Below are 72,089 nucleotides of genomic sequence, written 5' to 3'. Positions count from 1 at the left end.
AGGTGAGGCAAAGCCTTGTATACAAATATTTGGCTATTTGGCATTAAGATGAAGATACAAGCAGAAAAAAGTAACATCTTTACAAGATAAAGAATGACTTGGACATTCGGGCCCGGAGGTGATTAATATTTATAGCTAACCCATAGTGACTGTCATATATAATTCCTTCTCTATGGAGCCCCACCATTCAGTGTAAATGAACAAACCTTAAGAATTAATCAGTTGAGTGCTGTGGGAGGCTGTCTTAAGTCTTTACTCCCTTGATCTCTCCTTGTAGACCAAATTAAGAAGGAGACATCTGGGGAGACAGAATTCTTAAAAATAAATTTTGACTTATAATACTTTAAGCAAAACCAAGTTAATGCATTCTGAAAGAGAGATTTAGAAGCCAAACATGCGCAGACTGTCAAAGACAGAGTAATACATGAAGGCCCTAATGGGTACCATGAGAAGTATATAAGCAAGGAATCCTATTGGCGTTTTGGTCATTCAATAAGATAGATGCAAACGAATATGGCTGACCCCAATAAATTCAGTGGACAATGATAGTAAACATGACCCGTCTTGCAATGTCAACAATTTGAGAATGTAAATTTATAATGCAGAAATATTTAAGAATGATCAGATAATGCTGTTATTCTGAGATTAAAGAAAATGCATACCTGGATTATGCAAAAATATGAGAAACTATTGAAAGCAGAAAAGACATTTAAATTCTATGCAACTACTGCCCTGAGAGTAAAAATGTAGCACTCCTTTTAACATGAGAGTCATAAGAAGTTCTACAACGTTTGGATGAAGAAGCGATGCACAGGTTGAAAACTGAAATACAACTACTGCAGAGTCTCCTAGTATCAAACACAGTTAAATTGCATGTCTGTATGTCAAATTTTTTGAAAGAAATTAAACTTACTCATAGTTATTAATCCAATGCTTGCAGTACTGTCAATCATAGATATGTCAAAAGATGAAAGGGGGAGGGGTGTGTGAAAGATATTTAGTTCTAGTAGCACTCATTAATCACTTACACTAACAAAAAAGATGAATTATCATTTGATACAATTCTCACAAGATAAATTTTGTACATCTGTCAATTCATATGTAATGGCTAACAAACCCTTACTAATTAGTAATTACAATAGTATAAGGGCCTCATTTTTTTCTCGCACTTGAAATTCTCTTACTTCACATCCAAATGTATTTTCAAATTCAACCAGTTTATCTTCATCATTTGATACTATTCTCAAATTTTTGTTTCATCCCTTTAACTTGAACTAGTCCATGGTCTCTAGATTTAACAGTGTAACAGTCAATACAGACTACCCATATTGAAGCATCTTTCTCACTGCAAACCTTAACATTTATTCATCAGTAAACATAACAGAAGGAAGCAAGGCAGTCCACACACACTGCCTAATTTGTTGCATATGCATACAGTAGCGCTAGTTATTTAATTCTTTAGTGAACAAAGAGAGAACAGGATGGATGAAGCAGGAGTATAGGTGAATAAATTTGGATTTAAACATATTATGAATTGTGGAGATAAGGGTTGGATATCTGTATGACAGTTTGAGTTCCATTTTTACACATACTTAACCTAAAAGTTACAAAATTCTAATCCAAAATGGGAAGATTGACTAATTGGAAATCTTAAAATTTTACAGAAATCTTAAAATTTTACATCAAGGACAGGGATCTAGATTTTCTCAAATATTTTTATTCCAATCACATTCTTTATAACCTCACTAATGATTCTAGGATGCAAAAATTTTAAAATCTCTCTTCTGCTAAAGTATTTTTCCCTTTTATTTGCAGATTTTTTAATAATCAAATGTTGAATACAAGTCTTTGTCCCAAATTTATCAAGTATCTATGAGGGTACAAAATGTGTCATTGTTGATAAGGACTCCATGACCCGTGTGTCTTATGCTTACCAGTTTATGGAAATGTGAAAAGGAGAAAGAAGAAAACACACAGTAAAGGCAACCAAGAGAAGTCTAGGAGCAAGAAGGTTGGTTGCTCGATAACATAGATGCAAAAGAAGATAGAAGACCCCAATAGTTCACAGGTCTTTAAAAGGAAGCATGACTGCTCCAACAATTTCAAGAACAGATTACAGAACTTCTACAACAAAACAGAACACCTCTTAATGCTATTTGGAATTTATCCCCCAGTTATAGGCTTAATATAGTAGAGAATATTGTTCAGAAATGATATTTGGAATTTGGTTCAGGACTCTAATCTACCTCTAACATTCTTATTAATTCTTCTCAAAATCTGCTCTTCAAACCACAATGACCAATTATATATAATGGAATTTCTCTGGGACTAAACATAAGACATAATGGCCCAATGAGCAAGCTAACAAAAAGATGATCTCAGGATTTTCCCTCTCAAGTTGGTAATAACTAGCTCATTAGATCATGCCAGTTGTACTTAGCCTCTGAAACTATGCAATACACAATGACAGTTTCCCAGATTCTCTTGGCAAAAGAACATTCTAAGAAAATATCTCAATGCAGTCTCCACAAAACACACACAAGCAGCCACTGGTATAGCCCCACTGAGCTAATCTTTCTCTAGTTGTCAGTTTATCTTTTATTTCCAACTAACCCGTAAAGGTAGACAAGGGATAGCAAGGTTAAACCACAACATTCTCCACCATTCCACCTCATCTGCCTTAGCTCTAAGTTCATTGCTGGTGGCTGCGCAAGAGTAGCAGCCTGATCTAGTAGCAGACCACCTAGCTAAATCTTCATCTTTAATCTCTAATCTCAACCAAACACAATACTTGTAGGTTTCCAAACCCATATTTTGTTCTTCAAACAGAATTCATTTTAGCCTTAGGTTTACATGCTACATCATGGATAACCTTAAAGCCATACTGCATAAAAAGGATCCAATAGGATCTCAATTATCACATCATAAGAAAATCCTTTTACCATCCCCCCACATCAAACTTTAGGATTGCTCACCATCCCCATGTACAATCTTATGGAACCTTTATAGTCCAAAACACCTGCCTTTATACTTGGTTTTGTTTATAAATATGACAAACTAAGCAGAAAAGATAACTAATGCCATGAGGTAAAATCTAGAACTCCTCTCATTGCCATGGGAGGCATAGAAAGTTCTACAATCCTTGAGGTTGAAGTACAACTACTACAGAGCTGTCAAAGTTATAAACTCTAAAATGTTTGGAAATAAATTGAGCTCCTGTATGGTTATCAATACAAGGCTTGCCTAAAACATCAATTACGGGTAATCCAAGAAATGTAAAACATAAATAATCATTTGATACTACACTCAACAAAAATATTTGAAACAATTGCCATATGTATGCAATGGCTATGATTCCCCACTAATCACAATAGTATAAAGACCTAAAGACCTCATCTTCCAGTTTACAAGAAGCAGTTTACAGCTCATATTCACCCAACACTATTCAACTAAAACTATTTAAATTATTATTAATAACAATCAAATTCCTTCTAATAATGATTACTGTGATTATGCACAATGTTGAATTTATAGAATTCCAATTATGGCATAAAATCTTAAAGTAATAAAAACTCCATCATTCATAATTTTTCTGCATAATGGTTTATTTCTCAATTGCACATAACTAAGTTTTAGTTACTATATTGATACAGAAAAAGCAAAGATTTCCATCCATGCTAATTGGCAAAGATTTCCATCCATGCTAATTGAAATTCCCAGCTCAATAAGATACAGTGCTACTGCATAACACAAGGACAGACTAAACTAGCTTTACTATAGACAATAAACAACTAAAATGCTGTGAGATAAACATAACTTTATGAAATATGAGGAATCCCACATTAAATGAAGAATTATTTTTCTTCTTCAATGATACATTGGTTTCTTTTATACAACAGCATACATGAATAAATAGTGCAATCATAGCAAAGTAGCAAAGCAGAGCAAGAAAGGAACACTAAAACAAACACACTAATGCAAACAAACCACCCAACAAATTATCACATCGCAGAGTACCCATCACCAAACAAACAATTCTTTACATCAATATACATAGGCATCAGAGAATATGTTTAATGAGTCTGTGCAATCATTTCCTTCAAATTGTATAACTGACACCAACCCATACCAGTAGCAGATTATGGATGATTTCACCTGCAAAAAAACCCGAGGAGAATTATTAAGCCCAAAACATCAAAAAACGAATTAAAATGTAATATTTTGTAACATGAACTCATTAAAATAACATTTAGAACTATATTTACACCATCAACTAATATATTTATGCTATAGGAATGAAAATAAAGTAGAAGGACCCAAAACACAGACAAGCAGCCACCAGTATAGCCCCACTGAACTAATCTTTCTCGAGTTGTCAGTTTGTTTTTTATTCACAATCAACCAATAAAGGTAACCAGGGGATGGCAAGGTTAAACCACCACAGTTTCCACCATCGCATCTCATCTGCCTTAGCCTTATGTTCATTGCAAATGGCAACACTAGAACAGCCATCCTGATCTAGTTGCAGACCACCTAGCTTTATCTCCATCTTTAAGCTCAACCAAACACAACAAGCATTGAATGGTGATTAATTTTTTGGAACTTGTAGGTTTCCAAACCCTTATTTTGTTCTTCAAAACTGAATCAACCTTTCCTCAGATTTAATTGCTACACCATGGATAATCTTAAAGCTATACTTGAAACTTGAAAAGGATCCTAGTAGAATCCCAATTATCATGTCATAAGAAAACCTTCTACCATCCCCAACATCAAACTTTATGAACCTCCTAACCTCACTTCTAAATTTTAGGATAGCTCTGCGATCCCAATCCCATGTACAATGTTGTGGGACCTTTATTTGCCATGAGGTAAAATTTAGCACTCCTCTCAATGCCAATGGAGGCATAGAAAGTTCAAAAATCCTTGAGGTTGAAGTGAAGTGAAACTGTGTTGAGCTGTCCAAGTTATAAATTCTAAAATGTTTGCAAAGAAATAAAACTTTCATATGGTTATCAACCCAAGGCTCGCAAAAACATTAATTATGGGTATACTGAGAATGGAAAACATAAATAATCATTTGATACTACTCTCAATAGAAACGTTTCAAAAAAAAAAATCCTACATATGCAATGGCTATGATTCCCTAGTAATCACAATATTATAACTACATAAGAACCTCATCTTCAAGTTTACAATAAGCATTTTACAGCTCATATTTACCCAACACTCTATTCAACTAGAACTATTTAAATTGCTGTTAAGAACAACCAAATTGCATCTTAACTATTACTCTGATTATGTACGTTGTTGAATTTATAGAGTTCCAACTATGGCATAAAAATCAAAAAGGAATAGAAGTTCCATCTAACATAATTTGTCTGCATAAGTACCATCACCAAACAAACAATTATTTACATCGCTACACCGGCATCGGAGAATATGTTTGATAAATTTGTGCAAGCATATCAGACCATGGACGATTTCACCTACAAAAAAAAATCAAAAACGAATTAAAATGAAATATGTTGTAGACATGTGTAAATATAATGAAGAGATAGGTTGTGGGTTCAGAAACTAATAAAAAAGTGTGTAAATTGAGGGGGGAAAGAATAAATTTAGAAGAATTTTGCTAAATATTATCGGGGGAAAATTGAATTAATTGGAGAGAAAGATTTAGAAGAAAAGAAGCGCCATAAAATTTACCAAAAATCGAAGAGTAAGAATTCATTGCTATACCTTGTTAGGTAAAGATTATCAGAAGTCACATCTTTGAAATACAAGGGAAGGCACATGTTTGACTTTGTCAAAATCTGGTCCTCCTTCATTAAGCCTATCTTTTAATGACTTTGGCATTGTCTTTGATCTCCAATTCCTGGAGGGTTGTGACGAACCTCAATCCATCAGGAATCATCTTCAATAAACTGCAAAGCTCAATTTCCAAACGGCAGAGACTGGGCATGGCACCTTCCTCCACCCTCCACTCCTCTAAGTAAACCAGGCCAGAAAGGAGAAGAGATTGAAGCAGAGGAAATCCTCTTTCAGTACAAACCATATTCTTCCCATTAAAGGTCCCACATGTAAATAATTGGTTTGAGTCTGGTGACTTCTCTAACGCATGACGAAAGCAGAGGATTTTTAAGTTCGGTAACTTCTCTAACGTTTCCATTGGGTCTTCTTCAAGTTTAGTCCCTGATAAAGTCAACTTGGCTAGATTTAGAGAGAATTGATGAGCTTCAGGAAGCTTCTTTAAATGCTTGTATAGATGTAGCTTTTCTATATGTGGACACCTTGATATTAGCATCTGCATTGCATCTTGGGCCCGTTTATTATTCATCACTTTAAGAACTCGAAGACGGTTGAGTTTGAACCATGTGCGAATTTGGATGGTTTTAGGCTGAACATTCACCAATGTTTGCAAATAACTAAGATTACCCAGTTCCAACTTACAATATACCCTATAACTCGAGGGTAAATAAAGATACTTCAACTGTTTCATATACTTAAACACATTTGGCACTCTCGATTTGTTTGAGCGGAACCGCAAATCTAGTGTCTCCAAGCACCTCAAATTACCAATAGATGATGGCACCTTACATACATTGCTATATTTGAGAGAGAAATATCTCAGGAAGATGAGACATCCAATGTCTTTAGGTAATTTGCAGCCATGATTTTGAAAACTTCCAAGATGTAAGACTCTGGCCAACTTAAATTTCTTAAAACATGACTCTTTAAAATAAGAATTACTGTGACGAGGCAAAAGGTAGAGAAGAGACCTGAGGTAAGGATATTCATTGAATTTAACTCCCTTGATGTAAGTTTTATCTGATTCCAAAATGATAGCAAGTCTTCGAACTTTACTGTTTTGCGCTTCACGCTGTTTCAAGGAAAGAATATTAGTAATATGGAGAAAATTTTCTTCTTGGGCTTTTGATATGCAAAAGTCTCGCATAAGATCATGCACTCGACAAGTTTTAATCCTTCCAAGTGAGCCCATTTTCCCCACTAGAACCATGCATCTCTGCACTAGCTCCCTTAAATATCGGTTTCCCACATCATCCATTGTATCCTCTCTTCCTCTATTGTGCTGAATTTCTGATACAAATCCTTCTCCCATCCACATTCGAATCAATTCATTTGTCGGTATCTCAAAATCCTCTGGAAAATGACTTAAATATAGAAAGCATGGTTTCAAGTGACAAGGTAAATCATTATAACTTAAAGCTAAAACTGTATTGACTTTTAAGTTTTGTTCTACATGAAGGTATGATTTGGTATGTCTAAGCACATCCTCCCATTCTTCCTGTGTTTGCTTTGCTGCTAAAAGACCTCCAAGTACAGTGATGGCCAACGGCAAACCCCCACAATATCCAATCATTTCCTTTCCAAACTTCTCCATGTAAGTTTTGGTCATAGGGTCTAAAAAGCCAACAAACAAAATAATATCATTTTTTTTCTTGAACAACAAGAACCACAACATCAGCAACTAAATAATAAAATGAAAGTATATTTTAAGACTTGAAAGGCTAGAGATGAACCACTTGAAGAAATTTTCTCCATGCATATGAACTGTACTAATATATGGCTTTTAACTCTTACTCTTGTTCAGTTTTAAATTTAGTTAAAATATTTAAAATGGAATTTAATTTAAATGACAAGTTTTAATTTCGTTTTATGCGCTGTAATATTTTATTTAAATAATTTGGAAACATTCAACAATTCACTTTTGCTAAAATTTAGAGAAATCTTTCTCTATGTTTTATTCTTGTCTTCAAATATTAGTTAACCATTTGTTGAGCTAATGCATTTTGCTATTTTGGTAAATCTGTTCTGGTTTATGCATGTTTTGGCGTTTTGATTTTTCAATCATAAGACATCTCTCTTTTATCACTTTATTTTGCTTTTAGTTTTAGATTAATGTTAACTTGTTTTGAGAGTGGAATTTTGAGTTTCAAACAATAGCTGACTATCTATTTCAATGTGCGTATCAATTACAAACTCTCTCTTCTCAAAAAACGAAAGAAAAAAAAAATTACAAACTCTATCTCTTATGTAAGATAATATTCTATTTGAGGCGAAGTTTGATAAAATGGTTATACGTTTCATCCAATTTCCTTTTTCTTTTTTCTTTTTTCCCGAATTGACAAAAGGTATATCTAATAACTATCTCCCTATACTTTTCTCAACCCCAAAAAAAAAAAAAACTATCTCCCTGTACAACCAATGTATAAACAAAATGTATCTTTTTTTTTTTTAAATGTGCATTCTTAATTGATAATTAAATATCTGATAATTAAAATACACCGTTAATAGATGCGCATCTATAACCAAATATGCAGAATAATTCAGCTTTCCAATAATTGAAATTAGAGAAACTAAATCTAGACAAGTTAATTAACATTTGATCTTAAAATATTTCATGCATTATACAACTTAGTGATTAGTAACATCTTTAAAGGTATCTATTATTCTGTTACCTCTTCCTTATTTACCAAAAAAAAAATCATTAAATTAATTACCCAAAAAGAAAAATTATTAGAGTAAAGCAGGATTAGATATTAGTTGTACCTTCTCTCCAATATATTGCTATCTTGTCAAGTAATTCCCAACTCCTTTCTTCATTTAGACACTGCAATTCACAAAGGAAACTTTTGGGGTTTACATGCAAACACACTTGTTTATTACGAGAGGTAAGCAATATCTTGCTACCAGTACCCCTCACTGGGAAGGCTTCCTCCATACTGTTCCAGGCCTCAATGTTCCAAATGTCGTCTAAAATCACCAAACACTTTTTCTCCTTTTGAAATTTGCCAAGTTTCTCAACAATCTCAGCATCGGTCGACTTTTGAATTTCATCCCTTTGACCTTTAGACAGAAGGCTAATCAAAATTTCTTCCCAAACACGTCTTCTTTGACATTGTTGTGAAATATATACCCAAGCACGACAATCAAAGTGTTGCTTGACTGCGCGGTAATTATAAACCATCTTAGCAAGAGTGGTCTTTCCCAAACCACCCATACCACATATGGAAGCTACTCTGTTGTCTACGCCTTCTTTAAGCAAAAACTCCACCAATTTATTCAAGTCATCGTCAAACCCAACAACATCATGTTCAAGATGAGAAAATGTTTGCCTTTGCTCTCGTTGCCTCTCATGAAAAGAACTGGATCCACTTTCTTTTATCATAAATTCCCTTATGCCATAGCCTTGAAAACTTGTTTTCAAGTTAGAAATTTTTGTCATGATATCTTCAATCTTTGACCCAACCTGGTGCCCTGTAATTCCTTCATCCAAGATGCAACTGCACCTCTCGAGGACCTTTTGTACACCTCCTCCCTTTCTGGATCCAACTCTGTGGGCATGAGTGGCAATGATATCATCTGCATCATAAGCAAGATCTCTTATTTCAGCAACCCACTGCCTTACAAGCTCTGACTCATTCTGCCTTGCATCTGCATCCTTTAATAAGCCTTGCATAAGTTTGAGCTCAATTTGTAGCAGCTCAACTTGGTTACTCACCCCGGACAAGAATTTTCCTTCTTGTACGAGCAAGTCACCAATCCTTGTCACGACACCGGAAACAACCGCCTCGGCCATTTCACTTCCCCGAAAATGGGAGCTTTGAATGTTAATTTGCTCACAATGAATCTGCACTCTCTTTGTATAATTTCACTCAAACCTTCCCTTTTTGGACGTACTCTACTTAAACTCAGTCTTTGTTTGTTTGTTTTTTTTTGGTTCGTCAACGGTATCCAAATTTCCCGCAATGAAAAATTTCCACTTCACCTTACTCAAAAAATTGTAGTTTTGCTCTACCTTTTGGCTTTTGTGTTTCCTTCATCTTCCAAAAGAAAGAGTGCTTTGGGCTTTGTGACGTGTTAGCAAAAGTTTCAACAAAGTTGAAAACGTGAATGATGCATTGCTGGCTGGCCTCAATTATTCATCTTTTTCATGGTGACATACAGCTAACTTCATTATTAGTGTGTGGGGTTATGAAAAGGACGGACTAACTGAGTGGATAATAAGGAAATTGCAATCTTTGTTAAGGGTCCGTTTGGATAGAGTTTATTGTTGAAAATTGAAAACACTGTACCAAAATAATTTTTAAATGTGTGAATAGTACCGTGAGACCCATTTTTAATAAAAAAAATTATGTAAAGTGAAGTTATGGGTCCCGTGAACAGTACACGGGACCCACAGATATGCTGAAAAGTCAGCAAAATGCGGCTACTGTTTATGCACAGTAACATGAACAGTAGCCTTTATCCCCTGACCCGTGCGGTAGCAGAAGAAGAAAAAAAAAAAAAAAAAAAACAAAAAACGCAGCAGACGCGGACGCTATATAAGCTGTATCCAAACTCAGCTTAATGTATACGGCTCACTAATCATCAAAGTGCACCGTTTCATTTAAATGGAACGGTGCCGTATTGGCGACAATCTTTAGAATACTAGAGTGCTTATTTACACGCCTGTTTTAGCACGTGATTTTCTGTAAAAACGTGTACAGCTTTGATTAGTTGTAGAGTTAAGTTTGTTGTTAATTCTGTTTAGGAATTGTAACAGCTAGTAAGTTAAGTTAATAAGGCTATTTTCAATGGCCCTTGAACAAATTCATTAGTGTCAATAGAATCAGATTTTTTCTCAATTCTCTGTTAAGTTCTAGGTGATTTTGTTCTTCGCATTTATAATATTTTTTTTTTTTTTGAGAAGAATTAGCATTTGTAATACGATATTGATCTTTTCTTCTATCTATACTTTGCATCAAGCTTTACCTTATGATAAAATATGACAAGACTCAAATTTTCAACGAAATTTTGCCCAGTTTAGTTCACAAAGTCCTCTTGCCATTGTTTGTGCAATGTGCAATTTAGTATAAAGTTTATAGCTTTGTCAAGGAATGCATAAACTAACTTTATGTTGACCATGTACACAATATCAGATTGTGAACCATAGAGAGTTTCCCCATAAGTTTCTGATACCCCAATATTTACCAGAGATTTTCTCCATCTAATTTAACTATATTGAAAATTCCTCTGTATATTGCATAATGAATAATAGATACATCTCTGCTCTTATATACAAGAATCAGAGTGGGAAAAATTCTAACAAACTAAAAACCCAAATAACAAACTACTTGTAGTTTAACAAAGATGACAAAGACAACTTCACACGACTTGTAGCTTAGGCATAGCTGGCTTAGCTGAAAGCCTGAAATTATGCACTCTAATTCAAATCAATTTCAATAAACTAGTTCTGACAACTTATTCTTTTTCAAGATTTCTCATATTCCAACACGTCTTCCAAATCTGTGGGTGAGATAGAGCATTGTACACAATTGGCTTCCTACAATTAAGGTGAGGCAAAGCCTTGTATACAAATATTTGGCTATTTGGGATTAAGATGAAGATAAAAGCATAAAAAAGCAACATCTTTACAAGATAAAGAATGACTTAGACATTTGGGCCTGTAGGTGATGAATATTTATAGGTAGCCTGTCATATATAATTCCTTCTCTAAGGAGTCCCACCATTCAGTGTAAATGAACAAACCTTAAGAATTCATTAATTAACTGTTGTGGGAGGCAATTTGAAGTCGTTCCTCCCTTGATCTCTACTTGCAGTACAAATGAAGATGGAGACATCTGGGAGGTAAAATTCTTACAAATAAATTATGACTTATAATACATAAGCAAAACAAGTTTATGGATTCTGAAAGAGAGAAAAGCAATACATGCGCAAATAGTAAGTGTAATTAGGGATGGCCATGGGTAGGGTATGGGTATACCCGATCCATACCCGACCCGAAAAGCTTACCCATGGATACCCGAATATCAATATACATTAATATCCATACCCGAATCTTACCCGAATTATTATCCATGGATATCCATACCCTACCCGAAACTCGAAACCCGAAACCCTTTTTTTTTTTTTCATGCAAATCATTTTAACTTAAAAACTAACCAATAGTTTTATCTTAAAAAATAAAAAACTAATCAATAAAAAAAAAAAATTATTGATTAGTTTGTCTCTACTTCTTGTTTTTTTAGAGAGATATAATTTCTTCCACCCTGCTCTTCTCCATTTTCTCAGTGCCATTTCATGCACTATGAACTCTAAATGAAGATTCCAACACAATGTCCATAGATAAAGCAAAGACAATACATGATATCATGAAATTCAAGCACATTAATTATTCTTTTGCAAGCCCCTTGCACAAGATAAAATTAGAGTGCATAGATATTTAACTATCCTCTGGCTCTATGCCAAAGCCAAACAAAACATGGAAGGGAAATAGATGCACATGAATGTCACTTATCATCATTTGATAAGCCACAATAGATCAGACATTTGAAGCACCCGAGTCAATGAGACAATAATCAAAATTATTGGTTGCACAATGCACAATTTTTAATCTTGGCATGGAGCAGCCCAAAATTAGTTTTACAATATTAATGAATTTCAAGTAGTATAATTTATTCAGCAATCTAACAACTCTAATTAGCTAAGTTACATTATACTTTTAGCAATATATAAAAGTATAATCTTATCATTCAACTCAGTAAGGATATATCAGAGAACATCTTATTATTCATCTTTAATATAGAGCAGAGAACATCTTAGCAATCTACAAAAAATACAATATAGATCAGCTCAGTAATATAATTCAGTCGGCATTCTAACAAATTTGATAAAACATTGCAAACCAAACCCATGACAGATCCTACATTCCTATATTCTGTTTATCATGAGACAAGAATCCTCAAATTACACCATTCACACACAATCGCAGCACAAGTGACCTACAACTGAAGCATTAATCTGATATGCCAATTTGGTATAGGTAATACTCTGTAACACATTGATACCAATGGAAATCATTTTACATACTGGTCAAGGGCATTTAGTGATATAAAAGAACAATCTGCGAGTAGGGATCTTTCATAGTGTAATATCAATGATCCAAAGTATCCAATTCATAACTTAAAAATTCATCCACAATTTTAGAATATAAAAATTCCATATCACAGATGGTGCAACAACAGAAATTACACAATTAAGTCATTGAGCAATATTTTCCTCTGCCTCTTCAATTGTTTGTCAAGCAAATGCCAACTCCATGGTAGTGAAGATCAGCATGTAAAATTGCATCAAAACTTAGGTCTATGTTTTGCAAAGTCCACATCTTCTGCAAGTTGCTTTCCTGCGCTGTGAACATCAAAAATTTGCCAGCAGTCACCACAAATTCACCAGAAAGAGCTCTTAAAAAAAAGCATCAGAGAAAACAAACTTAGGTCTAAGTTCAGATTTTTGTAGCATGCATTACGCCTCTCTCTAATTGGCATATCATTCTAACTCTACCTAAACTAAAGTACTAGTTTCCAAACATAGACCAAAATCAAGGAAAATAATACTTGTCCATTAGTCTGAAAGCTCCATGGCATGACTTTCCTCCACTTCATTTTCTTCATAATCATCAAGAACGGTTTGAATGGTAGCATGTACACCTTTAAGTTCGCTCCATAACCAACTTTGCCCACACATCAATGCTTCTAAGGTATCATGATGAAAACGGCTACGATGTGGACTCAACAATCTCCCGCTAGTGCTAAAAGCTGACTCTGAGGCAACTGTTGTCATAGGAATAGCCAAAATATCCCTTGCAATGCATTCCAAGGTAAGATACTTACTACCATTTTGCTTCCACCAACCCAAAACATCAAATTGTTCAGTTCTAGGTGACACTTTCTCACTAGCATAAAGTTCAAACTCCGATATAATATCCCTACTCCTTTGGCCTATGTTAGTAGTCGCATTACTAACAAACAAATCATAATCCCTCATTGTATCATCATGTTCATATGCAGCACTTGATGTAGATGTAGAATATGAAGCTTGAGAAAAAATAACTGCTCTATCAATGTTTTCTATGTCATACTCCGTAAATAACTCAAAAAGAAGGTTCTTAACCTTGTCAATTTCTTCGTTAGCCTTACTACCGTACATTTTATTAAAATAAAATGTCAATAACATCAATTTATATCTTGGATCTAAAACAATAGCCAAACTCATGATGTCATGAACGTCACTCCAATATTTATCAAACTTAGCTAACATCTTTGTTGCCATTTTCTTAACCAACTCATCTTCACTTGAAAGCCACTGATTTAATTCTATCTTCAACCGAAAGACCGAAGGAAAATAATGATTAGCCGTAGGATAGGCAGTACCAAAAAGCAACTTAGTAACTTTATGAAAGTAACCCAACTTCTCACAAACAATTTGTGCTACCTCCCAATCCTTATTAGTTGGAGCAGACTGATACTGAGGCTCACAACACAATAAACGGGGAAATACATCTTTATAAATCAAGGCAGTTGAAAGCATCAAATATGTGGAGTTCCAACGAGTCCTATAATCAAGTACCAATTCCTTAGTAATTGCAATATGTGATTGGCGAGATATTTTTTCAAAAATTTCTGCTCTTTTTGGTGATTATGTCCAAAATTATATACTATTTCGAACCTTCTCAATACCATCACCAATTACATTCAAACCCTCTTGAACAACCAAATTCAGAATATGTGTTGCACAACGCACATGCAACAATTTTCCACCTAAAATAAGTGAACTAGCTTGAAGCTTATCCGAAACAAGTTTCACATGCCATCATTGTTGCTAGCATTATCTACAGTTATGGCAGATAACTTCAAATCAATGTTCGAATCAGAAAGACACTCCAAAAGGATTTTAGAAAGAGAATACTTATCATGTGGAGATGGCATACGAATAAACCTAAAAAAAAAAAATAAACATAAATATGGTTAACTAAAGAAAGTAGAAAGTTAATAAGCTTGCGTGAGAATCTAAAAACTAGTACAACAAAATGAACCCAAAGAAAAAAAATACCTTATAACTCAGCTTTCCAAAGTCCAAGAGCCATTTACGTAGTGCGCTGTGATTACCATGAATGACCTCTTACTGTTGTTTGCAGTCCACAAGTCCGTTGTGATTGCAACTTTACTTGCATTCTTGTCAATTTCTAGCATAGTCTTCTGCTTCTTCTCATTATAAATTTTTTTGATATCTTGCTTTAATGTGTTTCTTCCTACTATCTTAAAATTTGGCCGAAAGCCACCAACAAAATCCCGAAACCCAACATGATCAAAAATTTCAAGAGGGTACTCATGCAAAATGACCATTCGAGCAAGATCCCTCCTCGAAGCCTTCCGATCCTCTTCATTAAAAACACTAGGGCTTGAGATCCCTTTACTTCTTGTCCTATTGTGTTGTTTGACAAGAACTTGCTTCCTAATATCTGTTACTTCCCTCAGAGGACTTGCTTCCCTTGGAGCACTTGGACAACTTTTTGATATGTGCAGTTTTAAATGAGTCATCCCTGATGTACTTGCTCCAACCATAAGTCTTCCACAGTAGTTGCATTGGGCCTTAACTTTCCCATCAATATTCTTTTTCTTAAAATAATTCCATACGTCTGAAGTTGTTCTTCTTTTAGTGCCTTGTTGTTGTGGATTCTCAACCAGAACGAACTCAACTTCCTCTCCAAACAACGATTGTGATTCTGATGTCGTGCTAGTTGGGGGCCTTGGGGCTGGGGTTGAGGCAGAGGATGTGGCAAACATGTAGGCACCTGCAAAGAGAGAGAGAGAAAATGATTAGTCAAATCTTCTAACAACAGATATAGATTCTGATTAATAATCTTTTATAGTTTACAACAAACACAACACTAGATGATTCAGAATTTCAGTGACTAAGGCAAGATGAAAATTAATAACTTAAACTACCCTATCTTCCTCTAGATTTTAACTAATGCAGATACAGATACAGCCAGAATAAGCAAGGACTAGAATTCTTATTTGAGCTACACCTTCTTTATATTCATACTGGAAATCAATCCGAGGTGATCCAAGCCTAGAGGCTGGAGCAATGCAACAGACCAACCTCAAAATCTCAGACATCCATTGCTAATTAGTTTTCACAGTGCAAAACTTAGCTCTCAAATCAGATATACAATGTCATGAAGAAGGGTTCTGCCATTAAACAAGAAATTGAGAATGCTTGAAGAATTACCAAGTCTTACATGCTCCGTTTGTGAAAACCTTAGACAAATTCACTCCTCAGACATCTTAAATAGACATATCCCCAAATAGAATCAAACACCTTAATGCAATCAAAAACCAAATCTAACACATACCCAGTTGATAAAATTCAATCAAAAACCAAATTCGACACATACCCAGCTGAATTCAAACTCTAAAACCAAAATCTAACACACACTAGTTGACAAATTCAATCTAGAAAAGTAAACAAAAGTTAATAATCAACTGAACTCAGATACCCACAGAAAAGATTTTTCTTTTGAAACCAAACAAGCAAAGAATGAGTCATTTACTTCAATACAACAATCCCAACGGAACCCATTTTCTAAAACCAAAAATGTATAATTGTTCATTAAATACTCCTAAAATCTAACAAAGACCCAGGAAAAAAATATTTGTGCAAAATAATAAATAAAAGGAAGAAATTGGGCTTGCCTGAAATACGGTTCAACTGTTTGTTACAATTTTGGAATCAAAAACCCTAACGAGGCCTCTGAAGACGCACCCAAACCCACCTTCCCCAATCAACAACGACCTGCTGAACCGATTTTGGTCGCCAATTTCAGCTCCAAGAAGCTGAACACTCACAGATCATTGGCTTAGGGACTCGTTGGCTCAGAAACACGGCCGAGTCAGAACACACAGAGAGAGAGAGAGAGAGAGTGACGGTGAAGAGAGGAGAGGCAGAGAAAGTATCTGAGTGTGAGTGACGGTAAGGATGAGGACTGAGGAGAGAGAGTGTCTGAGTGTGAGTGAGATTGTGAGAGAGGTTTAGGGTTTTTTTTTTTTAAATACGGGTCGGGTATGGATATTGTCCATACCCTACCCGAATAATTCGGGTAATACCCATACCCTACCCATTAAGGACTGGGTATTACCCGGAACATTTGGATCGAGTAGGGTTGGATATCCATTACCCAATGGGTATGGCCATCCCTAAGTGTAATACATAAAGGCTCTGAAGGATACCATGAGAAGTATAGGAGCTAGGAGTCCTAACAGCATTTTGGTCCCTCAATAAGATAGATACAAATGAATATGGCAGACCCCAATAAGTTAACAAGACAATGATAGTAAACATAACCTGTCTTGCAATGTCAACAATTTGACAATGTAAAATTATAATTCAGAAGAAATATGAGATACTAGTAGAAGCAAAAAAGAGATTTAAATTCTATACAACTACTGTCATGAGAATAGAAATGTAGCACTCCTATTAACATAAGGGGCATTGGAAGTTCTACATCGTTCGGATGAAGAAGCAATGCTCGTTGAAGTACAACTACTGCAGAGCTCCCCAAGTATCAAACACTGTTAAACAGTGTTTCTTTATATTAAATTTTTGGAAAGAAACTTAAACTCCCCCACAATTATTAATTCAATGTTTGCGGTAATGTCAATTATAGGTATACTTAGAGATAAGAGGGGTAGGGGTGTGAGATCTTTAGCTCTAGTAACACTCATTAATCACTACCATTAATAAAAAAAGATGAATTACCGCTTGATACTACTCCAACTAAATAAATTTTGCATTTCATTCATTCATAAGTGTTAGAGATATATTAGATATATTAGCTCAATATAATAGGCCTAAGCCTAGTCCTACATGTACTAGTAGTCTAGGGTTTAATCACTTATATATACTCATGTAAGGGTTCATTGTAATCCATGTTATTATACTAAACTCTTATACAATAAAGATGTAGCCCTTAAGGGATTCTTCCGTGGATGTTGGTCAACAAGCTGAACCACGTAATTCTCGTGTTCTTGGTGAACAAGGTATCAGGGCCTTAATTACTACTTCACAACCTAAATATATTTTCAAACTCGTTCAATTCATCTTTGTCACAGTAACAACAAGAGTTGGATAAACAAATAATGGTTTCCAGTCAATGTGAAGCTGATGCTAGTAATTAATCAATTGCATGTGAAGTTGAAGCAATTCCAATTAACTATGATATTTTTCAGTAAGTGGAAATGTAATTGAGTTTCAACAGAAAACCATTCAGACACAACCTATTTGGTGGACGCATGGAAAATGGAAGATGTTCAAGGCTACAACAAATAATTAAAAGTGCATGTCCTGCATTTATCTCAACTGTTGACACAAAATTTAAGTATATGATTCTAGGCATAAACTTGAAAGCATAAACATAGTTGTAAATTATAGTCACATATTTTAGAAGAGGTTCATAGATGAATCTTCATTATCAAGGAATCCTAGATGAACAATCTCATTTAGTTGTTTTTTTTTTTTTTTTGTGAATGCTTTAATTTTTTAATTATAGAAATTATAATTCAATATTGTGATAAGAATATGAACACATGGGTGCACTAGTTGTCTTATTGTTGATAAAGTCCCCTGTTCAGTACATTATAAGCATTGAGGTAGGTATTTGATCCAAAGTGTAAAAGAAGGTTAAAATAGTCACAACAATCTCTTTTTTAGTTGTATAAATGCTTTAAATTTTGAATTTCAACCATTTCTCCATCTCATGTCTTCTTAAATTAGTCATGTCTCTATATTTGGGATTTGGAATTTTTGACTAGCTTGGAAATCTTGCTAGACAGAGCAGATGCCTGTTGATTTCATTATTTGATAGTTTTAATTAACTTAGTGAAGAGCTACTTGCCCTAATACATAAAACACTGAAGAAAACTAAATCATTCTTGCACCAAGACACTGCATAGACTTGTATTATTTATAGTTAAAGGTTACCCACAAAGTGATCTGGCAAGAGTTTTTCATCTAGACAATAATTATTATTTTTCATTTTTTTTATTTCTTTAATTTGAACTAGTCCATGATCTTCAGATTTAGTAGTGTTGAGGTCATTGGAGAAATTACCCATATAGGAGCATCTTTGCACACTGCATACCTTAACATTTTTTTATTCTTTAGTGAACATAACAGAAGGAAACATGGTAGTCCATGCACACTGCCTAATTTTTTGCATATGCATACAGCAGAGCTAGTTTTTTTATTCTTTAGTACATAAAGAGAGAACATGATTGATGAAGCAGGAGCATAACTGAATAAATTTGGATTTTAACAATATCATGAATTATAAGAATAATGGTTGGGTGTCTCTATAGTGGTGCGAGTTCCCTTTTTCATCATACTTGACATCACAGTTACAAAATTCTAATCCAAAATGGGAAGATTAATTAACTAGAAATCTTATTTTCATCAAGGAACAAGATTTAGATTTTTCAGAGATATTCAAACCAATTAATTTCTTAAAAACATCAATAATAATTCTAAGATGCAAAATTTTCGAATCTCTCTTTTGTTAGAATATTTTTCCCTTCTAATTTACAGTTTCTTTATAGTCAAATGTTGAATACAAGTACATCTTTGTACCAAAATTTTCAAATTTCTCTACTAGTCAAATTTTTTTTTTCATTTTTTATTTATTTATTCCTAATCAACCAATAAAGGAAACCAGGGGATAGCAAGGTTAAACCAGCATAGTCTCCACCATCTCACCTCATCTACCTTAGCTTTATGCTCATTGTAGATGGCTGCACAAGAGCGGCCAGCCTGAACTAGTCACAAACCACTTAGCTTTATCATCTTTAAGCTCAACCAAACACAACTGGCATTGTATGATTATTAATTCATTGGACCTTACAAGTTTCCAAACCCTTATTTATGTTCTTCAAAATAGAATCCATCTATGCTCAGATTTAGTTTCTGCACCATGGATAATCCTAAAACTATACTTTATGAAAAGGATCCTAGTAGGATCAAGGAAGTCAATACCATACCGGAGACTGTACCGGTTTGGCCACCGGTACAATATATTTCGGATACCGGTCAATACCGATGTACCGTTTCGGGTTTACCGCTATTTTATACACACACACACACACCAAAATCTCTAGAACCATGTTTATAAACATATAATATTTCACTTATATTATAGTAAATATAAAAGTTTATTATAAAATATTACCTCAATTCAGAATAAATTATTTATAATTTTAGACTTTAGTATCAAATAAAAGAAAAAAAAAACACAATATAAAAAATAGAAAGCTTAGTTGTTCATTACATACTAAAAAAACAAATAATACTAAGAAGTTAATGTAAATAAGTTACCATTATGCCTTTACAAAAATTCAAAAATTACAAAACTAAAAAAAAAAAAGCTTTTTTTTGTACCGGCCGGTATTGCCCAAAATTAGCCAGTACGGCCGGTACGCGGCCGGTATTTTTTCCGGTACAATATAAAAGTGTACCGGTACCGGTGCACTGGCCGGTACAGTATGTACCGGCCAGTACTGGTACGGTATCGGCCACACTGAGTAGGATTCCAATTATCATGTCATAATAAAACTTTCTACTATCCCCAAAATCAAACTTTATGAACCTCCCAACCTCACTTCTAAGTTTTAGGACAACTCTGCTGCCCAATGTACATTCTTGTGGAACCTTTATAGTTTGAAAATACTTGCCATGAGTTAAAATCTAATACTCCTCTCAGTGCCAATGGAGGCATAGAAAGTTCAACAATTCTTGAGATTGAAGTGAAACTATGCGAGGCTGTCCAAGTTATAAATTCTAAAATGTTTGCAAAGAAATAAAACTCCCATACGGTTATCAACTCAAGGCTTGCCTAAAACATTAATTATGGGTATACTAAGAATGGAAAACATAAATAATCTTTTGATATTACTCTCACCAGAAAATTTTCAAAAAACAATATCCTACAAATGTAATTGCTATGATTCCCCACTAATCACATTAGTATAACTATATAAGAACCTCATCTTCTAGTTTACAATAAATATTTTACAACTCATATTGCCCAACGCTCTATTCAACTACAACTATTTAAATTACTGTTAAGAATAACCAAATTACTTCTTAATTATTAATTTGATTATGTATGATGTTGAATTTATAGAGTTCCAATTATGACATAAAATCTAAAAGGAATAGAAGTTCCTTTTATGGCTTTAGAATCGTTCATAGATGACTATAGAAAGGTCAATTTGAGTTTTTTTTTTTTTCTTTCCCCTTGGCTATGGGCTAGAGATACGAGTATTTGTTTTATGGTTGTGGTAATATAAGTTTTGACTGATCTCTTGAAAAGTTGAAATATTGTTTGTAAAGCATTTGTGAAACTGCTTGTTGATTGCTTTTAATTCTCTGTTGGCTTACGCTCACACTTTTGGTGGATGGTGTCATTTGTGGTGGTATTGTTTTAGCTATGGGGTTTTCGTGGAGCTATGGGAAGGGGGTTTAGAAAAGGGCAAAGTGGAAAGTCTATATTGAACCTTGGCTTGAGTGAGGTCTTTGTGAGAGCATAACATTTTTTTCTTTTATTTTCTTGTGTTCATGTGTCTGATAATTCTACAAATGAGGTATTTGAGAAAATGCAACTTAATGAATAAATGTTTGCACTGTTCATGTAGCAGAGTATTGGCTTTGCTACTTAACAATAGCTTCAGATTAGTCCTCTTCCATACTAAAGAGTGATGAATTGTAAATTCTTTTACTCTACTATATACAAAATATTTAATATTAATTTTGGTTTCCATTAACTTGGTTTTGGTGATCAACACTGCAAATCTTGTTTAAACATTCTAATCATTAACATGAGATTTGGGCCTTGAATATAAAATCTTTTATTCATTTGAATCAATGGAATTAGAAATTTTTTGGGGGCAAAGCTATTTTAATACAATTTGTCTTACTGTGTGGGCTGAAATATTGTGGCCTCTTATGAAAATCCAGGCACTAGAGAATTTTTTGGTGCAGCAACGCAACCCATTTGCGAAAAAAATGTTTAAATATAAGGTATAGTTGTTCATGAAGTCAAGTGCAAGCGTTATCCAAGCGTCATGTACCAAATGTTGCTCCTTTGTCATCAAGGAAAGGCTTTGAAGTATTCAATGATCGATTGTAGTCAATGCCATCTTGAAGTTAGCAAGGATAAATTTTAGGCTTTTAGCAACAATTCAAATTTGATATATTCTAGTTTGTCGGACAATTTGGACAATTGTTTACACACTCTACAGCAGCTTTTTGGATTTTTTTTGTAGTTGGTTTATGAAGCTACTCAAATATGTTGGTTTTTTATATGTACAGGTTTGAGTACCTTCTACTCAAACATTGATGTGATGCTATTAACATAGTGAAGATTTATTTAATGAAGTTTTTTTTTCCTAGTAATTGCTTAGAAAAAATGTGTATACTGAAGTTGTATTTTATTTTCTTTGTAGTTACTTAGAAGTGTCATTTGAGGATATGATTTGATCACATTTGTAACGGCCCCCCCTCAACTGTGTAAATATTGTCCGCTTTAGGGCCCATGCCCTTCATGGTTTTGTTCTCCCTCAAAGCACATAGTAGTGGGGGAAAATGTCTCTACACATTAAAGGGAGGTCATTCCTTATAAGCACATTCCCATGTGCTTCTCTAGGCGATGTGGGATTCCATGAAATACAAGACCCCCTTTTTGGGTCACTACAATTCACCCCCTTATAGGCACACACGTCCTCGAGTGTGGGGCCCACACTTCCTGCTAGAACATGGCTCTGATACCATCTATAACGGCCCCGCCCCAACTATGTAGATATTGTTCGCTTTGGGGCCTATGCCCCTCAAGATTTTGTTCTCCCTCAAAGCACACAGCAGTGGGGGAAAAAGGGGTCCCGCATTTCATGGAATCCCGCATCGCTTAGGGAAGCACATGGAGATGTGCTTATAAGGAATGACCTCCCTTTAATGTGTAGAGGCATTTTTCCCAACTGCTATGTGCTTTGAGGGAGAACAAAATTGTGAGGGGCATAGGCCCCAAAGCAGACAATATCTACACAGTTGGGGCAGGGCTGTTACAGATGGTATTAGATCCATGCTCTAGCCAGAAGTACGGGCCCCACACACGAGGACGTGTGTATCCGTAAGGGGGTTGGATTGTAGTGATCCAAAAAGGGGGTCGGATTGTAGTGATCCAAAAAGGGGGTCTTACATTTCATGGAATCCCACATTGCCTAGGGAAGCACATGGGAATGTGCTTATAAGGAATGCCCTTCCTTTAATGTGTAGAGACCTTTTCCTTCACTATTGTGTACTTTGAGGGAGAACAAAACCGTGAGGGGCATGGGCCCTAAAGCGGACAATATCTACACAATTGGGACGAGGTCATTACAGATGGTACCAAAGCTGGCCCAGTAACCCTGTGTGGGCTCAGAGACAATACCTCACAAAGTGGGCTCTAACGAGGATGTTAGGGATTTAAGTGGCGGAGATTGTGATGCCCTAATTCAATTGATTGTGTGATGTGTGTGATGAGTCTCACATCGAGTATTTACTGAGTAGATCTGGGCTTTATTAACAACTACAAGGAACCTTAATTGTGACTAGTCTTTTTGAGGTATAGTGCAGATTTGGCTAGCGCTTTTTCGTGGGTCGTTATAGATGGTATCAAAGCCATGCCCTAACCGAAAGTGTGGGCCCCACATGCGAGGACGCGTGTGCCTGTAAGGGGCGTGGATTGTAGTAACCCAAAAAAGGGGTCTTGCATTTCATAGAATCTCACATCGCCTAGAAAAGCACATGAGGATATACTTATAAGGAATGACCTCCCTTTAATGTGTAGATGTCTTTTCCCCCACAACTATGTACTTTAAGGGAGAACAAAACCGTGAGGGGCATGGGCCCCAAAGTGGACAATATCTACACAGTTGGGGCGGGGCCGTTACAGATGGTATCAGAGCCGGCCCAGTAACCTCGTGTAGGCTCAGAGACACTACCCCACAAAGTGGGCCCTAATGAGGACATTAGAAATTTAAGTGGGGTAGATTGTGATAACCTAATTTGATTGATTGTGTGATGTGTGTGGGTGTGTGATGAGTGTGGGTGTGGGTATGTGATGAGTCCCACATCGGGTATTTACTGGATAGATCTGGGCTTTATAACAATTACAGGGAACCTCAATTATGACTACTCCTTTTGAAATATGACGCAGATGTAGCTAACGCTTTTCCTTGGGTCGTTACACTAGCTCTATCTGATCTCATGAGACTAGCTAGTGGCTGCCATGTCCTTACCATACTTCAAGAGGCTCGTTGATTAATCAACATCTGGCTGCTGTCTATGAGTTTTACAAATTTGTAACCATTCAATCTATACATCAATTGATAAATTGGTTTAGAACACAATTTTGTTGAGTTAATATTAATTTATGAAATAAAACATTTTTTATCATAACTTTTTTTTCCCTTAATTTTCTTTTTATATTTAGTTTGGCCCCTAGAAAAAATTCATAGCTCCACCACTGGATAAGATGATACCATTGCAACCTCTTTGATTGAGTCCTGCTGCATCTCTAAAATCATACTGCATTAGAAGGCATCCACAAAAAACGTATTTCAACCACTTTCAAGTTTCAAAAAATCCACAAACCAACAATAGGTTAATCCAAACGTAGGAAAAAAAAAAAAAAAAACCTAAAAAGGAACAAATCTTAAGGAGGAAGTTGCAAGACAAGTTAAAATTAAGATTTAAACCAATTTAAAGAATTGTTAGGTTGCAATTTTATACTTATAGGTTTACTTCAAGTTGGGTGAAACCTCCAACTCGTAAGGGAGTTAATGCTTCAGTTCATATCTCGAAGGCTTTGACCCTTAATATCAAAACTTCAGGGACATAAATGTTAGAAGGTAGTCAACCCTTAACTTTAAGAGTAAACATTAGGTCCGAAGGTGGCGTAAAACCAGTGTTTTACGCCACCCACTAACATTAGGACACGTGGACAATTTAATTAAGAGCAACAAAACCCTCTCCAGGTCACCCAAACCCACGCCACTCACCTCAGAAAAAACAGAGAAAACAGAAGAAAGCTCACTCACGCCTCTGCTTCCTTCCACCACCGCCACAGCCTGATCGCCGGAGCCTGATCGCCGGAGCCGCCCTCAGACAAAAGCTCACGCCTTCACCTCTGCTTCCTTCACGCAAAAATTTCTGGTTTCCTCTGCTTCCTCCCTCTTCCATCTTCTACTTCCTCTTGCCCAAAACTCCACCACACCACACACCGAAGCATACTGCCACACAAGTCACCAGATTCTTTCCTAGAGCTTGTGAACATGCCGGAGCCACACAAAGGTTTGTTTTTCTGTTTTCCCTTTTCCCCAATTTGGATTTCGAATTTTTGATGGGTTCAACCCGTATATTGATGGGTTTTGATTAGATTTTTTTTGCTTAGCTTTTGTTATTTTTGTTTGTTATTCCTAAGTGTATGGGTTATTTTTGTTTGCCTTTGAAATTGTAAAAATTAGTGATTTTTTTACAAAGCCCAATGATAAAACATCACTGAATTTGGATGTGTTTATAAATTTTTGCCTAATTCTAATATAATAATATTGTTGCCTAATTTGGATGTGTTTTATTTTTGCCTAATTCTAATATAAATCCTGAACATCCAACTAAAGTGCCTCAGTTTCAAGAATTATGCAAAAGAGAGCTGGACTCAATTGGAGGGTCATATAATTGACATAAATGAATATACACAGGTGTTCAAACATGCCCTAATCTATCTATCTACTTACACTAACAGTAAATGCCAAATAACAGGTTAACTTCATTGTAATCCTAATCTATCTACTAAAGGGGTTCTTTATAAACATAGAATCTTTAAGGTGAGAATCAATTGCGCATATTTGAACCATCCATGCAGTGGACTTCACTGCTGTGCATAAATGTATGGCACCAGAGATTTTATTTTTCTTTTATATAATTTTATTTTTTGGTTATTAAGTAAAGGTTAGAAAATGTGTTACTATAGTAGTTTTTTTTTCCTTTGAGATACTCTAGTAGCATGTACATCATTTAAAGATGAAGGCAAAAAATATTCACATATCTAAAAAATCCCAAAAAGAAAAGGCAAACCATCATAAGTCTCAATTCACAAAAATTGACATTTTAAATATGAGATGACAAGTTTAATCCCACTCAGGGAATGTATTATATTTATGGCACCAAAGAATAAGAATTCAATATAATCATAGGTTAAGTATTTCTTTCTTTATTTCGCATACACCATATTCAGGCATTAAAAATAAAAAAAATAAAAAGATTGCATTGCTCTAGTGCCTATAAAATAGCTGTCCTTGGATATTAACACCTTCACAACCTTGAAGTGCAAACCACTTGACGACTAACAAAGAGGAAAGAGACACCATAGTTCCCTAGCAATGTAGCACAGAAGAAACAGATGGTCAACTGCCTTCTGGCTTGATGGCACCCTGCTCTCATTTGTCCAGGATGAAGGTTGTTTTAACGGTCTAAATTTCAGGTTTATCTTAGGTTGTGTTTGGATGACAACATTTGGATTTCAATTTGGATTTGAAACCCATTGATTTGAAATACATTTTAATTAGCTACTTTCATTACTAGCTTCCTTCTGCTCAGTCTAATCCGTGCATACCATATGTGGACAAAATCTGAATTGTTTCCTTTCTTTTCTTTTCTTTTCTTCAAGACATTAATAACACCCTGCTCTCTCTCTCTCTCTCTCTCTCTCTCTCTCTCTCTCTCTCTCTATATATATATATATATATATATATATATATATATATATATATATATATAGGTAAACTATCATAATAACACATTTTAGCATAATATTACAAAGATGCTCATCTTATCATTTAATTTCCATATTCTTTAACATTTAGATTTACACTAACACGATTTTCCCAAAACAATTCAAAATAGAACCCAACAAAATCCTGTTAGAGTAATTTGCACAAGTTACTTAACCTTCTCCCCTTCAATCTCATTGCCAGCCTCAATTTTAATTAGAACCTCCTACTTTTCACCACATTCATCTTCTATCATGCTTGGCAAATTTGCCTGTTTCTCATTTGCACTATGATTCTCATAGTTCACCTCAGGGGCAGATTGATTTTCACCTCTAACTGGTGAACTCATCATCTCGTTTTCATTTGCATTTTGCCATATGGTTCATTGGTGTCTTGTACTACTATGTCTTTGTCCTATTAGAGTTTATTAAGTTTTTTTTTTCCTTGTACTATTATAATTATTCTTATTTCTAGTGTTTTTCCTTATAGTTTTTCAATTTTCCTAAGCATATGATGCTTGACAAGTGGCATGTATTCTATTGTCCCTATTAGAGTTTATTTATGATTTTTTTTCCAGTTCTATTTGTTATTCTGCTTGACTTATTCCTAAAAGTTCTCATTTCAATTTCTTAGGATGTGGAAGACCAAAAGCAGCTGGCAAATGTTTGGCAAAGGACTAGAGATCTTGGTGTCTACAGCTATTAAATAGTTCTCTCTTTTGAAATTTATAATCATTTTGGCTAAGATTACTGCCTGGTTTGGAACAAGGTCTCAGATTGGTTTCTAAAACAGTCGTGGCCTCGTCTTAAGCTTTGAGACAATTTCACATCTGATTATGTAGTAATAGTAATAAAAAGCTGCTCCAATCTTTTGTCATGTGTGTGATTAATGTATGTATGTTGGAGGTAATTTTGTTACCTTGGCTGGGCTGTTAAAAAGTTATAGAAGCTGTTGGAATAATTTTCAAATTGGGATTTGGAAATGACTGGATGACTCTGAGAAAGATTTTATGGATACAGTTTATTTTAGTTTTTAAAATAGAGTTACAAATGCAAGATTTTAGATTTCAATTTTTCAAGTTCTAATACGGGAAAAAGGGAAGCTGATTTTTGTTTGCTCAAATAGAGTGATGACCGACGTCCGTATTTGCAAGTAGAGCTAATGCTATTTTGTGGGTGGGCTGTACATTTATCTTTACCTGCAAGGCTTATAAACTTAAAGAGTAAAAATAACATCTTAGGCTCTATAGACAGTCATGAATTTTCAAATAATTCAAGTCAACTAATGCTCCTCTACCATACAAACTAAAATACATCTAAAATAAAACCGTCACAATTTTTTCTATAAAAGTTTCTAATTGAGAATACATTTATTTGAAATAAAACCTGTTACAATTTTTTCTATAAGAGTTTCTAATTAAGAATACATTCAACTGAATAAAACTTGTCACAATTTTTTCTATAACAGTTTCTAATCGAGAATACATTCACCTGGATAAAACCTGTCACAATTTTTTCTATAACAGTTTCTAATGGAAAATACATTCACTTGAAATAAAACTTGTCACAATTTTTTCTATAAGAGTTTCTAATTGAGAATACATTCACTTGAAATAAAAACCTGTCACAATTCAATTCATAAAAGATCATATGATTGACCATACATCTTGAAATAAAATTTGTCACAATTCTTTTGAGAAATTTCTAATTGAGAATACATTCATCTAGAATAAAACCTGTCATAGTTCAATATACAAAAAAGAGGACCATACGTTGGAAATACAAAAAAGAAGATAGTTCTATGTCTATCCACCACAATTTAAATATTATATAACCAAAAAATATTTGCTTTACAATCCACTCTCTTGGACACAAAACTTGTTTGTACGTCAACTTTCTTGGAATTGTTGTAAAAGATCCTGCATAAAAGAATGCACAACAAAATACAAAAAATAAAATTAGAATGAACACAGTTAAAAAAAATTCAATTTATTCTAATTAAACGCTAAGTGATCATACCGTAAATGATGACGGATTGGGATGTATATGCATAGTAGATGATGATGTAGAAGGATATGTCACAGTTGGCAAAACGTCCTAAAGATGATTGATAAATAAAAAAAATGAATAAATAACAAAAACGTCTATTACAGAACAATTTATACTAAGTATAAAAATCAAATACATCATATACCTGTACAAAACTTGTGGAGCACAATGTATTTGCTATGACTAACGGGTTCAACCTTGCCATCAAAGACTCCTAATTTAAAAAAGTAAAGGTTTATTTTTGAAAATATCAGCAAATGTATGTATTATCTTGAAACCGAATATATTGTAATTACATAACCTCGGTTTGACTTTGTTGTTGATGCACTGACTCCGAATGTGGTGTCAAGCTTGTATTTGCAACATCCCTACAAGAAGTAAGTTTATAAACCACAAAATTTAAATACTAAATTAATAATACAACTCAATAAAGTTATGTAATTACCTGGAATGTTTATGTGTTGGACAATTGGATCTCACATGACCCGTTTCTTTGCAAATGCTACATTTTCTCTTCTTCATCAATTGTTTTTCTTTTGGATGCTTTTGTCTCAAAGCTTTAGGCCTTCCCTTTGATGGAACATGTGGAGGGTCTCGCAAAGTCATTGGAAGATTTGATAATACTTGACTATTTAATATAGTATTATCAGGACTTCCTAAATCATCAACATCCTGAACATCTTGCATGGCTAGAAGCTCCTCATGAACTTTTCGTAAAGTTTGTCCAAGATGCTTGTATTGCTTCTCTGATTGTGACCCTACCTCTGCAACTTCCGAAAATTGAAGCATCAAACTATTTCTCATCATGGTAGAAGAAACTTGAGGCTCCACCTGTACTACATCACTAGATATGTCATGCACAATATGCTTCTTGGCATTAATTGTCCATCGTTCTAAAATATAATGTGATGGAAGAAAATGCACAAGAGATTTCTTCACAAAAACAGCTAGGATATGCCTACAAATAATACCAACAAACTCAAACATATGGCATGTACAAATAGCTTTTGTCTCAACAATATCAAGAGACACTTCATAAAATGGACTTTCTCTCCCATGAGCTACCACCTTGTATATCTTCTTCACTCCTTCTTCATGATATTTGGATGCCTTGTATTTTTTACTACAAAATAACTCTTCTTGAAACTTCATAAACATCTTTCTTGTATAAACTTTTGCGCCTGCCGCTTCAGCTTATAACATGTTTTCAAAATTGGCACTGAATTTTTTGTCTTTACATCTTGCTCTTTCTCTTTATGATAACGTGCATTCAAAGCTAGCTCATATTGATATACAAAATCACTTATCGTTGTACTCGAACGAACATAATCTTTAAAAAATTTATTCATGCTTTCACTCCTTTGAGTTGTAGACATCCCGGCACAAAATGAGCTTCGTAAGTAAGCTGGAACCCATCTTTCACGCCGCATATAAAGATTTCCCAACCAATCATTATCCCCCAATCCATATTTCTCCATAATCTTACTCCATTCCAACTCAAACTCTTCAATAGTGATTGTATCATGGATGCAATGGTAAAATTCTTCCTGAAAATGTGGATATTTATTATATACATGGAACAACTGTTCTGGAACTTTTTGTAAAAGATGCCACATACACAATCTATGAGTTGCATTTGGCAATACATCTGCAATTGCCTTAGCCATAGCCTTGTCATCATCTGTTATGATTGTAGAAGGAGGATTTCCAGGCATTGCATTAAGCCAAGTCTTCAACAACCATGTATAAGATTCTGTTGTTTCATTGATAAGCAAAGCACATCCAAACATCACAGATTGATGATGGTGGTTAACCCCTGTGAAAGGAACAAAAGGCATCTTATAACGATTTGTTTGGTATGTAGCGTCAAAGGTAACGACATCTCCAAAATATTGGTATGCCATTCTTGACCTAGCATCTGCCCAAAAGCAATTACCCATGCATCCATATTCATCAACTTCAATTGCATAAACAAAACCTGGATTTTTACATTGACTCTCAATAAAATATTTGTACATTCCCTGAGCATCTCCATCTTGAAGCAACTTTCTTCTTTTACTACCCAAATAATTTTGAATATCAACTGGAATACATCCAACATTATAATCACCGCCAAATTCTTTACTTAACACAGACATTATCTTGCTTGGGGCTATACCTGACTCATTGAGTGTATCTATAAGATTCTTTTGGGCACTTGTTATCACTCTATGCCCACGAAGCAAACTTGTACTCTTAGGGGTAAGAAGCTCATGATTATGACTCTCCACAAATTTACATACAATCCATGTATCATCAACTTTCTTTAAACCTATCATTGCTTTGCATCCCACTCTTGTTTCTGCACGCTCTGGACCTGTTTTTTTATTGTCTTCATTACATTGACGCCGGAATCCTTCCTTCGAACAAACATATTCAATTCCAACCCTTATTTTATCTTTATTCTTTCGAGTATGATTTACTCGTATACTAAAACCCTTTCGCCTTGCATATGCATTATAATATGCATGAGCAGCCTCTAAGTTTTCAAATACCATATCAAGATGTGGTTCTGAATGCCTATTGCATGGAAAAGGTTGATTTGAGTCATCCAATGACAAGTCTACATTATTTTGATCTTCGTTTATTTCTGACTCATCATGTACTAAATCATCCACCATATCACAAAGTGATAATTTTTAAGGTTCTTTGTTGTTCGCACTCATATTTTCAATTCAAGTAATTTTATATTTCAATATGACCTATAAAAAACAAAAGAAAAGAAAAATTCATAAGCAACAATTAAGAATAAATTTAAAATTTGTACTATTACAATACTAAACTTGCCCAATTTGGCAAACTTGTTCTATTACAAAATTAAAGTTTAATTGGAAAATTTTACGCTAATATTACAATTATCATTGTCAATAGGAGAAAATTGACATTGGTACATATTGCTCCAAGTACATAAAACAGCTATCAAATAGCTCCAAGTACATTAAACAGCTATTAAATAGCTCCAAGTGGTACATATAGCTCCACTCAATAAACTTTATTACATAAAAAAGCTCCAAGTACATCCTTATTTGCACTTTGGTACATATAGAAAGCAAATTGACATGACAAGTAGGAGCAAATTGACATTACACATAGGAGCAAATTGACATTACAAATAGGGAGAAAATTGACATTACAAGTAGGAGTAAATTATATTTGAAACTAAAAATATTTTAATGATTATCAAATAAATGATACCAGCTGTGTCCCAGAGGTTGAAGTTGACAGCAGAGAATTCAATTGTGTAAACTTGTCGGAAAGGCACCTGTAAGAAGCAAAATTGAAAGAAATACAAATCCAAGAAAAAGAAAGGAAACAATTCAGATTTTGTCCACATATGGTATGCACGGATTAGGCGAAGCGGAAAGGAAGCTATTAATGAAAGTAGCTAAGTAAAATGTATTTAAAATCAATGGGTATCAAATCCAAATTGAAATACAAATGTTGTCATCCAAACACAACCTAAGATAAACCTGAAATTTAGACCGTTAAAACAACCTTCATCCTGGACAAATGAGAGCGGGGTGCCATCAAGCCGAAGGCGGTTGACCATACTGTTTCTTCTGTGCTACATTGCTAGGGAACTATGGTGTCTCTTTCCTCTTTGTTAGTCGTCAAGTGGTTTGCACTTCAAGGTTGTGAAGGTGTTAATATCCAAGGACAGCTATTTTATAGGCACTAGAGCAATGCAATCTTTTTATTTTTTTTATTTTTAATGCCTGAGTATGGTGTATGCAGAAATAAAGAAAGAAATACTTAACCTATGATTATATTGAATTCTTATTCTTTGGTGCCATAAATATAATACATTCCCTGAGTGGGATTAAACTTGTCATCTCATATTTAAAATGTCAAATTTTGTGAATTGAGACTTATGATGGTTTGCCTTTTCTTTTTGGGATTTTTTAGATATGTGAATATTTTTTTCCTTCATCTTTAAATGATTTACATGCTACTAGAGTATCTCAAAGGAAAAAAAAAACTACTATAGTAACACATTTTCTAACCTTTACTTAATAACCAAAAAATAAAATTATATAAAAGAAAAATAAAATCTCTGGTGCCATACATTTATGCACAGCAGTGAAGTCCACTGCATGGATGGTTCAAATATGCGCAATTGATTCTTACCTTAAAGATTCTATGTTTATAAAGAACCCCTTTAGTAGATAGATTAGGATTACAATGAAGTTAACCTGTTATTTGGCATTTACTGTTAGTGTAAGTAGATAGATAGATTAGGGCATGTTTGAACACCTGTGTATATTCATTTATGTCAATTATATGACCCTCCAATTGAGTCCAACTCTCTTTTGCATAATTCTTGAAACTGAGGCACTTTAGTTGGATGTTCAGGATTTATATTAGAATTAGGCAAAAATAAAACACATCCAAATTAGGCAACAATATTATTATATTAGAATTAGGCAAAAATTTATAAACACATCCAAATTCAGTGATGTTTTATCATTGGGCTTTGTAAAAAAATCACTAATTTTTACAATTTCAAAGGCAAACAAAAATAACCCATACACTTAGGAATAACAAACAAAAATAACAAAAGCTAAGCAAAAAAAATCTAATCAAAACCCATCAATATACGGGTTGAACCCATCAAAAATTCGAAATCCAAATTGGGGAAAAGGGAAAACAGAAAAACAAACCTTTGTGTGGCTCCGGCATGTTCACAAGCTCTAGGAAAGAATCCGGTGACTTGTGTGGCGGTATGCTTCGGTGTGTGGTGTGGTGGAGATTTGGGCAAGAGGAAGTAGAAGATGGAAGAGGGAGGAAGCAGAGGAAACCAGAAATTTTTGCGTGAAGGAAGCAGAGGTGAAGGCGTGAGCTTTTGTCTGAGGGCGGCTCCGGCGATCAGGCTGTGGCGGTGGTGGAAGGAAGCAGAGGCGTGAGTGAGCTTTCTTCTGTTTTCTCTGTTTTTTCTGAGGTGAATGGCGTGGGTTTGGGTGACCTGGAGAGGGTTTTGTTGCTCTTAATTAAATTGTCCACGTGTCCTAATGTTAGTGGGTGGCGTAAAACACTGGTTTTACGCCACCTCCGGACCTAATGTTTACTCTAACTTTAATTTAAAGGATCTATCATCCATTGGACCATTACCAGTGTATAAAAAAAATTTAAATGTTCACACATTAGCAAAAAGCCCAAAGGATAAAACACTTCTAATTCAGAGTAGTACTAGTAAATAGTAATGCAAAAAATCAAGTACCCAAGTCAATAATTTGGAAAGACTTAGTCGTGCCAACACAATGGATTTTAGATAACGCGAAGTGAATCCAATAATGGAATATGGCAGGGGTGACTTTTTCCCCTGATTAAATGAGCTGAAATTACAAACATTGACTTAAATTGTACAATAAGAGGGTTTTCTTAGCTCCAAGAAGCTAAAGCATCCAATCCTTATGGACAAATGAATTTAGCGTATACTAGTGAGGTTTTAAGTTACAACTTGAAAAGAATCTGATACAAATTTTAACATCATCTCTCAGCACAAGAAATTGTCACCACCTAATTTTCCCTTTAGTATTCTCAGGAGTTTCAATCAGCTAACAAGGAGGAAGGTCCTTAGGTGGAGGCAGAACAGATTGATCAGGACCTTTTCCATTCTCCACCACAAATGCAGTCTTTAAACCCCAGCTAATGTGAAGCTCCAGATGACAGTGCATGAACCACACACCTACTCAATGGCCAAACACCATAAGAAAGATAATTTACAAGTTTTAGATTTTAAGGAAAAAATCACATTCTGATTGACAATTGTTGTTGCTTATTTAATGAACTTTCATTGCAGTATGCAATTTGGTTATGTTGTTAGACATACCTGGATTATCAGCCCTGAACCTTATGGCAGTCCAACCACCAGTTGGAACCCCAACTGTGTTTCTTTCAGGAGGGTCCACCAAGTTAAATTTGGCTGGATCTTTTGAAGGGTCGAAGTTCCCAACTCCAGTCCCAACAATGAAAAAATTGTAACCATGAAGATGGATTGGATGGGACTCAACACTGAGAAGGTTTGTGTCTTGTAAGACCAACTCCACTGTTGAATTAAAAGCTACCTTGCTAAGCCGAGTGCCAAGCTTTGTGCCAAGGTTGGCAGTGAGTGGTGCACCAGTATAATTAAAAGGAGTTGGAGGGCGGTCTGGGAAATCTGTTCTAAACACCCCCTTGATGTTGAAATAGTGAGCTTGAAGAAGGCCTATTTGGGGCATTACAAAGGTGATGTTGTTTAAGGAAGCAGTGAGTTGTGTTCCATTTGGACAAGTTGGACAAGGATTTATTCCCAGACCAATTGTGTAAAAGAGATGTCGGTCAACTTTGAGTGGAACATTTGCTGGGAACTGAGGAGAATTGAGGCTTCGAAGTTTGGCATTGTAGCTTAGTGCAAAATTTGTGTCATTGGGTGCTGGCAATTGGGGAAGGATTGGGAGTACTGTGTTTGGAATGCCTTTGTATTGTAGTATTGCTGTGGCAGTTTTGTTGTCAATGGAAAGTGGTGCATCCATGAAAGGCCTAGCAGCCATAAAATATCTGCTTGGCACTTGGGAGGCTTGAACAAGAATATTTGTGGTCTGTCCTGGTGCTATCAGTATTGCTTGAGTTGTGAAGGGTTTGGTATACACTGCATCTACCTCTACCACTGTCAGGTTATGACCAGCAATGGCAAAGAAAAGCTCATCATTAAGTGCGGCATTGATTATTCTCAAGAGGTATGTCTTTCTTTGTTCAACCTCCATTGCAAAGGTATCTGAAAAAGAGAAAAAGATTAAAAAAAAGGAGAAGAAGAAAACGATAAATGGGAAAGTGCATTTAAAGGCACATTGAAATAGTGGCACCCAAAACTTCCTGAAAAGTAAATCTAGTGATGTAAAGATATAATTTTGATAGACTTCAAGCCTTCAAAGTTCAAACTGATTGGCTTACGTTTATCAGAACAAGGAAAGAGTGGCCCTGGCTTTCCATTAATGGTATGTGCATCGGACATGTTTGGCGGCAATCCTAACTTGTTCCCTTGTTTAACAAGTGCTTCAACATCTTTGTTCCACCATTCGCCTACAAAATTTACAAAAGTTATAGCAATGCATTTTTTTTCTTTTTACATTAGAAATGAAAGGACATAATTGCAGACTTATTAGTCTAACTCACCTAGGAGGATATTTTCTTCTCTCTCAGGCTGAGGGAAAGGAAACGGAGTCCCTTGTTTTGGCATGATGACAATTGCACCATAGACAGTGTCCCTTAGCCAAAAGATATGTGCATGCCACCAGAGTGTACCTCTTTGCCCTGTCACATTAAAATCATATACATAACTGTTCCCTGTCTTGATTGGACATTGTGTTATATAAGCTGGTCCATCTGCCCAGCCATTTCGATATTGCTTTAAACCATGCCTGCAAATCATGCCATACGTTTCATTAACAAAACCATATTGAAATTTTTCATGAAATGAAAGTTTTTCCAATAGAGCATGTTATGCGTGTCTTACCAATGAATGGACATGTTATATTGGGCAGAGTTGGTCACATTTACTAGAACTCTGTCACCTTCTCTAACATAAATTGTAGGCCCTGGGAACATCCCATTAACCGTGACAATTGGCTTGGCATGGCACAACCTGCTGACATTCCTCACTTGAATCTGAAAAACCAGAAAAGAAAACCAACATATATAGAGGATACACCAAAGTTTACATAAAGTTGCTAGTGTCAAATACTTACATCAAACTGGTACTTCTTTACAGCAGCTTCAGCTTGAATAAAAACAAACCCAAGTAAGCAAAAGAAGTAAAAGAAAGGAACGAAGGGGAAATTTTGGCGGTTCTCCATAAATGTTGCCTAAATATTTGAATGCTGTTAAGTATGTTTGGATGGAATATGAGGATCAAGGTCTAAAGTATTTATAGGGATGAATAAAGGGTAATAGTCCAATTATCAGTTTGCTAAAGGAGGAGAGGAAGGTGGTGTTGTTAAATTAGGTAGAGACTGCAGAGGTTGCATATTGAAAGCTTGTAAGCAAAATACTGATAGGGAACAGTAGGAGTTGAAAGACCTCATGTTTTTGTTTAAAATAATACAGAATGAGCATGAGAGCTATATAGGGCCAAACGTGACCATCCGAGCTTAACCGTTAAGGAAAAGTGTTCATACTTTAACTATTTAATTTACTTCATGAATGTACTTTTTGCCTTGATTGTCTGGGAGGGACTTGTTTGGTAAGCTTAGTAAATGGTTCAAATTTTAGACGTACGTGAACATGTTGCATTGGATAGATGACTGTGTCATGTGAACACATATTGAGTAATTGGGCGTTTACTAGTTAGATTTAGGCTATAAAAACGATTAGAAGGAACCTTAATTGTTACTTGATTAATCCTTACATAAGTCACACTAATTATTCAACTTGTTAGTGAGATAAAAATGTAACTCAGTAAATAGTCATTATACACAGAACTTTTATCTTCCGTATTCATCACAAAAGAAGGGGAAGATGATAAAAAGAATAAAGAAAGAATTGTACTTTTGATTTATAATTGAAAACGTAGTTGTAGATTCATGCTGTCTCCTATAAAGAGCAGTGTTTATAAAGGAATTTAGAATCAAATTAAATATAAATGTAAATTACAAAGAATAAATAATAAAGATCTTGAATGTTCTTGAAGAATCAACTAAATAATTTATGAAATGTATTGTGGTATGCTAGTTATTTCAAGGAACATTCGCTTTGACAATGGTAGAGCCTCTCTTGAAGTGAGTTGGTGAAGGTATAAGCCAACCTTGCCCTCCAATAATGTCCTTTGTCATGAAGGGTGTAGCCTCGTTGTTTGATAGACTCTTTGACCATCCAACCCTCTTCATTCTATTGGCTCCTGGACCATAACACTGGTACTCACCATAGTACACAGTGCTGTTGTACCAAAAAAAAAAACAAAAAAACAATGTGAAACGTGTTAGAAATAGAATACTGGCTAGCAACAAGATTGTTACATAAATAAATAAATTTCGATGTTTGAATACTGGTAAAAAATTCACCATTTCTTAATAGCTAAATCTTTTAGTTCAAGCGGTATTTTATTATAGTATTAGAGCAAGCAGTTATGAGCTTAAAGCCTATTTTGAATTATGTTTTTACTTATAGTTTTTATTTAATCTCTCATTTAAAAAGTTAAAAATTTTATGTGTTTGGATTTCACTTGCATTTGTTAAATGGTAGTATGAGCCTGCATGGTACAAGAAGTGTTAAAATAGTTAGATAATTAAATTTAACATTTCCTATTGGACCTAACTTTACACTTGTTATGGGGGTGGATGAGTTTACCTGAGAGAGAAAGTGTTAAAATAAGGGCAATAATTATTTCACACTTATACTGTCCACACTCCATACACACTGGACAACCATTTAAAGTAAGGACATTATTTGGTATCTACATTTTTCAAACTGATGACCGGTGTGTGTTGTTTGGACATTGAGAGTGTGAAACAATAATTTGGCTTGAAATGATTAAATTCATCATTTTTTAATAATTTAAAATTTGAAAGAAGAAGATGAATTATATTGTGTTACATAAGCTCAATTATGAATGGGAGTCAATCCCACTACATATATACATTGATCATATACCTTTGCTTGCTTTGGTCTCCCCAGTCATCCCAGCCCTGTGGCACAACCACACTGGACATGTAAGTTAGTGCAAAGACCACCCTAGAGTAAGGACCCCAAGGTCTTCCAAGGAGAGCAGTTCCTACACCAGTGATCTTACAGCCCAAGAAGGTAAAGCCAGTGTCCTCTGATGGTGAATTCCTATGTTGAGCAGTTATAGCTCCATCTACAGTTGAGAGAGAATGAAGATGGCACCTCTGCATGCATGGACACAAAATCTACATCAAGTTCTCCATGTACGTAGCAAATTCAAAATATTATATGAGTTATTAGTCATGGGGTTTAATTTCTTTGTGAGTTGAAGGGAAATACTCACTTCAAAGAGGGAGGCAGCATTTCCACATATGAAATCAGTGGCTCCTTCTATATAGCAGTTGCTGTAATAGTGTCTACCAGCATCATCCAGGAGAGTATCTTGATACGAAAGAATCTTGCAACCATAGAATGCGACTCTGTCTCCCTCTACCCTAAGAGCAACAGCTTTTCCTGATGTCCCAAACGTATTCTGTATAGAAAAAAAAAAAAAAAAAAAATTCAAAACTGCTTATTAGTATGCAAAAAATATACAAAGTTCCATAGAATTGGCTGTTCATTTGGATGGAGATGTTTGAAAACAAGAATTTGGATCAAGTTTTAAGTTTAAAAGAAATGAATAATGTACTCAAAAGTACAATTTTTTTTTTCTAGTATTGATGAAATTCTTGAATAGATGGTATTAATATAGAGATTTACCATGGCTAAGTGTAAGGTGTTATTTCAAATTCAATTCATATGTATTTTTGTTGGAGTAAATTTTCAAAGCTGAAATCTATCATATGTTGTTTAAATTCATATCAAGCTATATGTTGTTAGATTTTAAATCCTTAAATCCAAATATAAATAAGCATAAATTAGAATATTTCAGTTAAATAATGGTTATATAATTATATTTATTATTTTTTAATGGTTCGTTCTAATTGAGAAAGAGCAAAGAGAAGTAGAGTAAAGTTAGCCAAAAATTAAGCTTTGCTCCCCCTCTCTCTCCCCTCAATCCAAACAAGCCTTAAAGGTTTAAATTTTTTGAACAACCAATAATTTATTATGGTATCATAGTAGATAGTCCTAAACTTAAACTCTATCTTTGCTTTATCTCTCATTTAAAGAGTTAAAGATCTCTACGTGTTGAACCTCACAAATGGAAGTCTAAAACCACATATGAGGTTGTTATTAAAATAGTGGTTAAATGATTACATTCATCGTTTTTTCTGAATGCTTTTAAGTTTTTAGGACAACTGAAAATTTCTCAAGTTTACTTTGGAGTGGGCCTTAAAATGAACATCAATTTCCTACCACTAATTAAGCCTTTCAAATCCAATATATTATTCAATCGAGTGATTAATCTGAATGAGATATACAGTGCAAGTATATGACTTGAACTTTTTTGATGTTGTAATTTATAACTGCAGATAATAATCAAGTGCTTTTTTCTTTTCTTTTTTTGCCTAAGATAACAGTTAAGTGCTTTTAATGATTATCTTCCATGATCATGCATACGAAATCTATATTTCTTGGGCTGGTTCCAAAGGACCTGCATGGAATGGGACTCACATACCACATCCTATAAAAATAAGAAGCCATAAAAAAATTTTATTGTACGCCTATAATAATGAATGAGGTATGCGTTCTCGGGCATCTAACGTATACAACATCTCTCTCATGGTATATAGGTTTACACAATTATGAGACTAACATATTGTAAAAAGGATGTCTAAATATTGCATCGAAGACATTGTAGACATAGACCAAACACATACCTGAATAGTGAGAGATCGTGCGACAAAGTCAGAAGCAAATACAGAGAGTGTTGCAGATTGAATTATCTCCCCAGTGTCACCCCATGTTATGATGGTGTTAGATGCCAGTGTGCCACTCAGTGTTATGAAGGGTTTATCCGCAGGCACTTGAAGTTTTTCCCTGCTTAACCATACATGCATAAGATAATAAGAGTCCAGTTAAACATAGATAAACCAATGAACCATCATTTATATGGTACAGCCACACACATACACTCACACAGACCTGTATGTCCCTGGCTTAATCCAAATGAAATACAATTCTGAGTTATTAGATGGAACTGCATCAATAGCATCTTGTATCTTCTTAAAATCTCCATTGCCTGATTGATCCACCCTTATGAGAATGGCTGTAGACATGTCCATGGTGCCTGTGGTTGCTGAATTAGCCATGAAAGAACCAAAAACAACTATTGCAAACAATACGGCAATATCATAAACATTATAAATCTTCACTGCCATAGTACCCATGTGCGCATGTGATTACTATTTTTCGTCTCGATGGGGGTGCAAAGTATAAAATAGTTGTGTTGTATTAAACTATGGTTTTAGTGAGGGAATGAAGCAATGCTATTCTCGGGACACACATGACGATAATGGTTGTGGCCTTATTATATGGCCATCCCAAAGTGAAGGTCAACACATTGGTGGCCAGCCATGGCCGATTTCTTATACTTGAAGTTCAAAGATCACGATCTTCACGTAAGAATTAGTGTGTTTATCCAACCTGACTTGCAGATATTACGCTTCAGAAGCACGAATCAAGCGTATGTCTTAGTTATTCAACAAAAAAAAAAGGTGTGTCTGAGAAAGCACTCTACGTGTTACATTTCATGGTGAGCTGAACAAACAAGTTTCTAGCTCAAACTTATACACATTTCATTTACATGATTGAGCGTTATAGCATTTATTTAAATATTAAGTGATTTATTTTAATTAAAAGTTGGCAAATTAATTGTAAGGATATGAGAGATTTAATACCAAAGATAATGAATTAGTCAAATATAGAATTTTACATTGATAAAGAGAAAGACTCCTTAAATGATTATTTATAAGCGTGGTTATTAATTGGTTAAAATGTATTGGAGTAAAACTTGAGTCATATACAAAAGAGTTGGACATATTTTATTAAGGAAAATTAACAGCCTTAGAAACTCTTTAGCTAATTCATTATTAATACGAACTTAAAGAAAATTGTCTATTTACGTATTTGTTAATAAATCATTTTTTTATAAAAAAGTTTTAAAAATATTTAATAAACTAATACGCTTAAGACATCCGTTCACTTTTTTTTAAGGCGTTCGTTAACTTTTCTTTAAAAAAATTAACCGGCTTAAAAACTTTTTATCTAATCCACCATTAATATATGTAACTTCAGCACATCAGATTAAATATCCACTAATAAATAATATGAAACTTCCACAAAATCAAATTAATTAACGTACCTAATTAATTATCAAATTAATTTGACTGATAAAATTCTTGTTAATTTTTGGGCTTCAACGCATTTGAACAGAGCTCGTGGACTTGAACTAATCTCCTTAAAGAGAGCAACTTGGATTTGTCAGCCACCTTTGAAATTCCCAAACTACGTTAATAGTTTTATTGCTGCGCCATGTCGTTTCAGGTACACGCATTACATGCAGAATTTCTGATACATTGCATACTAGAAGACAACGAAGTGTATAACGCAAAAAAGGCTTTTATTTGACTCATGGTTATGGTGCTCAATGGTCTGATTCGAAACAAAGAAAAAGAAAAATAAACGTAACTTAAAACCAACCAATGATGTCTGGCACAGGTACTATCGAAAATTGTTAAAAACGAAAACAAATTCACTCTTTTAATGTGGATTTGCATTGATTAAATATAAGGACAAAGTTTAACTACAAAATTTATTGTAGTTTAAAACTACAACTTTAATATTTTTTATTAAAGGTAAAATTTGATAAATCCATCACTAGATTATATCTCCTTCTTATATTCTCTGTGCTTTTAAAAATTTTAGAAAATTAAAGATTAATATATAGTTATGTTATCAACAAATTGTTTAAATCATAAGTTTTTGTAATTTAAAATTATGTATAAAATATAAGTTCATAGAGCGTATAATAAATAATATTTGATTGGCACAAAATTTAATATGTGTATTAAAAGCGTAAAAAACATAAATTCAATGGTTAAATTTTCAAAATATGTAATAATATTTTTGTAGCTAAATTTTGTCATAAATATATTATGTTATTTCAAATTTATTAGACAAATGTTTTTGTTTGAATAAAAATTTCAAAGTTTCTTTCAATCATGTGTAAAATTCATATTTATAATAGAATTTTCCTTCCAAATCCCGTAATTTTAAATTCTCAAACCCAAATATGTAGTCTTGGCCTGCTTAAAATTAAGAACAGCTTGGTTTTTATTTTTGCTGATCAGAGAAAAGCTTGTTTTAATTACCAATTGATTTCTTCTCAAAAAAAAAAAAAATACCAATTGATTATTCTATTTTTATAAGAAAAACCTTTATTAGATGATGTGATAAATTGACTTTTGGATTTGAATGACTACTAAAGAATTCAGGGACCATCTACATTTTTTAATCTTTTGAGGCGACCTTTTAGATGTACTTGGTCTATATTACTTGCTTGTTGGCACATCACTAGGGAAGAATTAGGTGAAGAAAGCAGATTTTCTTTGGCTTAATTTGACTGTATACCACTGCAATTTCCGTAACTTTTCTTTTTGTTGGTTTAGCTCGCGTCCAAGGCCTTAGAGCAATGGACGCGACATATATTGTGTCCATGATATATGTAGATCTTTGTGTCCATAATATGTGTTGATCTCTTAACCCATCTAGCTAGCAGAAAATAGGAATTTTCTATCGTACTTTTTTATGTTTAGTGCATTAGATGGAGGTCTTGCCTTCTATTTTATTTTATTTTTTTGTTAAGATAAGAGGGCTTTGGGAGTTATTTTGTCTTTCGATTTTTACAATTTTCTAGGGATGTCCAACTAGATTCGCCAACCAACCCACTCGTCCAAAACCGTTGGAGTGAACTCGAAAATCATCGATTTGACGCCAATGATAGTCGGCAATGGGTCTCCACCTCCAAAAATTAATATCAACGAGTCTTCTCATGAAAACCCTCCAACTGACCGAATCAATCTCCATACCAAAATCTTCTTCTTCTTTGATTAGTTTTGGCAAGATTTGATGAAATTTGGTGAGATCTTGTCGACGATCGCCCTCTCTCTCTCTCTCTCTCTCTCTCTCTCTCTCTCTCTCTCTCTCTCTCTCTCTCTCTCTCTCTCTCTCTCTCTCTCTCTCTCTCTCTCTCTCTCTCTCTCTCTCTCTCTGAGCCTTAAATCCAGCAAATCTGAACTAAATCTGACGAGATTTCACCCAAATTCATCGAGATACTCAACCACCATCTCACCGCTGCTGCTTGGTTGGTTTCAATCAAAACTGACCACCATCTACCTGAACCGAAACCGACTCTACTCGTTGTTAGTGATAATCGAGAACATATAACTTCTTTTGCTGCTAGAAGTGGTCAAGTCAGTTCTAAATTGGATACAACTTGACCCAGACCGATCCATGGACAACCCTAAAAATGTCATCTTTAGATAATTATCTATGCATAAAAGTTAACTTCTTAAGCACTATGTTTATATATATATATATATAACAAATAGAACCTTATCTCAAGATCTTCTATTGAAGTATAAAATTATAAAAAAGATTATATGTGTATGTATGTTTGTATGTGTGTGTGTATATGTATGAGATAGTGGTGTAACTCTTGTAAAGTTACACATTTTTTACAGATTTCTAAGAGATCTAATAGTTAAAAAAAATCATTAAATATTACTGTTTTTTACCTTATTAATATTACCTAATTAATACTAACATTCTCTCTCTCTCTCTCTCCTTATTTATTATTGCTTTCCACTTGATCTAAAACTTCAAATGTGAGCCTATCATATGCTAAACAAAATATCAAATTAATTTAAGAGACCTTCTAGTATATCCTTTATAAGCAAATCATTGCAGTAAAAATCATTCTAGTGTAAGAGGTGTACGGTTTCCATTTTCAAATGATTTGTTCATCCTTTATAAGGAAAGATTTTTATACTATATGGAGGACCAAAGCATAAGCAGGGATAATAATTTTTCACTATTGTTGCATTTGTAATGCAAAAACTGTTAAAAAAAACAACATATTACTTTTGAGTTCAATAGTATATATAATTGTATAAATTTTATTTCAAATAATTTAATTTCATCATCAAATATCTATTTAATTTCTCTTTTAGGGCGAATCATTTAAAAAGCAGTTTGTTGAAAATAGCATGTGCCCTTTATTCAAATGAAAAACAATAAATAAGGAGAGAGAAAAATGTGTCAAGCTATAACATTTAATGATTAATTTTTAACCGTTAGATCTCTTAGAAATCTACGGTGTAAAAAATTTGTAATTTTACAAGAGTTACACCAGGTATAACTTGAACTCATCTCATACATACACACACACACACACACACACACACACACATATATATATAGACAAAATTTAGTTACAAAAATAGTTGTAGTCTAAGACTACAACCTTATTTAATATTTTTTTTATTAGAGGTGAATTTTAACAAATCCGATATTGAATTACATATTTTTCTTATATCTTCCATGCTTGCAAAATATCTAGAAAATTAAAAATCAATAGCTATATCATCAATAAATTGTTTAAATTGCAAATTTTTTAATTTTAAAATTATGCCTAAGATATAAGCATATAGATTATATAGTACATAATATCCGATTGACATAAAATTTGACATATGTATTAAAAACGTAAAGAACATACAATTTAATAGTTAGATTTTCAAAATATGTTATAATATTTATTTTATTGAATAAAGTTGTAGCCTACAACCAGTTTTATAGTTAAACTTTATTCTTTATATATATTTATTTATTTATTTATGAGTTTTAATTAACTCAATTGATAAATTTTATAGTATCAAACAAGAAATTTAAGTTCTAAATTATCATTTAGTGTGCTAAAAAGATGCTTTTTGGCACACCAAAATGCTAAAGTATGGTAAAGTATAAGGTGCAAGGGGTTAATTCATAAAATTAAATTGATAACAAATATATCCAAAGGTTTTTCTTATAATTTTTTTTATTTCCTAGATTCGTCCAAAGGTTGATTATACTGATAATCTTAAAAAGAAAATTTATTAAAATGATACTCATTACTCACATAAAAATTTGAAGGGTGATATGATATTTGCTTCTCTCTTTTTTTTTTTTTTTTTTTTTCTTCAATTGGAAACCTATCAAATTTTGGGCCACCCTCTCATTCTTCAAAATCCAATTGTTTGGGCCTACCAATAAATCATTGGGTCTTTAAGAATGGGCTTCTGTTGGGCATTTCTGTAATTCTGTAAGATCATAATGGCTATAAAAAAGAAAGCAAACCCTAACCCCTAAAACACTGTCTTCACTCTTCTCATCTAACGATTGTAGATCTCTCTCTGTTTCTCTCTGTGTCACTCACATACACGCAGACACAGTTGTTGTTTTTGATTGGTTTTTTTTTTTTTTTTTAATGTTTTGTTTTGGTACTAAGAAGGAGAAGGTGCGATGATGATGAGTTTATATTTAAAATCTCGTTAATCTGATATTAACATGAGGATATCTTACTCATCCATTCATAATATTCTGAGCACCTTCTCTTTTTCTTGTTCTAAAACTCTTTTCTTTTATAGGATTTTGCTCTTTAAAAAAACAATAATTATGAGCTTTTGTGGATTTGTCTGTGTGTGTTGTTGTGAAAAGTAAAAACCCACTTGAGAAATGTGTTCACTTTTTAATTTTAGCTTATGGGTTTAATGGGTTATGGATGATGCTCAAACAAATAAACACAATCTTTGAGCTAAGAAATCACTTAAGGGTGGCATTTCAATTGGATCTATGGTTGGTTTAGGCTATAGGATTAACCTTGGCCTTAATTTTCTTCGAATTTCTCAGGTTTTGGATTCGGAGTAAATGTTTAATATATGGATCTCCGAATGGATTTTCACATTATACCCAGACCCAGAGTCTTAAACAAGAATCATGACCCATTAAAAAATCCAGAAAAAAGAGAGACCAATACCCAAAATCAAATTTTTTTTGGGCGTCCGTATATTTTGACTCCAATTTAACAACTTAAAACTTAAAATACCCATGTTTTAATTTTACAATTTATTTTCTAGGATTTTGCCTTCTCTTTAAAAAAAATTATGTACAAATGTTTGAAAACTATGAGTTGGGACTTTTGTGGATTTGCCTTTTTTTTTATAATTATTATTGAGAATCGCCTGTGTTTTGTTATAAAAAGTAAAAACCCACTTGAGAAATGTGTTCACTTTATAATTCTCGCTTATGGGTTAATTAATCATGGATGAAGCTTAAAAAATAAACACAATGTTTAAGCTCTCATCCAAAAAAAAAAAAACACAATGTTTAAGCTAAGAAATTACTTAATGTGGCAATTTCAATTGGATCTTTAGTTGGCTTAGCTATGGGATTAACTATTGGCCTTAATTTTCTTTGAATTTTTCAGTTTTTGGATTCAGAGTAATATATGGATCTCCGAATGGATTTGAACATTATACCCAGGAGTCCAAAACAAGAATCATGACCCATTCCCAAGTTTAGCTAAAAAAATAGAGACGCATTCCTATAATCAAATTTTACTTGCACTTCCATATATTAGAACAAATATTCAACAACTTAAAAGTTAACATGCTAATGTCTTACAATATATTTTTAATTTTTGTGTTTTGGAAAAATAGTTTCTAAGCCCCTCAAGCATTTGGATTAAAGCCATTAGACAATGCAAAATAGAAAAATGCTAAATTTATACATCCAAATCAAAATCTCCTACATTACATGAGCTGCTTACCCTTGTTCGCAAATAGGGTTAAAATGTATTTGAATGAGCTTGCATTTGTTGGTATATTTGGTTTTGAAATAAGTTGTGTAAAAAGGGAATGGGGGGTTCTTTGACATGTTATTATTAAGTCTTTAATGAGTTGGCAATCTATCTTTGACAAATGACAACTTATTAGAGAAGATAAATTTAAGCTCACCAACCTAACCAAACACTTCCACCTTCTCAAGCTTAACATTAAGCTTATTTCAAGGAAAATAATATGTGAATTTACCCGACTTTGTAAATAGACAATGATAGAATCCTCCAGAATCAAAGTAATTTATGACAGTCTTCATGAATCAATTTCCATCTTATTTGATTTGGCTAGTCCAATGTGAATGACCATGTTGAATAAAACTCAAAACTTTAGTATCCATGGTACTGGTACAAGTAGCATTATAAACTAACTTAAAGTCTAATAGGGGTGTGAAGTCAACCCGCCGACCTGCCAAAACAGACCCGAACTAACCCAGCCTGCTAGGTTGGATCGGTTTTTAAGGCTTGATGGGTTGGGTTTTGGAATGGCAACCGGCTGGGTTTTTTCATACCTGGACCTGCGTCCTAGACTTGGCTCATTTATTAAACGAATTTTTTTTTAGGCCCAGATCCGCCCCGCCAGGCCCAGTTTAGGCCAACCAAATTTGGGCCCAATCCGCGGCCCAACCGAAAAAGAAAAAAAAATTGAAGCCCAAATTCTTTTTTACTTAGATTCAAACCCTATAACATGTATATTCATGCCCAAATTTATAAATCAATAAATCATAACTAATATTATAAATCAATAAATAACCTGTTAATTATAAATCAATAAATCATGACTAAGATTATAAATCAATAAATCACCTAGCTAAGATAACCATTTAATCATAATCCAATAAATCATAACTAAAATCACCTGCTAAACATAAAAATAAAATAAATCCAACAAGTCCAAGAAATAAGTATCACAAGTCCAAGAAATTAAAAAAGCTACAAAATAAACCCCACAAGTTTAAAATAATTACAAACCAACAAATTAATCCAACAAGTCTAAGAATTAAAAAAGGCTACTAAATCAATGCAAAATGTCTAATCCTCTACAACTATGACACAACTCCCATCCTCTTCTTTAGACTCCCCTTCTTCAAGAATTGATTGAAGTGTACAATCTCCAAACATAGATGAAGAACCTACAACAATGAATTAAAAAATGGAATAAACTTCATCAAATTATAACTAGCAAACTAGCAAATATAAAAATACAATTTTGATTTCATTTTATAAATACAAATTAGTCAATTACTAACCATCGATTTCACTCCATAACCAATTTTGAGCACACATAATTGCCTCTATAGTGAGCATTTCATTTATGCAAATAAATCCAAGTGAGCATTTCAATGTCATTACTCATTAGATTCTAAAAAAATTCATCAACAGGCAGAGAAACCAAAAACCAGAATGAAACTAAATCCAACTACATTTTCTTTGTTGCTGCTTTAGCAAACTAAACCAAAAGCTATGTTATCAAAACCAAATTATAGAATGTATCCATTCAGCTCAATTATGCATCTCAATATCGACCCATTCAAAACTACTTGATAATAATCATTTTATAACAATTTATATGATTTCATTTTGACCCTATCTACATATTGATCATTTCAATGTCATTAGATTCTTAAAACATTAGCATAGAAACTTTTATAAAAAAAATTGTAACTAAATCATAATCACATTTTCTCATTGTGGTTGCATTAGCAAATGCATTATGATATTCAAATCCGCTCTGCTCTGTTTCCAAACATTTTAACATTAACCCCTAAAAATTCAAAGACATAACCATTAGATCATAGCAACAACCAAAAAAAAAAAAAACGATAACCTCAAATTTCAAACATGAATATGCATTCTGGTCTAGACTAGATTTAATTATTTAATTAAAAAAAAATAGTCAAGAGATTGAAATGAGAGAAAGAGAGAAAACGAACCTGATTGGAGGTGCAAGTGATGATCGGCAGTAAAGGGCTTCAGGCTAATCAAGCTAGTGGTGACAGATCGGAAGTTGGGGATGAGTGAGAGGGAGTGACCAAGTGAGAGTGGGAGAGGAGAAAGTGGATAGGGGCGGTTGAGTTATTGTGTTGTGTGAAATGGGATTAGGGGGTTTTTTTTTTTAACCTATTATATATATATATATGGGTCGGGTCTGGGTTCGGGCCGGGTTTTTGCAAAAACCCAGACCCAACCCGGACCTACTTTGGGTTTTTTTTCTTAACCCATACCCGTCCCTATAATTTATCGGACCAGGTAAAATCCGATCCATTAGGGTTGGACCGAACTTGGTATCCACGAGTCGGATATAAATTGCCATCTCTAATTTCAAACATGAATATGCATTCTAGTCTAGACTAGATTTAATTATTTAATTAAAAAAAAAAAAAACATAGTCAAGAGATTGAAATGAGAGAAAGAGAGAAAACGAACCTGATTGGAGGTGCAAGTGATGATCGGCAGTAAAGGGCTTCAGGCTAATCAAGCTAGTGGTGACAGATCGGAAGTTGGGGATGAGTGAGAGGGAGTGACCAAGTGAGAGTGGGAGAGGAGAAAGTGGATAGGGGCGGTTGAGTTATTGTGTTGTGTGAAATGGGATGAGGGGGTTTTTTTTTTTAACCTATATCTATATATATATATATGGGTCGGGTCTGGGTTCGGGCCGGGTTTTTGCAAAAACCCAGACCCAACCCGGACCTACTTTGGGTTTTTTTTCTTAACCCATACCCGTTCCTATAATTTATCGGACTAGGTAAAATCCGATCCATTAGGGTTGGACCGAACTGGGTATCCACGAGTCAGATATAAATTGCCATCTCTAATTGGGTTGGGTTACAAAATTTTTTTTGATAGCGGGTCGGGTTGAGTTCGGGTCATAAAATTCCAAACTTGCCAAATCCGACCCAACACACCCATATATTTAATATATATTTAAAATATATTGTATAATTAATAATTTTTTTAAATAACTAGCTCTTCCTCCTATCATGTATAAAAGCTAATATTAATGAATATTAGTTCATATATTAATATATAACTGAGTTGGAATATTAGTTCATGTATTAATATATATTTTGTTTATCAATTCAAGTGGCAGGTGTGGTATACATTTTTTTGCTCAATTTATTAATAATAGTAATAAAAAAAAGTACAACCCATAGGTTCAATCCGACCCAATCTGACCCATGTGGGTTGGGTTGGACTTATGTAATAGGTTGGGTTAGGTTTAATTTTTTTTAATCCACCATGATGTGTTTGGTCAAAAAACTCTCTTTAACCCGACCCATGAACACCCCTAAAGTCTAATATAAAGCAGAGGACTTTCAAGAAGCCAATTGTCATACTGTCACTATTACCAATAGGATGCTTGATCCAAGGTCGAACAAAATCTCAGTTTTAAATCTTCCTCTCTACAAGTTTTTTTGATGGAATAGACCAAACAGAAAAACTTAATTAGTGAAAAGAATTTCAAATGTGCTCAATCGCAATAGCTTTATTTTGGTCTTGTCCTTTTAAACCTAACCACCCTCCGATTTTGGGGACTTTAACGGCCATCCTATCGTACCTTGGCACCAAACTCCATTGTATTTAGACCTTTTCCACAAATAATCATTGCAACTGCTTTCAATTTCCAATCCAAACCTACCCCTTTGGTTTATGAAGTAAAAAATATGGTTGTACCTAAGAAAAAAAGAAGAAGAAATCCTTTAAAAAATTGTACATTCCTTTTAAAATTAAGGATGAAAAAAAAACTCATCCATTGACACCTGGTGGGTACTCTTTGGAAGCGAAGAGAAAGTATGTAATTTACCTAACCCAACAACTTTCTTGCTTGAGCTGATCGGCAACATTGATAATTTGAAAATTTTAACAAAATAATGATGCTATTGGTAGGTCCAAATGAGAACTAGTAAGATATTAACCAGAATAACAATTTGTAAAAATATTGTAAAATAGTTTGTGGTCATTACTCCTTACTCCTTGTAGAAATGTCTAGATTAGACTTTCTAGTGCACAGCCATGTAAGACCTTAAAGGGTTCTAAAGCTATTTTTAGATACAAATGAAAATGAAATGTTTAGAGTGATTATTAGTAAATAAAAGAAATGATGTTATTAGTGAGTCTAAATGAGAACCATTAAGAAGTTGATCACAATAAAAATTTGTAAAAATGTTGTGAAATAGTTTGTAACTATAATATTACTCTTTACTTTGTGTAGAAATGTCTAGATTGGACTTTCTAGCGCACAACCATGTAAGATCTTAAAGGATTCTAAAGCCGTTTTTAGATAAAATTGAAAATGAAATGTCTTGCAAGCCTTTTTATTTAGAAAAAGTTGCGTGGGTCCCATTAAGAAATATAGAACTTTAACAAACAAAAAAAAATTATAATTCACGGTTTATGTCTTATAAATTAATAACTTTTTTTAAAAAAAAAAAGATAAATTAATAACTTTAATATACTATTTATTGTAATTGTTAAACACTTAAAAGAATAAAAAAAAAAAGTAAAGAATTTTATAATTAAATTTCTATATCACGAAAGCTCTGCTATAAAACTGTATAGATAAAAGTAAAAAATAAAAATAAAAATAAAACATTAAAGAGTTTTATAATTACATTTCTATATCACGAAAGCTCTACTATAAAACTGTATAGATCAACTATCTATAATGCAGTTTCTCAGAAAAAAAAATAAAAAATCTATATTAAACTCGGACAAAACTTAAGTACAGTTTCTTAGGTGTTGTTTCTTAGATTTCATTTTTAAGATTCTGTCATGTGGCTACTTAACTAAAAAATACACTTTCATTCCATGGGAAAAAATCCACATGGCAGAATCTTAAGAGGGAAACCTAAAGAACAACACCTACTGTATCTAAATCTTGCTCATTAAACTCTAACTTTTAGTTTACGACAATACCGAAAGAGCAATCTTTGAGTAGGGATTTAACAAAGTATGACGTAAGATGATCAACATTAGATTTAGCTATAATTAGTTTAGACTTTTTGATATTAATGCAGGTTGTATATTGGTGGTACATTACATAAATAAATAGAATTGTGGCGTGATCAATATTAATTTAGCTATAATTAGTTTATATTTTTTGATATTATTGCATTCTTTACAACGAACCCTTTAACTTCAATGAAAAAAGAAGAGAGAAGGAGACCCAATTTACCTCGAGACAGGACCCAACCTGAATATGCGGGCTTTGAGTGAGAGAAATTTTGGGTCAATTTTATCTAATTGGGGTGTGGGTCAGATTTGAACCCAACCTGCTCAGCCCAAGACTGTCATCTTCAGTTTAAAAAAATGATGTTTATTTTTAACAAAAAATGCTATGTTTACAATATTTTTATATCATTTTTACAACAAATTTTAGGTAGTAATTGTTACTAATTTTAATTTAAAACCACTATTAAAATTATTTTTTTCCCACCGTATAAGTTAATAATAACTTATCATTTAAAATTTGTTACGATAATATCGGCCATGCATTTCTCTTTCTTGATAGGAAGATAAGATTGTAGAACTTAGAATTTACGTTTGGAAAAGTAAACAAATCACATGTCCAAAAGACACTGAAATGAAACAACTATTAAAATTATGTGTAAATTACATATTTAGTCCCTATCATTTACACTGTATTTCAATTTGGTCTTAACCTTTCAATTGTGTCAATTTGGTTCCTAACATTTTAGTGTTGTGTCGATTTAGTCATTGTCGTTATCTCTTAGATAGAAACTGCTAACGTGGCTACAGGCACCAATTATTTTACAAATTGTTGATATGGCACAATACACATCAACTTTTAACAAAAATACCAAAATACACATAAAATAATAAGAAGTCAGATTTAAAGTATTCATTAAGATTTTGAAAATACTTAAACTAAATTAGAACACCATAACATCTCCACCCAATTTTCACCGCCGGCATCCCTTCAACCTTTTGCTCTCTTGTGACTACCCACCCACTTGTCTAATGCTTTCTTTGAAACCAAAAGTTCTTTGCTTGGAGAACACATCTACATAAACAAGTATACTATGTACATCAAAATTTGTATCTATCTTTCTTTCATTCTTTTTGTTATTTATGGTTTTTTAAAACTTATGGGTTCTTCTTTAATTTTATACTCATAATAAATTTTTCATCTTTTGGGTATTCTGTGTAGGGGAGACATGCTTTTTTTTTTTTGGAGTGCAGGTGCTGCACTTTTTAAGTACAAGGAAGAAAGTCTTTGCCAAGGCCACTATTGTCGCCATCATCACAAAAGAGTAAGAATAGCAGGTGGGTTTGTGTACTGATAGAATTTGAATGGCTTGATGGGTTGAAAACAAACTGGCGAGGAGAAGGCCTGGTGTCGCTGGTATAGAGAAGGCGTTGTTAGAAGGAGAAGGAACTGCGGTAAGGGAAAAGGTGCTATCGTCGTCACTGTTGGGGATTTTGAATTTTAGGAAGGCAGGAATTTTGGATTTAATTTAAGTTTACCGTTGTTTAATGAAATCAGGAAGTTTTCTTATCAAACAAAAATATTTGATCTTGGTTTAAAAAAAAAAAAGATAAAATGTGAAGTAATCATGGGTTAGGAATTTTGATCCCAAAAATTACTCACTTAACTTTTTTTTTTTTAATTTAAGATTATTCTGACATGTTAGACTAGGTGGCAGTCAATATGACAGTAAGCAATTTTTTTTATTTTGACCGTTTGTCACATCAACAATTTTCATCCAAAAAATAACAGTGAAGACTAAATTGACACAAAACAGAAAGATTAAGGACTAAATTAACACAATTAAAATATTAAAGACTAAATTAAAATATGATGTAAATAATAAAAACCAAATATATAATTTACTCTAAAATTATTTTCTTCAACTAATAATAACTTATCACTTCTAATTTGTTCCGATAACTTCGCCATGCATTTCTCTTATTTGGTAGATAAGAGTGTAGAACTTAGAATTTTCTGTTTGGAAAAGTAAACAAACCACAGATCCAAAGGACACTGAAATGAGATGAGCCCATTGGAAAAGTCTGGCCTTTCGTACTTTTAATAGACACTTAATCGTACTGTACACGTAAACAATTTCAAGTTTTCAACGCGCAAATTCTTTGGCGGCTGCTACACATGTCACAAAGCACAACACAAAAACAAAACCGAACAGTTACACACTCAGACACATCATTTGAACCAAACAAAAGCAAAAAGCAAAAAGCAAAAACAACAAAGAAACAACCCGAATTCTGAAACCAAAACTTGAGAGATTTTTTTTTTTTTTTTGACAATGGAGACTGTGAGGGAAGATGTGGAAGAGTATAGCTGGAGAGACGTGAAGGTCCCAGCTTTGGAAACACAGCCAGAGGTTGGGAAAGAAGCAGGAGAGAGAAAGGGAGGCCGTGACATACTTGTAGCTGTGGATCATGGACCCAAGAGCAAATTCGCCTTTGATTGGGTCCTCGCTCATCTCTGCAGAACGGATGACACTGTCCATCTCATCCATGCTGTTTCAAGTTACTTCAATTTCACATCTTTTTCATAGTTTAACTGTTCACCTTTGTTTTTCCTTCTGAAAATGAAAACCTTGAAAGTTATCTCTTTTTGTGGTTTTAGTTTTGGAATTGTAATTGTTGGGTGTTAATATTTCTGGGTTTTGTTTGGTTTGGTGTTTGTTTAGGTGTGAAGAACGAGATAGTGTATGAGATGAGCGAGCGGCTTATGGAGAAGCTTGCGATTGAGGCTTTTCAAGTTGCCATGGTAAGTGAATAAGTATTTCATCTTCTGCCAAAAAGTTATAGCAATAATATGAATATCTATGGAAGTCTACTCTTTGTTTCACGAAGAAATGGATGTTTTTAGTTTGAAATTTATGTAACAAGTTATTGCTAGGATACAAAACATCACGGACACCTTTTTTTTTTTTGCTTTTGATAAATTGATAGTTGTTGTGAGGAGTGATTTCAACTTTAGACGTCTTTGTTGGAAACATTTGTTGGAAACATTAGGAGGCGTCAGTTAAGTTATAAGATTCTTGGCCTTGTAGACGCATATTTGATCCCATTGTTTGGGGTCCTTTTGGCACCTTTAATTTTAGTGCATCTTTGTGATAGCCATGAACCCTCTTGCTGCATCTTTATTTTTTGATAAGCGAGCAGAAATTTTATTGAAACAAATCAAGGAGACAACATCTGTAACAGAGACACTTAACCCCAAAGGCTTATACATTTTAACACAACTTACAAGTACCAGCACAAATTACTCCTCAAGCAAAGGCTGTAAACCAAGCAGTCTTGTAATTACACAAGCTTTAGCTTTCAATATGATGAGCTGAACAAAGCCTTCTTCAGTGTTAACCTGTCCACCATGGATGATTCTATTTCTTTGTAAACAAAGGTGGTATATTGTGGATCCCCGTGTTAACCTGCTAATTACTGCACTCAAGCTCTTCCCTCTCCAGTTCTTAATACCCTATTCCACCAATCTTTCTCAATCAGTTGGAGGGTTGAAATTCAAACAAAACTGCACGGCCAATGTCCATACTCTCTTGGTGAATGAGCATTCAAAGAACAAGTGACATCTAGTCTTCCAAGCATCTTCTGCATAAAACACATACCCTGTTCCCTTTAAATCCCATTGCACAAGTTTTCCTTAGTAGAGAGCCAATTTAACACTGCTAACCAAAGCATGGAAGCATGTCTAGAAATAGCCAAAAACCAGACCAGTTTAGCCCACTTGGCCTCAGCACTTCTCATTATAATAGTATTCCAAGTCTTTGAAGTTTTGAAAACACCAAATTTAGATGGCATCCGCAATGGTTTATCCTGATCTTTGACTTCCACAAGAGCGAGCTTGCACTGAACAGCCACCAATGCATCATATTGAGCCTGACTCCAGCACCATTTTTTTTTTTCAGTACTCTAGAACTTTGGCCTCAATGTTGCTTGTTGCATCTTATACAATCCTAGGACCATATTTGGTGAATACTAGGAAGCACAGACACTTGGGGTGTCACACCCATGTCGCACCTGTCCCTGTGCTTCCTAGGAAAGGGCTAATTTTTCAAAAATTGATGTGTTGCCATGTCATACCCGTACCCGTGCTTCCTAGGGTAAATAAAATCCCATCAGGCTGCCACCAATCCTACCAAAGATCCAAGAGGAACCGTCCCCAATTTCCAACTTAAAAAACTGCCTGGTTTCATTTCTAATCTTAATAACTTTCCTCCAACCCCAAGAGCAATTTTGGGGATTTTAGCCATCCATAAAATCCTCCACTTTAACAAGCTCTCCTTCACTTCTGCCACTGATAAAGATCCAAATTCCAAATATGCTTCATAATTGCAGCTTTATTCCGTTCTTCAACTCTCTTCAACCCAAGACCACCTTCAATTTTGGAAGGCAAACTTGAGCCCAAGCTACCTTAGTGATAGTGTCATTTCCATTCCAGAGGAAGCTGTTGAACTTATGTGCAACCACTTTTATGACTCTCTTAAGAAGAATTAACACCCTAGCCCAAAAGACTAGAATGTTTTACAGAACAAAAGTCAATGGCTGAACTCTGCCAGCAAAGGACAGTTTCTTGGTGGTCCAGGAGCTGGAGCAGATTCCTGCAAATATCTTGTTAACCAAGGGCTAACATTCCTGCAAACTAAGTTTACTAGAGATCAAATATCTAACTGGAAGCTTGCCCTTGCTTAAACTTAAGTAAGCTCAGAATCTGATGTTTCAGTTAAGAATCCACATTAGAACAAAATACTTCACTCTTCTTGGTGTTTACAGTCAATTCTGACAATATTTTAAACTCAATTTGACCATCTTAACAAGCTGTAAAAACTTTGGGTCATCAGCAAGCCTCAAATGCAGGGGTGGAGCTAGTTTGGGGGGGGGGGGGGGATTGTGGTATTAATATATTAGTCAAGAGTCAAGATAAACCATCACACACATGCACATATATAAACCTTAATATTTTGATACTAGAGTAGGTCATAATTAATAAATATATTGTATACAAAACTATCAACTTTGACATATGTATATTCACTAGATAATATTTTTAGGGGAATTTATCATCTTTTAAACTCCAATGAGTATACAAAAGTTGTCTAGTCTTATTAAACATATACAAAAAGTAAATTTGAGAAACAAAAACCACCTTGTCTGTATAACTACTAAGGCCAATTAACAAATTCTATTGTTTTAAGAGCATCATTCTATTGAGTTAGCTGCAAATAAGGGCATTGAGAATGGAATCTGAAACTTCTGGATTCCTGGACAGATTTTACATCAACTTGGAAAACACCTCTATAGCAATGTCAAAAAGATAAAAAGACAAATAGTCACCTTGCCTTTTCATTTTCTTACCACCAAAATAACCAACCAAATTACCATTTAAAGCGACAGAAAATTTTGAAGTAGTTGTGCACTCTCTAACCCGATCAATATATAAACTTGGAAAACCAAGAACTGGATAAATCCTCATTCCACAGAGTCATAAGCCGTCATTAAGTCAACTTTGATTGTGCACCTTTGAGGTCCTTTTGTTTCTTTGGTAACTTTTCACCAGTTCTTAACTCCCTATGCTATAAAATATATTTTCTGATATGTTTCTACCTGCAATAAATGCAGTCTGGTTGTGGCTGATAATTTGACTCAGCAAGGCTGGAGTCTGTCTGTAAGGATTTTAGTAATGCACTTATAAATAATGTTACAAAAAGATTGGCCTAAATTCACCCATAGAAGAAAGTCTAGAAACTTTAGGAACCAATGTAAGAATAGTGGCATTTACCACTCCAAGTAGCTTTTTTTAATTAAAAAGGGAATTATTAGAAAGAATCATCTCATTTTCTACTTCAGATCTTGATTTTTTTGGAAAAAATATGATGTGAATTTATCTGAGCCAGGACCTTTGTCTCTATTAATGGAAAGAGTCTTCTGGATCTCTTCAGAAGAGAGCTCCCTTTGCATCTGGTTTTATCCTAATCTCCAAGATGGAAGCTTGAATTGCGTAACAATATTTGTTGGAATTGGACTGCCACATATTTTATTTGATTAATTTCAGTGACACTGTTTCCTTGCTAATCTTTGCTTGTTTGGACTAAGTGTTACAATCGTTTCTTGTTCTTCTCTTTTAGTTTTGTTTGAGCATTGTAATTTGAGAAGTCAATGTTTTGTTCCCATGGTATTCTCCTTGTATACTTCTGTATTTTTTTGTCATTAATAAAATTGAGTTATTTATTTATTTATTTTTAAATTTTAAATTTTAAAAAGGCTTACCTCCTATGAAGCACGGGTGTGTTTACGGGTACGGGTGCGGGTGCGGGACTCGGCAATTTTTGAAAAAGGTGGGTGCAGGTGCGGCGAGACTCGGCAATTAAAAAATTATTAAAAATATTTTTATTTATATTTTCTATATATTTTTACTATTAAAATATTCTTAAAAAACATATTACTATGCCTTGATTCTCAAAACAAAAAAAGAAGAAAGCAAGAAACACAAAACAAAACACAAAACCAAAAAGAAAACACAAAAGAAGCAACAAATATTCAAAATAAAATTGAGGAAGGACAGATTTAGGGTTTTTGGGTCTCATTCAGAGCCGATTTCGGCTGTTCCGGCATGATTCAAGGCCGATTTCGGCCTGTTTCGGCAATTTCGGGCTTGTTTCGGCTGTTTCGGCCGTTTCGGTCGCCGGCCGATACGACCCGATATGGCCCGATTCTGGCCGAATCAGCGCCGAGTCGGCGCGATTCCAGCCGCGTCGGCGCGAGTCGGCTGAAAAAAAGAAGAAACCACGTGGCAGACGCGGGTGTGGCACCTTCGGCGCCGAGTCCGTGCATCATAGCTTACCTCTTGACAATGCTGTGAAAATATGCAGTGTTATTGTCCCCTAGATTAGGCCATATGTTCATAGATTTTTAAACCATTATTAATCATCAGCAGCCTGTCTCTGTCTACCCCCTCCCCCTACCCCTCCACCTTCTATTTTTTGATTCTATCCTCTTGCTATCTTTCTTACTCAACTGAAGTTGATTTTTTTTTTTGTATGATTAAGGTCCTGTATCATCAAACTTGTTCTGTTGGTTCAACTAATGTGCCCTTTTGGCCTCCGTTGCAATAGTTTGGGACGCCCAATGCAAGCTACTCATTACTGAAGTTTATAGTCTATAGTTACAACTTACAAATTGAAGTGTTCCAGTGCAGCATGTGTGAATTTTCTGACGTAGAATCTAGAACTTGTTTGGATGTTAAAACTTAGATTCTCTGCATTACACTTGTTAGAATGATGGTTAAATGATTACATTCTCTATTTCCTATCAACTTAAGCTTTTTGTGACAAAGTAATTTATTATGGTATCAAAGTAGGTGGCTGTGAATCAAATCATGTTTTCCACCCCTCCTCCCATTTAAAATTTTAAAAAACCCCATGTGTTGAATCTCACTTATTAAGGTGGAGTATGGGCCAAATATGAGAGAGAGAGAGAGAGAGAGAGAGAGAGAGAGAGAGAGAGGGGGGGGGGGGGAAATTAAATTCAGAATTTATTTATCAGCTTAAGCTTCTTATTGCATAGAGATTCAGCCTGAAATTATAGTCATCTTGAAAGTTTAAATTTGTTGCTAAATGCCTTCATTTCCTGTATTCTTTGTCTAATTTAAATTGCACTTATCTCCACTCTCCCAATCTGATATGTGATGACACTTACATCCGAAGCGTGATTCATGGAGTCAAGCTAAAATGTCATTGCTTCATGCATTCTTTGCTTCTCATCTTCAAACAAGTAGTTCGCATGAATGAATTATCTCTTGCAATTAAAACCCTCAATGCATGACTCCAACTTGTTTTGAAACAGCCAAAAATAAATTTCTACATTGATAAGCTGCATCCGATTGCCTCTGTGGTTCAGTTTGAATCTAATTTATGCTTACGTGAGAAAAGGCAGACTCTTGCATCCCTAGCATTTTCTTTGTTGCTTGAGCATTCTTTCAATCAATCATGTACTCCCCTTAACTTCAGTTATTACTAAGCTTGACCTATTGGGATATACTGTAGCCAACTGAATATAAGATAATACCAATTTAGCTTAAAACTAGTTTTATACATAAATTTGCCACTACTAAAAAATTGATATAGCGAAGTGTTGCTACTTTGAGTACTTTTATCGTCATTTATAAATGGTTTTGATGGAATAGGTAAGGACTAAGGCTCGGATCGTGGAAGGGGATACTGGTAAGGCAATATGCAAGGAAGCTGATAGATTGAAGCCTGCAGCCGTGGTCATGGGTACCAGAGGCAGAGGCATTATTCAAAGGTTCATCCTCCCTCCCTCCCTCCTTCCCTTCCTCCCTCTCTCTCTCTCTCTCATTGTTGTTGGACCTTCAGTGTGCTGCAGGGTAGTGTGAGCGAGTACTGCTTCCATAACTGTAAATCAGCACCTGTCATAATTGTTCCTGGAAAAGGTATTATTTCTAACCAATAAATCTCTATAAATTTTCTATTAATGAGTATTCAGTCTCAAGGATTGCATATCTTGGATTGGCAGCAGCTGGAGGCGAATCATTGACCTAGTGAAATGGGCATATAGTAAACTGTTAGTCCTGAATGTTGGGATACTAAGAATAGCTTTCTTCGACGTAGATACTTGCAGGGTTTTGTTTTGTTTTGTTTTATTGTATTTATATATTTGTTTTTGGTGTGTATGTGGAAGATATTTTATGATTTTATGTAATGTGAATGAACACTATATATAGCAATTTGGGGGTAATGGATGCGGTACACTGCATAGCTTGCTTGAATATTGTATCAACTTATTTAATGGAATTAGCTGTTGATGTCTGGATGCAATTTGGGGTGATGGATGTGGTACACAGTGTAGCAAATTTGTAGGATCCAAGTCATCCCAAAGTTCTCAAGCATGAAGATATATGATCATTAGTGTTTCACTTATTTTTTTCTCTCACATAGATCACTGCATTAGCGATACGCCCACTTGGATAAAACATAATGCTCTTTGAGCAAACTTATTGTATAAAGTATAGACCTAACAAAATCTTCTAATTCAAAAATGCTTTGTACCTATATTCTTTCTCTTTTTCCATTATCTGGCTACCCGTGTAATTCAAGTCTTTTAGTTAGAAATTTTGTCCATGTGTGTTGCTTGTGTTGTCGCCATCGTCTCATCCTCTCATCTCAATTGATGGATCACAATGATTTCAGTAGATTCTGCTACTAACAGCTATCCATACCAATTTAGCACATACTGGCGCTTGGATCATCCCCCTTCCATTAGCATGCATTTCCTTCATTGTACTTGGAATTTGGGATGCGTAAATTTAGGTATCATGTATGTTCCGATCTTAGCCCATGTTGGTTTCCATGTTAGTTTCCCATAAAATATGTCAGTACCATGTTCTTATATACAGCCCCTTGGTATGTGTGACTATGCAAAAGAATGATATACTTAGCCTGTGATATCTGAAACTAAAATATTCTTCCCACTTTAGCCCTTTGGACTAGCCCTGCTCTTGATAATTGGCCTATCTCCTAATATTAATTGTATTTACCAATTAAGACATTTGTGTATGTAGATTTTTATAGTACCCTCCAAACATTTTCTCGAGTAGAGCTTGGCCTATGCATGACAATAATCTCTAGGACCAAGCACAAGTCCTTGTATTTAGGCTTGGTAGGGCCTGGGTACTTTTGCTGGCAACAAAATCTATATTGGGTTGCCCTTACCACAATGACTACAGAATTATTCTCCCACCCAATATACCATTGAAAAAATGACCTATACTACTAGTAAGTTTTACTCAGTATTCTTATCTTTCCCTTCTGTTTTCAGAACCACAGAAATATTTGTCTTAGGTTCCATTAATTATTGTTAGGATTCTCCTACTAGAAGAAGACACAAACTTGAGAGCTCAATTGTGCCTAACAAGTCTTTACGAGTGGCACGAACATTTGCACGCTGCCAAGATAATCTGTGTTTTTAGCTTTCTTATTCCGTTTGAACTACACCATGTGAGTGAAAGGTGGAGAGGAAAACCTAAAAGATTAGAAGTGAAAGTTTCACACAAAACTGAAATGGACCCAAGAAAGGGAAAGGGCAATATCATCTCTCACCATCCCAAGGGACAAAGAGTAGCAAAGAGATCTTGCCCAAGGATGAGCCAGGCCCACTCCTTTCACTGTTACGTAGGGCTTGAAAATGAAAGAAAGCTGAGGCTCTTGTTAACTCTATAATAGCAGGAAGATGCGGTGAAGGTGTATGCATTATGCAAACCTTTAGTGGTCCCCCAATCATTGCTGCAACCTAACAATGAAAACTGAAAAGTGAAAAGCTCGTTTCTTTTGTAGTAAAATGAAGATATAAAATGCTAAGTTATAGAAGATATGAATTTTGTATGTAGAAAAGTCATAGAGTACAGGTTCATCATTCATAATTTTGTTGATTAAGTTTAAGAGTAGGCTAATGAACTTTCATAGTTTATATCTTCTGAGTTTTCCTTGAAATTGATAGAGAATTGCTGGCCCGGTGTGAATGATCATTTGTGTGAGAACAGATCATCTGTACAAAAACTGGAAACCTTTGAAAATGATTCTGAAATTTTCTGCTTGATTACCATTTTCTTTGTGATAAAAAATATTACTTTACTGATGTATTTTCATGTCTGCATAACATCATTGTCTGGAATAAACCTTGCTAGGATTAGGTACTGTCAAACTTTTCAACGAACTTTTTTGTAGATCATGTGTTTTTTTTATTTTTAATTTTTAATTTTAGGCATAGGCTGTTAATAACTTTAACATTGCTGAATTTATCATCATATTTATGGTGTAACTGAAAGGGAATGAGAAGCTGCTGCATGAATGAGGGTCATTTCTCCCTTTTTACTTCATTGTTTTTATTGGGGGATATATCTTTGTAGCCAGGGCATTATTGATGTTTGATCCCTTTATGTTCTGTCATACATTAAACTCAGAAGTTTGGAAATAAAAGTAGATATGTTAATGATGTGATTCAATTATAATGTGCTAGACTGCTAGTTCCCTAGGGACTTGAGACCTTTCTAATGAGTTGTGCAAGGATTGGATATCTTTGTTCTCTCTCTATCTGGATATAATTATTAGTCTATTCATTATTCTGCTGCATAATTATAAGCGTCTCAATCAACATATTGTTCTGTCTAAAAATTGAAGCCAGTCGGTCCACCAGTTGGTTCATGTCTTGTGTGTCCTTTACAAGAGTGCCTGAAGTTGTCTCTCAGGTTCATCCAATGGAGGGACAATTGTGCCACTGGATTACTGAGACACATTCCTTTCACATTAACAAATATGTTGTGGCAATTCTTCCATCCCAATCACAGCTTGCAGGTCTGATTAATTTTGTGTGTTTTGTCTTGAAATTGGATTGAGAGGTTTATTTAGCTCAAACAAGGGAGTTATCTTTAGTGTTTACTGTAATAGCAAAACAGTTTGAAATTAAAAGGATGTAAACTAGATTAGCTTCTGATAAAAAATAAATAAATAAAAATAAAAAACTAGATTAGCTTAGTCTTATTACTTTATTCGTCTTTGTCCCACCCTTGGTCCTGTCATCTATCACCATCAACTTTTCTTAGTACCTCTCACGCAATTTAATCTCATAATGGTGCGATTATGACAGAAAAGAAACAAACAAAGATTGTCGAGGTTAATAGATATTTATCTTATTCATACTATGAGGCAAGTATACATACAACTATATACGTTATGTACTTTAACTAGAAAAAAGAAAAAGAAAGAATCTGGATCAGAGGCATGTGGAGTAAACTCATCCAAGAAATTGTATGATGGACACATCGATTCACATCTCCATCTTTAGATTGCTAGCTTCAATGGAACCTGTAAAAACAATGAAGTGCTTTTAGTGTCAGCATTTGGCAAATGTTTCATTTAATTTGCGGATGGGAGGAGGGGGGGGGGGGGTGTTGAAAATGGGCTATATGATGGAGTTCTTAGACATGGAAAGTGGAAGATGATATCAAGCACCAATTGATGCTGTGATTAAAACAACCAAAAAGCACAAGTTCATGTGTTTCATGGACTTAGCTCATAGTAAGTAGAGAGTAGACCCATTTCAATTTATGCAACTCTCTTTAGCAAGTGTTTGTTTTCATGCATATTCGCCATTATTTGATGATGATAGCAATTATGTGGTATAGTGTCAAAGGCACCACACCTATGGTGGCTTCCTTTTTCTATCAAAACAGGATGTGGGTGTATTATGGTCACTGAAAACAAGCTGTGGATTTAATCATTTTGGAAGAAAAAGATAGAGAGATCCTTATTATCAACTTTCTTGATTTCAATGAAAAAGCATATACTATACTTTCTTAGAAAAAATCATTAAAGTTTGTGGGGGGTACTATATGGTCTCTATCATTGGTCAAATTTCAAAAAATCCACTTTACTTCATTTTCACCTTAAACTGATGGAAACATGGAACCAAAAAGTGTGACATGCTAGCTACATCTACCTGTAAATGGTTGGGAAGGAAAGGATGTTGATCTTCCTTGATGGAACTCTAGATTGAGCAGGTTTTGTAAATCAGCATCCCAAGTTGAAGAAGGCGGTAGCTGCTGCTGGGCAAGTTTGATATATTTTAGAAATTGATGAATTTAAATTGACACAGAACAGCATTGGAACACAAAGTTTAGAAGCAATTACAGTGAAGCAGGGCGTGTCAATATATGTTTCAGGGATCGACACAGGTGCACTGATGGTTCGTCGAAGAGCCATATCAGATGAATTTATCCCCATTTCCAAACCACAACACGCAACCACTTGTGCTGGATTAAACTGAAGGTAGGCAGGATTAGTCATTTCGGATGACATTCCAATTGTTGGAAAACTTGTTGAGCAAGCAGGAAACATCTGTTGATATTGAAGTAAAACAGAATGAGCAACATAAGGAAATGCTGGACACCTAAGGGTTCCCGATGAAATTGAAGGACATGAATATTTCTAAAAAAAAATTGACCTGTAGAGCTAGTAATCAAGAGTCTTCAGGCAAATCAATTTTCATTGCCAAATGGATGGCTAATACACACATGCTTTATATACTTCACATATTTATATTTTTCTTACCTCTTTTCCAAAGAAATCTTCAATGTTGAAGTCGAGCCTTGGATTCACAGCAGCTAGTTTCATAGACAGGAACTGCATATTGTAATGACAAGAAGACCCATTTCAGAATACAATGAAATTTCAAAATAGATGAAGAATTACATAGAAAATTAGCAGGTAAGCCACCTCTACTTGTCGTTGAAGAGATTGAACATAATTGATGATTTCATCGAGCATTCCAGCTTTCCCTGTGATCTTGTTACACCCTGGTACTAAATCCTGCAGATACTTCATTCTCTCACTGATCTTTTCCCTCCTCACCTGCATAACACATTCACACACTACATAAATTACACAAACTGCTGAAGAAAAATTCTGGATGACTGCAATAATGCCCAAATAAAGAAAATACCACAAATTCTTTCTTACCCTCTCAGCTAGACTGTGGCTGTCTGTGGCTTGGCCGCGGCGTGCCCGGACATGAATATAATCCGGCTTCTGAACCTCGGAAGCTTTTGAATTCTCCTTTGAAGTATCAGAAGAACTTTCTCTATTGTTGTTGTTGTTGTTGGCGGTGGTGTTTTTGGTGCTGGTTTGCCCTGTGATCTTTGATTCCCCGTCTTCTGCACATAATTTGCTCCTCTTGTCTTTGGGTTCATCTTCCAGAACAACCTACACATATCCAAAAGAAATCCTCATCAGTAATTTCAGCAAAACCTGCCAGACAGTGTTTCTATAAAGATCTTAACCTTATGAAGTTGTCAAAAAGCCTCTAATTCGTAAGTCATTCAAAAGTCAAGAACTTTTTATGTCAAAAGAGTAGTTCAAACTTGTGCTTTCCAAAATAAATTCTACAAGTGGAACAGGGCATTCATTGAAAACAAAGAGAAATCAAGTACCAGGAATTAATCGTTCATTAAACACCATGCAAAATTGCACAATCAATTGACAATAAATGAGTACCAAAATTGAAAAATTAAAGTATCTTTTTTTGGGGGGGCATAGTTTTACAGTCTCCACGGTAAAAACTTTCACACATATCCTGACAATGAAAAACACCCACCTGAGTGTTCTGCACCTTATCAGCCTTCCTCTTCTTGGAACTCTCTTTCCCAACTGGCACTGATACCTTGCCTTTTTGTTCAGCCGCCGCTGCCACCACCACTTTTGGTGGGCAACTTGAAGTCGTTGAAATAGCACCAGCAGTCATCTCAAACTCACTACTGGTCCCATTCACCAACCCACAAGACTCAAAACCCATGTCAGGTAACTCAAGCCTGCCCAACTCAGCCCACCTATTTTTCAAACCGGCTGGGTCAACTACTTTCACTGTCTGACTCACCACCTCTCCAAGCACCAAATCACCACCGCCAGTACCCACCAAACCCTGAAAGTTCTGAACTTGATAATGACCCTCATGACCCTGAAACACACCACCACCACCACAAAACTCACCACTTCCTCCAAAATAACTCTGTTGCAGTTGATCTTCATGCCACTTCATCCTAGCCCTTTGCCTCTCCAGCACTGTCATGTCCGTGCAGTGCAACATCTCCTCCTGTATATAACCCCTGTTCATCACCTTCAACAAAGACCCTTCTGGAATGACAAAGAAAGGAAAAAAAAAAAGTGCAGGAACCGGCTTTTTTTCTTAACAAAAAGTAGTACTATTATTCAGTGGCACTCGGTGAATAATGAATATGTTCTACTACACTACAAGTAGTAACTCTTTACTCTTTATATTATTAAAAGATTAGGCAAACTTGCACTATCTTGAGTTGTGCCTAACACACCCACATACACGCAAACTCACACGAGGCCTTTGGGTTTGGGTTTGTGATGAGAGTCAGTGACAAAGTGGGTACTAATGCGTGTTGCTGGGTGCAGCAAAATATACGTGGGGCTTAGTGCAGCTATGTATGTATGTACTTGGGGTTTGGTTAGTGTATATATAAGGATAAGGTGGGAAGAGAAAAGGTGGGGTATATTTATATTTAAGAAGAAAAAGAGGTGGTCGGGGAAGACTGACAATGAATGCCGGAATCTGACAACAACTGGCCGGAATTATTGAGAGAGAGAAGTGAGAAGTGAAATTGTAAGCAAATGGGGCAGAGAGGCATCGAATGTATCCATAGCCAGAGGCCGTGGGCTGTGGGACCTACTGACATGACCGCCACGTGAGACTGTCCGAAAGATTAAAAAAAAGTATGTGTATGACAAACAAAAATAACCTTATGTTTTTTTAGTTCAAAGTTCAAACGGAGTCAGCGGGATTACGCACCAACCACTTTCATTACGAGGATCTTAACTTTTTAGAGAAAAAAAAACGAAAGAAAAAAAATATATATATTGAACAAATTGCGTGGTGGTTTCGTGGATGAGCAATGCTAGGAGCATATAATTTTACACAGTTTTGTCTATACTTCATTACGTAGCAAGTTGTGTGAATATGGTGATAGTGAGCTCCTATAAATTTATATTTTTATTATTCATAACTAATTATGTAACGAATTGTGGTTAAAATTGTGTATAAATATATGATCTAAGCATTTTTTTTTTCGTGGAATTTTGTACTACAAATTGAATAATTCAACTTGTTATTAACAATTTCTATTAAAAAAAAAACTTGCTATAAATAAATTGGATAAAATATAAAAACTATCAATTGTTTGAACTAATTCCAAGTATACCACAAAGACTTTTGAAAATTACCAATTTGCTTCCTAAGAGCATCCACAGCAGTGGAGCTAAAAATTTAGCAATTTAGCTCCACTAAAAGTTACTTTATCTATTTTACCTACACATGCTGCAGCAGTGGATCTATTTTAGCTTTCAACACAATAAAATAATATAAACATCACAATAAAATAATATATCTACCACAATAAAATAATACATCTCACTACAATAAAAACACCACAATAAAAAAGTAATGTGAACGCAAAATAAAAAATTAATTTTTTTTTAGCTCTCATGAACATCTATCTATAGATGTGCCTATGTAAAAAAAAAAATAGATTTAGCTCTACTGCTGCATGCTTCTTTTTGGTATTTTGGTGGAGCGAAAATAGCTATATAGCTATTTAGCTATTTAGCTCCACTGCTGCAAGTGCTATAAGTAAAAAAATAACTTAATATTGTTTGAAAAATCCTCTACGGCTCTTGTTTTCCTCTTCATCTTTAGTTGCAATTTATCTACTATTGATAATTTAAACACACGCAAAATAAGAAGAATAAAATATTAAGGTTAATTGTGCTTTCTTTCTCCCACGTAATCCAACCTAACTCACTTGATTGGTATTGTTCTAATGCTCAATTAAAATAAAAAAAATAAAAAAAGTTATCCTACCCAAACTAGGTGGATTAGGTTGGACACCTATAATGAGTTGGTTTATTTATTTATTTATTTATTTTTTCAACCTAACCATGGTAGTTTGGATTGAAAAACTCTTCAACTCATCTCATGCATATCCCATAATCATGTAATTAGTCAAAAACCAAAATAATAAACTTTTTTCATTTCATGAACTAAACATGGTAGCAGCAAAATTGGAAATAAGTTATCGTCCATGATTCTCACAAACTCTTAGTCACTGTCCTGCAATGAATGTATCACAACTAACATGTTAGAGTAACAGTCTTTTACATGTTATTTATCACAGCTACAATAGACATAACTTTTTCTGACCATTACTACTACTTCTAGTTTAGGCCTTCTCTTTTTTTTTTTTTTTTTGGTCTTTTCTCAAAAACTATGCTAAGATGGTCTTATATTAAGTCGCAAAAAATTTAGTGTCACAAACTAATTCACAAATTTTGTCAACAATTCTTCTACATAGCTAACTATGAGTGAAGAAGAAAAAAAATTGGTTTATATGAAATTGACAAGAAATTAGTCATAATCTGTTTTGCGGAATAGTTATGACAAAAATTATAACTAAGTTTGTGTTATTAGTACGATTGTTTTAAAAATCGAACTGAATTGATCAATTTAACAAGTATCAAACACCAATTTAGTCTAATAAAAACCCTCAAAATTGATCAAACACTTGTAAAAATTAATCTAAAACCGATAAAAACCAAGAACTTGATGCTTTTATGGTATTTTGACTGTACCAATTTTAAATCCGAAAAAATCAACTGAAATTATTAACAAATATCCTAAAAGGAAATAACTTTTTAAAAAGCATGACTGTATGTACTTGCTAGAACAAGTCACAGAGGTGGAATTGGAATTCTTTATTAGCAAAAAACTTTGGTTTTGGTATTTTGGGTCTCGTGAAGGAGGGCGGGAAGCTCGGGCCTACATACGTGAGCACCCACATGGACTCATCCACGTGGTAGATTCCTATGCTTTGGATCTGACATGTCAGAAAGATGACGTGGAAGGTGACGTGTTTGAACGGGGATTTGGTCCTGTGGTTGGTACTTGGTACCTGGGAAGTTGTAAGAGATATTACAGAACGGCAAAATCAGAACCTACGGAAGCTTCTTTCCCACTCTCGCATGTTAGGCGCGTGAATGCACGAAACACAACCATTGGCTGCTTGAGTATTACTCTAATGAAAAAAAAAAAAAAAAAAAGAGAATGTTTAATATTTTTAAATCATGATTTTTTTTTTTAGCTGGGAGATTCTGATCCCTTCTATACATAGTAGTCGGGGTCAATTAAATAAACATCCTTATTTGTTTCTTTGTCTTTAAGAGTATGCTTATGTAAGTAACTAACTTTCTAATTAAAGAACCTTGTTTTCATTTTATTTTATTAATATTCCCATTACTTTATTACGTTATGTGTGGAAAAAAGAAGAGGAGCAAAATACGTCATCAATCAATTTCATAAGAATCCTAGTTTGATCTTTCTTCTAAAAAAATCTTTGCATTATGACCCTACAAAAATGAATTTAGGGTCTTTGAAATCAGTTTATTTTGTTAAAATTGAAAACTTTTTATTAAAAGTACGGTAGATAAAGGTAAATATTAGTTGAAAAAGTACAGTAGGACATATGAATAGTATCAAAAAGTAGCAAAAATAAATTGAATAGTAAAATAAGTTAGCAAAAAATAAACTAACCAAACAGACACTTAGTTCTATACGTAAAAAAACAAGCCATGGTCTTGTAACAATCTCTCATACGTAAGTGCTTAGAGGTCTAAAGAAAAAGCGTTTGAACTGTAAAATTAAAATCATGTCGTAAATATTTCTATATAATATATATATATATATATATATATATATATATATATATAATTTCACCATATTTTCAAAACAAATTATAAGTGGTTATTATTTGAATTCACAAAATTATTTTTTTACCTATCAATAACTACTAACCACTTAAAATTTATTGTGAAAATGTTGTATACATAATATTTCTCTTTTTATTAGGATTCGATTAACATTGCTTTTTAGTTGTTACTAACAATTTGTCACACAATCGGGCATGGAATTTCTGGTGTATATAGACTTTCTCTAGTCTTAACGATGGCCCTAGTTGGTATTTGATTTCCGAGGCCCAAAATTCCATGTCTCACCTTTGTCGTTGTAGTTGTTAAAGAGTCTACTTCATCAACGTTATTTAGTTGTTTAAGGCAATACAACAAATTACACAGTCTCAATTATTTTATGGTTACATCTAGAAAGGGAATATGATGTGGTTATAAACTTTGTTTTGTCAAGAAAGGTAGTTAAAGCGACAACTAATCCTAGGTTATAAAAATTGACAGATTTAAGATAATTACGTTTAATTATTTGTCGCTATAAGTTAAGCTAAAATGAATCATATCAATTTTGCATGCGTTTAGTTATTGTTTATTATGACAAAGATGAGTAATAATTTGCATAAAATGTCCTAATCATGTTTTTTTTTTTCTTTCTCCCTTAACAAAAAAGCTGTTTAATTACATTGATCATATTTATTTGCTAATTTGTTTAATCCTAGATCATGCTCTTAACTATCTTTTTTTTTTTCTTTCTTTTTTTCTTCTTCTTCCCCACAAGGCTTTGCTGGTGAATTTACCGTAACTTGAATATTCAATCAATTTTCAGCCACTCGACAATACAATCTATTGTCCAAATCATGCTTTGCTTGCAAAATTGTGCAGCCATTTGAAGCTTGAAGCAATGAGAGATAGGGATAGAGGATATAATTTGGATTGGTGTGGGAACAAATCCAGAGAGGATGAAGGCTACTTCCATTATCAATTTATCACCTACTGGGCCCTCTCAACCCTCCCCACCCCCGTCCCTTTTTTCCAATCCTCCTCTCTATAGTGTTCAGACCTCTCTCTCTCTCTCTCTCTCAACCCTTAGTTGCATACATTTAAGCATGACCTTATACTATGGTGAAAGGCAAATGGACCTCTCTTTCTATCTCATTTTCTTTCATCACTTTCTCTGTGGTCTTTATCAACATAAAGCTAACCTGTTGCCTGTTGTAATTTGTCTTTCCTTTTGCTCACTAAAGTGCTTTTCCTCTTTGTATTTGGATTGACTTAGAGGCCCAAAGTACAGCATATTTTTTTAGTGCTTTTTTGGGGTGTACCCCATAGATTTTTTTATATAATCGCATAGTCCCTCTTGATCAATTAAAAGGCATCTTCACCATTTGAAAGTAGGGCAATTAGACAAGTGTCTTCTTGATAAAAAATATAATGCTTTCTGATAATT

General features: G+C 34.3%; 4 protein-coding genes, 1 non-coding gene and 3 pseudogenes across 7 annotated transcripts; 2 read left to right on the top strand and 6 right to left on the bottom strand.

Annotated features, from left to right (window-relative positions):
• Positions 1-3,800: 3,800 nt before the first annotated feature.
• Positions 3,801-9,801, bottom strand: LOC142642357 (putative disease resistance protein At1g50180; annotated as a pseudogene).
• A 3,210-nt stretch (positions 9,802-13,011) lies between these two features.
• On the bottom strand, positions 13,012-15,644 carry LOC142644655 (zinc finger BED domain-containing protein RICESLEEPER 2-like; annotated as a pseudogene).
• A 12,961-nt stretch (positions 15,645-28,605) lies between these two features.
• LOC142644402 (protein FAR1-RELATED SEQUENCE 5-like) lies at positions 28,606-31,425 on the bottom strand (annotated as a pseudogene).
• A 2,717-nt stretch (positions 31,426-34,142) lies between these two features.
• Positions 34,143-36,720, bottom strand: LOC142643654 (laccase-11-like). The gene is made up of 6 exons (XM_075818353.1): positions 36,529-36,720; positions 36,297-36,448; positions 35,957-36,201; positions 35,735-35,863; positions 34,635-35,558; positions 34,143-34,490 (listed from the first exon to the last, which is right to left on the bottom strand). The coding sequence occupies exons 1-6, from the start codon at positions 36,634-36,636 to the stop codon at positions 34,360-34,362; spliced, it is 1,689 nt and encodes a 562-aa protein (XP_075674468.1). The 5' UTR covers positions 36,637-36,720; the 3' UTR covers positions 34,143-34,359.
• Positions 36,721-37,387: 667 nt separating this feature from the next.
• Positions 37,388-40,770, bottom strand: LOC142642158 (putative pectinesterase 11). Its single transcript, XM_075816512.1, has 5 exons — positions 40,526-40,770; positions 40,261-40,420; positions 38,784-38,972; positions 38,429-38,664; positions 37,388-37,714 (listed from the first exon to the last, which is right to left on the bottom strand). Exons 1-5 carry the CDS (start codon positions 40,768-40,770, stop codon positions 37,516-37,518), a joined length of 1,029 nt encoding a protein of 342 aa, XP_075672627.1. The 3' UTR covers positions 37,388-37,515.
• A 5,169-nt stretch (positions 40,771-45,939) lies between these two features.
• Positions 45,940-46,027, top strand: LOC142605438 (small nucleolar RNA U30). The gene has a single exon (XR_012839058.1). It is a non-coding gene; the product is annotated as a small nucleolar RNA U30 (small nucleolar RNA).
• An 8,369-nt stretch (positions 46,028-54,396) lies between these two features.
• LOC142641970 (universal stress protein PHOS32) lies at positions 54,397-61,153 on the top strand. Of its 2 annotated transcripts, none has more exons than XM_075816297.1 (5): positions 54,397-54,827; positions 54,992-55,071; positions 60,502-60,620; positions 60,692-60,768; positions 60,855-61,153. In XM_075816297.1, the coding sequence occupies exons 1-5, from the start codon at positions 54,602-54,604 to the stop codon at positions 60,875-60,877; spliced, it is 525 nt and encodes a 174-aa protein (XP_075672412.1). In that variant the 5' UTR covers positions 54,397-54,601; the 3' UTR covers positions 60,878-61,153. The 2 variants fall into 2 exon arrangements, with proteins under 2 accessions (XP_075672412.1, XP_075672411.1); XM_075816296.1 differs by having other exon boundaries at positions 60,852-61,153.
• Positions 61,154-63,995: 2,842 nt separating this feature from the next.
• Positions 63,996-67,695, bottom strand: LOC142641968 (uncharacterized). 2 transcript variants are annotated; one of them, XM_075816294.1, is made up of 7 exons: positions 66,483-67,695; positions 65,849-66,091; positions 65,606-65,740; positions 65,441-65,512; positions 65,021-65,227; positions 64,830-64,932; positions 63,996-64,195 (listed from the first exon to the last, which is right to left on the bottom strand). In XM_075816294.1, the coding sequence occupies exons 1-7, from the start codon at positions 66,996-66,998 to the stop codon at positions 64,158-64,160; spliced, it is 1,314 nt and encodes a 437-aa protein (XP_075672409.1). In that variant the 5' UTR covers positions 66,999-67,695; the 3' UTR covers positions 63,996-64,157. The 2 variants fall into 2 exon arrangements, with proteins under 2 accessions (XP_075672409.1, XP_075672410.1); XM_075816295.1 differs by having other exon boundaries at positions 64,830-64,929; positions 66,483-67,516.
• Between the last annotated feature and the right edge of the window lie 4,394 nt (positions 67,696-72,089).

The sequence above is a fragment of the Castanea sativa genome, chromosome 7 (genome assembly GCF_040712315.1).
Source record: "Castanea sativa cultivar Marrone di Chiusa Pesio chromosome 7, ASM4071231v1".
NCBI classification, from domain to species: Eukaryota; Viridiplantae; Streptophyta; class Magnoliopsida; order Fagales; family Fagaceae; genus Castanea; species Castanea sativa.
The sequence above is the reverse complement of the archived record's forward strand: the minus strand, read 5'-3'. Positions and strand labels throughout refer to the sequence as shown.

What these genes read in the sequence shown, in the direction of transcription:
- LOC142643654 (XM_075818353.1), bottom strand. Translation starts at nt 36,636, where the DNA reads ATGGAGAACCGCCAAAATTTCCCCTTCGTTCCTTTCTTTTACTTCTTT. An exon ending in TAAAGAAGTACCAGTTTGAT is followed by an intron (nt 36,449 to 36,528) that starts GTAAGTATTTGA and finishes CTGGTTTTTCAG; the next exon opens with ATTCAAGTGAGGAATGTCAG. An exon ending in CTTTCCTTGTTCTGATAAAC is followed by an intron (nt 35,559 to 35,734) that starts GTAAGCCAATCA and finishes TCTCTTTTTCAG; the next exon opens with ATACCTTTGCAATGGAGGTT.
- LOC142641970 (XM_075816296.1), top strand. Translation starts at nt 54,602, where the DNA reads ATGGAGACTGTGAGGGAAGATGTGGAAGAGTATAGCTGGAGAGACGTG. An exon ending in GGCAGAGGCATTATTCAAAG is followed by an intron (nt 60,621 to 60,691) that starts GTTCATCCTCCC and finishes TTGGACCTTCAG; the next exon opens with TGTGCTGCAGGGTAGTGTGA. An exon ending in CATAATTGTTCCTGGAAAAG is followed by an intron (nt 60,769 to 60,851) that starts GTATTATTTCTA and finishes TTGGATTGGCAG; the next exon opens with CAGCTGGAGGCGAATCATTG.
- LOC142641968 (XM_075816294.1), bottom strand. Translation starts at nt 66,998, where the DNA reads ATGAACAGGGGTTATATACAGGAGGAGATGTTGCACTGCACGGACATG. An exon ending in GCCACAGTCTAGCTGAGAGG is followed by an intron (nt 65,741 to 65,848) that starts GTAAGAAAGAAT and finishes TGTGTTATGCAG; the next exon opens with GTGAGGAGGGAAAAGATCAG. An exon ending in TTGACACGCCCTGCTTCACT is followed by an intron (nt 64,933 to 65,020) that starts GTAATTGCTTCT and finishes CTTGCCCAGCAG; the next exon opens with CAGCTACCGCCTTCTTCAAC.
- LOC142642158 (XM_075816512.1), bottom strand. Translation starts at nt 40,770, where the DNA reads ATGGGTACTATGGCAGTGAAGATTTATAATGTTTATGATATTGCCGTA. An exon ending in ATGCTGCCTCCCTCTTTGAA is followed by an intron (nt 38,665 to 38,783) that starts GTGAGTATTTCC and finishes CCATGCATGCAG; the next exon opens with AGGTGCCATCTTCATTCTCT. An exon ending in GGAGACCAAAGCAAGCAAAG is followed by an intron (nt 37,715 to 38,428) that starts GTATATGATCAA and finishes TTGGTACAACAG; the next exon opens with CACTGTGTACTATGGTGAGT.